This window comes from Prionailurus bengalensis, chromosome C1, assembly GCF_016509475.1.
Source record: "Prionailurus bengalensis isolate Pbe53 chromosome C1, Fcat_Pben_1.1_paternal_pri, whole genome shotgun sequence".
NCBI lineage: Eukaryota > Metazoa > Chordata > Mammalia > Carnivora > Felidae > Prionailurus > Prionailurus bengalensis.
In genome coordinates, this window is record NC_057345.1 from 19,369,638 (window position 1) to 19,441,234 (window position 71,597).

General features: G+C 52.9%; 1 protein-coding gene, 1 long non-coding RNA gene and 1 pseudogene across 3 annotated transcripts in view; 1 reads left to right on the forward strand and 2 right to left on the reverse strand.

The window, feature by feature from the left end:
* Window positions 1-48, reverse strand: part of LOC122480108 — a 6,965-nt gene extending 6,917 nt beyond the window's left edge. The window contains exon 1 of the long non-coding RNA XR_006296513.1: window positions 1-48. This exon is cut by the window's left edge and continues 647 nt beyond it. This is a non-coding gene — a long non-coding RNA (uncharacterized LOC122480108).
* Window positions 49-11,772: 11,724 nt separating this feature from the next.
* On the reverse strand, window positions 11,773-38,318 carry PAFAH2 (platelet activating factor acetylhydrolase 2). Of its 2 annotated transcripts, XM_043574109.1 has the most exons (10): window positions 37,999-38,318; window positions 36,897-37,050; window positions 36,235-36,331; window positions 31,619-31,687; window positions 30,843-30,984; window positions 29,732-29,845; window positions 25,218-25,309; window positions 23,458-23,628; window positions 21,353-21,507; window positions 11,773-13,918 (listed from the first exon to the last, which is right to left on the reverse strand). In XM_043574109.1, the coding sequence occupies exons 1-10, from the start codon at window positions 38,152-38,154 to the stop codon at window positions 13,824-13,826; spliced, it is 1,245 nt and encodes a 414-aa protein (XP_043430044.1). In that variant the 5' UTR covers window positions 38,155-38,318; the 3' UTR covers window positions 11,773-13,823. The 2 variants fall into 2 exon arrangements, with proteins under 2 accessions (XP_043430044.1, XP_043430045.1); XM_043574110.1 differs by lacking the exon at window positions 21,353-21,507.
* Window positions 38,318-40,532, forward strand: LOC122480107 (annotated as a pseudogene).
* Window positions 40,533-71,597: the final 31,065 nt, after the last annotated feature.

The window sequence follows — 71,597 nt, forward strand, 5'->3', positions numbered from 1 at the left end:
CTACCTTCTAGGTATTTAAACCCATGCTCATTAATAAACACGGGGTTTTTAACACTTTTCTTTAATGTTTATTATTATTATTATTATTATTGAGAGCGAGAGAGACAGAGCATGAGTGGGGGAAGGGCAGGGAAAGAGGAAGACACAGAATCCCAAGCAGGCTCCAGGCTCTGAGATGTCAGCACAGAGTCCGACAGAGGGTCGAACCTACGAACCATGAGATCATGACCTGAGCCAAAGTCGGACACTTAACATACTGAGCCAGCCAGGCGCTGCAAGAAACACAGGATTTTTAGGTTGCACGGTGTGAGAGCACTTAATACCACAGAATTGTACACTTAAGAGTGATTAAAAGAGTAAATTTCATGCTATGTATATGTTACCACAATAAATTTTTTTTAATGAAATGTGATTTCAAAAACTTCAGTACTTTCATTATTTTTTAAAACTCTAGTTGGAGCTCAGGGTACCTGGGTGGCTCAGTCAGTTAAGCATCTGACTCTTTTTTTTTAAATTTTTTTTAACATTTATTTATTTTTGAGAGACAGAGAGAGGCAGAGCATGAGCAGGGGAGGGAGGGAGAGAGAGAGAGACAGACAGACAGACAGAATCCAAAGCAGGCTCCAGGCTCTGAGCTGTTTGTTAGTCCAGAGCCCGACGCGGGGCTCGAACCCACGAACTGCGAGACCATGACCTGAGCTGAAGTCGGACGCTCAACCCACTGAGCCACCCAGGCACTCCAAGCATCTGACTCTTGATCTCGGCTCAGGTCACGATCTCACGGTTGTGAGATTGAGCCCTGAGACGGGCTCTGTGCTGATAGTCTGGGGCCTTTGTGGGATTCTCTCTCTCTCCCTCTCTCTCTGTCAAAATAAATAAATAATCTTAAAAAAAAAAAACACCAAAACTCTAGTTGGAGCTTTTTAGGAAACAATACATTTTGTTATGAAGAAACATGTATGTGCTGCAAGAAATAATTTTGTGTGTGTTCCCTTATACACGTGAGCAAGGGTTTCTTCAGGTTTGCCTGGGAATAGACTTGCTGATTGTAGGTGCATCTCTGACTCTGTACAGTATTTTTTTAATGTTTATTTATTTTTGAGAGAGAGAGCGTGAGCAGGGGAGGGCCAGAGAGAGAGGGAGACAGAATCTCAAGCAGGCTCCCCGCGGTCAGCACAGAGCCCGATGTGGGGCTCAAACCCACGAACCGTGAGATCATGACCTGAGCTGAAGTCCGATGCTCCACCAACTAAGCCCCGCAGGTGCCCTTCTGTACAGTATTTCTAAAGTGGTTGCACCAACCTACTGGTGTTCCCAATGAGTATTGGCCCAAATTCCACATTCATGCATATTTTCAGACTTCTGCGTTTTGGGCGTGAAATCTGAATTTCATTTTTATAGAGCAGGGGTGAGCAGTATGTGATTTGTCAGCCTGGTTTAACATTCAGGACAGTATCCAACACGTGGTCCAGCAGCGACACAAGCAGGTGTGATGTTGGTTGAATTGAATTGCTGGGGACGCTCGTCCTTCGTGAAGTCCTTTGTGTGAAGGGGGACCCGTGTGTACAACGAGCACTTAACAACCCTGCGGAATCGATCCCAGGCGCTGACAGCTGACTGGGCAGAGGAGATGTTGGAGCAGCCTGAGTGCGGCTTGCAGGGTGGGTTTTGTAGCGGGGGAGAGTCACCAGCAACACGGGAACGGAGGGAAGGAACGGAACTTGATAAAGAGGGGAGAGGGTTTTTAAGAGACTGTGGCGTGTCCCAAAGCTCAAAAGCGGGAGAGAATTCTTCAGCACTGAGGGAAGAAGATGGGTGTGTTTGGCAGGAAAGAACTTAAACTAGAGAATAATCAGAAAATACAGGACGGTGAGGTAAAATTACTAAATTGATTCATGCCTCAGTATCTTCAGTCATAAAAACAGGATGCTGATGGGACCCATCTTATAAAATTGTTGTGAACATCACATGAGATAATATCTCTAAGGCACTTGGCATAATGCCTGCAACAAGTAAATTTAATGTTAGTTCTTGTTAAATAAGTCGTCCAAGATCACACAGCTCAACTCGCGAATGGGTGTCTAGGATTTGAATAGTTTCTCTGATTCCAAAGCCCAGACTCTTAACTGCACTGTGCTCTACTGACTACCTACCATTTATTGCACACAGTGCTCCGTACTCTACATTAGTTATCTCATTCACTCCTTATCACATCCCTGAGCTGGGTATTGCCATTTTACAGAAGAGGAAATTGGCCATCATTTAACTCTCTTGCCCAAGTTCACCCAGTTGGGTTTCATGCCCAGGCCTGCCTGGCTCCAAAGCCCTCTCCCCAACATCACACTGGAAGTGTCCTGGCTTGGGTCCCAGTCCCAGATCTGCTACTGATCAACCTGTGTCACTGAGCCTGTTTCCTCATTTTGTACATACCAGGGGGTAAGTTAGAGAATGGTCTCTCTGGTCCCTCCACCTGTTCTGGAAAGGTGGATGTGATGAAATCAGACAGTGCTCCAGGTAGGAGGGAGGGGTATGAGTCAGACAGGATCCCCATCCCCATCTGAATGCACACCATCAACCAACAGAGATCCAGAGGCGCCAAGAGATGAGTCCTGGTCTCCAAAGCATTAGTCATCGTCTGCTCCCATGCCTCAGGGGACCAGCAGGGATGCTGCTCCAATTATAGTGGATTGATGAGGGGCCTCTAGGATGATGAAAGGGAGGGAGAGGAGATGTCAGAGGGCACACTGGGAGAGCCAAATCACCCAGCCTGGAGAAGAGAAGGCAAGAAGGGCCTGTCTTCAAGTCTCCAGGGACTATGCAGTCTGGGTGGCAGGGGAGAAAGAACACAAGGGTAAGCCTCAGGGTGTCTGGGACTGGCCCTGCTCCTGGCTCTGACGCTAACAAGCAGGAAGACCTTTGTATGACAAGTTACTTCATCTTTCCAATCTTCAACTTCTACATCTAAAATATTAGGGACCTTGCTGTGATCTATCGAAAGTCAGCCCTCGACACAAGAATTTGTAAAAGAAACAAAGAAAGAAAGAAAGAAAGAAAAGATAAAAACAATATCAGGGAAAGAACTTTAAAGAGAAACCTCACCAATTTAAACAAAGAAATGTAAACTATTATAGCTAAAAACAACTAAAAATGGCTCAAAACCCTGGCAATGGGCGGCAACTGCTAAGCAGACCCAAACAAAAGGGTGCCGGTTGATGCAACAGAATATTAAAATGTCATTTGAGGGGTGCCTGGGTGGCTCAGTTAAGCGTCCGACTTCGGCTCAGGTAATGATCTCACAGTTCACGAGTTCGAGCCCTGCGTTGGGTTCTGTGCTGACAGCTCAGAACCTGGAGCTTGCTTCCAGTTCTGTGTCTCCCTCTCTCTGCTCCTCCCCCAATCATGCTCTGTCTCTGTCTCTCTCTGTCTCTCAAAAATAAATAAAAACATAACAAAAAATTTTAATGTCATTTGTAGAGGTGCCAGGATGGCTCAGTTGGTTGAGCATCTGACTCTTGACTTCGGCTCAGGTCATTATCCCCCAGTTCATGGGTTCGAGCCCTGCATTGGGCTCTGTGCTGAGTGGGCAGCCTGCTTGGGATTCTCTCTTGTTCTCTCTGTGCCCCCACCCCCACTCAAAATAAATAAATAAACTTTTAAAAATGTCATTTGGAATGCTGGATAATAATAAACATTTATTGAGCACTATGTGCCAGGCACTGAGGAGAGGTCTTGGCATGCATGATCTCATTTGCTCTCCTCGAGCATCTTCTGAGGTAGATATGATTGCATTTTTCAGATGAGTTAGCTGAAGCCCTGAGAGGTTCCATCACCCGACAAGTTAATAAGTGATGACATCAGGACTCAAATTCAGAGGTCCAGCTGACTCAGAAGGCCATGCTCCTAATTAATACTCTCCTGTTGGATGGGAGGACCATGCAGAAATAGAGAAATGCACATACAAAATTGTGAAGCGGGGGGGGAAAGCCTCTCCAGAGTGATTATGTTAATGTAAGAATGTTGGCATCGACATTCGGTTTGGAAATTTATAAATAGGCAATTTAGGTTGATGGGAACTTACTCGGGGCTGCTAAAGTTTAGATGTTTCTGTTTAATTTTGGATAGTTAGAGAGGATAAGGGCCTAACTCCTTCCCTTGACATAGAAGGCCTTGATTTCTTCAGTAAGCTCCCCTTTATCTCCATTTCTCACCTATTTTCTTCAAACCAGTTACAATGTCCTGCATATGCTAAGCCTTGCTATTTATATTTCTGTGCCTTTGCATGTTACTTCTTGTGCTTGGAAGGCCTTCTCCCTTGCCCATCTGGAAGATTCCATTCATCTTCAATACTGTGGTGGTTGGCCTCCAAGATGACCCCCAGTAATCTCCACCTCCTGGTGTTTACACCCTTGTAGGTGCCCTCCCACACCGAATAGGCCTGGCCTGTGTCACGTGATCCTGTGGATACGATGGAGTAGGACTTCTAAGGATGGGACATAACAGACATTGTGGCTGCCATCTTACTCTCTCTTGGATCACTTACTTTGGGAGAAGCCAGCTGCCATGTCTTGAGCAGCAGCCCCATGGAGAGCTCCAGGAGGTGAGGCCTCCTGCCAACAGCCATGTGAGTGAGCCGGCTTGTAAGTGGATTCTCCAGTCTTAGTCAAGCCTTCAGATGACTGTAATCCCAGCTGACATCTTGACTGCAACCTTACGAGAGATCTTAAGCCAGAACCACCCAGCTAAGCAGTTCCAGAATTCCTGAGCCGTCACGTGTGAGATAACGTTTGCTGTGCAAAGCTGCTAAATTTGGGGTTATAATGCAGCAATAGATAACTAATACAAATACCAAGCTCAAGTAAATGATACTCTGCGAGGGTTTTGTAGCTTTTCTCCGCTGCTGAGGTTAAACTAATCACCCTGTGCTGCTCTGAGCCTTAGATCTCCCCTATTATAGCACTCGTGACACAGGGCCTAACTGCTGACTTGACGTTCTTACCCTCTAGATTCAGTCCCATGAGGACACAGACAACCACGTACAGCCGTGTAAGTGATTGTAGCGTGAATGAACATATGTGAGAAAGGCTATCTGAGTTGATTCTCATAGACCTTTCAGCCATGCTTCTTCCCCACACAAAAAATCCAAGGTATGACTTCTGGAAATCATGGATGTCATGGTGAGTGGGTCCTGAGGATTTTCTTTCTTCTCTTTTTTCTTTCTTTCTTTCTTTCTCTTTCTCTTTCTTTTTTCTTTCCTTCTTTCTTTCTTTCTTTCTTTCTTTCTTTCTTTCTTTCTTTCTCTTCAAAACTTAATTTATTGCCAGTTTAAATGTTTAATTTATTTTTATTTATTTATTTAGAGAGAGAAAGCACCAGTAGGGAAGGGGCAGAGAGAGAGGGAGACAGAATCCCAAGCAGGCTCCATGAGCTGTGAGTGGAACAGCGGTCCTGCTGTGGGGCTCGATCCCACAAACCATGAGACCATGACCTGAGCCAAAACCAAAAGTCAGATGCTCAACCGACTGAGCCACGCAAGTGCCCCGGAAGATTTTCTTAATAATCCAATAAAATTCTGGCATGTATGGAGGCATCTAAAGCACTACATTAGAATTCAGATCTGGATATTAATTCAAATCTTCCAACTACATGCTGAACTTCCCTGAGCTTTGGTTTCCTCATGCACCAAAAGATTTAAAGGTTCTTCCAGTTCTAAAATTTAATGATTCTATATTTTCAGCTAGTAATTACTCTTGTTCCAGAACAAAGTGAAAGATAGGCTAATAGTGTTAAGCCATAACAGGGGTTCCCAAACTAGGCTGCATAACAGGAATACCCCTGGAGCTTATCACAGTTAGCGCACGCGCACGCGCACACACACACACACACACACACACACACCTGGAGCCCACCCTATACCTGCTGATCAGCTTCTCTGGGTCTCTGGAGACATGGCCAGGGCATCTGTATTTTTATGCAGTTCTAAAGTGATTCTGATGTACATCTAGAGCTGACACTCACTGATCTACAGTATGTAAGTTAGAGATTAGAAATTTTCTTTCTGCCAATTGGTTGGCTTCATGGTTTATAGAGTACAGAACTAATGGGTTTGTTCTCTGAACTGTTAACTTTATATGAGGTGGAGAGATGATGGATGGACTGTTGGAACCAGCCCATCTCTACTGCTAGAAAAGATGTACCATCAGGACTCAGTTGGACCTTCCCCCAAGATCAGTCTTGGTATGACCCAACTGTTCAGGGCATTTACTGGAGATCAAATCATGGCTTATTTTAACCTATATAGGGTAGTACAGAACTGCTTTCTCTTTGTGAGGTAGGGATGAACAGAAACTGAGAGCACTGACTTTGGAACCCAACAGTTTAGGTTCCGATCCTGACCCCAGGACTGACTTACCTGCTGGGTGACTGTGGCCGAGCTAGTACACCTTCCTGAACCTCTTTTCCTGATCTGTTGGATGGGGATACACGTAATACCTTACAGGGATGGTGTTAGGATTAAACGATACAATGTATGTAAAACACTTAGCACAGAATCTGGCACAAAATACGTGCTCATTATATAGCAGCACACTGGCAAAAAACAAAATATGGCACTTTTGTTATTAATAGCAACATATATTTGTCTAGTGTCTTGTAAATTACAAAGCGCCCTATGTCTTATATTGAACCCCTCCCCCCACCGCCCCGAATCTTGAGGTGGGCAAGGCAGACATTAATGACCCCATTTTATAGGAAAATAAAGGCTCGGGAGGGTTCACTGGCTCCAGATCAAATGGTAAGAAAGTGTCAGTGTCTGGATTCAGACCTGGATGTGACACCATGAAAATGAAGAATTATGCACGCACTCTTGGCAGGCTGTGCATCTAGGGACCATCTGGCTTAGCAGGCTGAGGAGGACTGTGTTTCTGAGCAGCTTCTTTTTTTAGGTGAAAGCAAGATGGGAAAAATAAGCTGGCAAACTTTCCCTCATTTTCAGTATCGGTATGATTTGTGCTCAGTGTTGCCCTCCTTCTAACTCTCAAACGCTACGTGTCCAAGTATCTCCAGATCTCCTTTCGCTCCAGCTGCCCTCGGCCGCAGTGCCACTGGGTCTGCCCCGGGCCCCACACTTGGGATCTGGGAAAACCCCAAGAAAAGGAAGCAGGGGCAGCTGGAGGCATTGGAGGGCTGGGTGAACACCAGCTGTTCCCAAGTCTGCCTGGGAAACAAGCAGCCTGCTGATCAGGGGGACAAGAGGGGAGGGGACGGTGATCCCTGCTCCCCATGTCAGTCAACAGGAGGATGCTTGTCCTGCGCAACAGATGGGTCCTACTCCTGGAATAACGTCATTAACTGCAATACTAAATATGGCACGGATGTGTTTCTCTTGGGGAGCAGGAGGCCAAGAGATCAAACGTTAGGTGAGTCTAAGCAGGAAGGCTTTCACAGAAGAGCAGGAGCTCAAATGGGGCCTAAAAGATTAGCAGTACTTGGATGTACAGGGAGGAGACTGGGAAGAAAACATCGTGAGAAAGGGCATGTGTGTTCGTCTGGGGAATGGGTGGGCACACACTTGAGGGGGACTGTGGGAAAAGTGCGTGGTAAGAAGCAGAGGACAGGAGGGGCAGGGCAGGACCAGGCGCGATGAGGGGGTGAGATGTCATCCCACAGGAAAATCCACTCCGTGACGGAGCCAGGAAACAGCACAACTGCACGGGCCTCAGGGATCAGCCAAGTCAACACCCACCACCCCGCATCCCAATTTACAGGCAGGGAAACTGAACTCACAAGAGGAAAGGCGCTGAGCAAGAAAGACAGTGACAAGAGAGACGGTGACTGAGAGCCGAGACAAAAACCCTGGGCTCCAAACAAGCAGTTTGGTCCTCTTCCCATCAGACCCCCTTGCCAGGTTGGCGTTTTGAAACAAAAGTAGTGTTGTCGGCGGATCTGGCAACAGGACGCAGGGGGAAAGGGACTGGAGTCCAGGAGACTGTAAAAATGAGTCCAGGGGTGAGCGGCCGGGAGACTAGCCTCAAAGGTCCTGGCAACTGGCCGGTGGGAGGACACAAGAGAACCTGGGGGGAAATCAGAGCAGGCAGTGAGGGGGGAGAGCTGGAGGAGTGTCTCCCGAGGAGGTCACAGGGCGCTTTAACCCCCCCACGCCCGCCTCCAACACGGCAGACAATAATTCCTGCAACTAGCCTCTGCCACAAACTCCCCACCCCCAGGTCCTCCTCCCTCCGACTAACCTCTACGCAGACCTCTGACTCGCCCACCTTTGGGTTACAGCCGGTGCATAGACCTGTGTGCTCGGATGATCAGGTGTGAAACTCAAACCCAGACCAGAACCTAGGAGCGGAGACTCTCCCTGGTGGTGAAGAGAGGCTACACCTGCAGCGTGGGCTTTGAGCTTTGATGTGCGGAGCAGGGAAATCAGGGCAAAGAGAACGGAACTGTCTCTTCATCCAGTGGATCTATCCTCACACAGTGGAAGCAGCTGGGTGGCAGTGAGCAGGCTTCTTGCAAGGGAGGGGCCTGGGGAACCGGACAGGCTGGCGTTAAGAACTTAGACCAGGACCAGTGGGGTCCACTCAGCGAAGGGCAAATGATACCTGACCTCACAGACACGTGAGGAGAAGCAAGGAAAACAATGCCAGTCATAGGTCATGTTCACTAAGCCCTCGTATAGATACCGGGCTAAGCGCTTTACATGCATTAACTTCATTTAATTACCACCACAACTCCAAGAGGTAAATACTATTAGAATTCTCATTTTGCAACAAAGTTCACCGAATAAACAGCATGAAGTCACAGGGCTACTGGGGTTGGGGGTGTCTGATTTCAAAGACCATCTTCTGAACACCTGAACTGCTTTCCTCATAAATCAAACTAACTGGGCACCTGACCCACCCACAGTCCTCGGTGAAGGGCATTTCTCTCCCCCAACCCATTTCTCAATAAATAATGCTGAGGATGTCACGGAATCTAAATACATGTCATATAGAAATTGCTGGAGTTTGACTTTTTTTTTTTTTGAGTTTGGGTTTTTTTTCCCCAAGATTTTTAAAATTTTATTTATTTATTTGTTTGTTTATTTATCAGAGAGAGAGAGAGAGAGAGAGAGAGAGGGAGACACAGAATCCCAAGCAGCCTCCACACTGTCAGCACAGGACCCAATTGGGGCTCAAACCCACGAACTGTGAGATCATGACCTGAGCCAAAATCAAGAGCCAGACACTTAACTGACTGAGGCACCCAGGCATCCCAAGATTTTATTTTTAAGTAATCTCTACACCCAGCATGGGGCTTGAACTCAAAACCCCAAGATCAAGAGTCCTATGCCCCACCGACTGAGCCAGCCAGGTGCCCCGTGGAGTTTCATATTTTTGATTCAATTTCTCATGAAATTGCATTCTTCATACCCTGACAGTTTAAAAAGACAGAAGCAGGTGCAAAACTGAGTATGTGTATCTGGCAGTACGGCTCAGTGATTAGGAGCTTGGCTTGTGACGCCGAAATCCCAGCTTTGCCAAATTCTTGCTGTGATTGCTGATCGAGTCACTTCTCTAAGGCTCTTGTTTCCTCATACATGAAATGAGGCCAATAGCACCTCACCTCAGGGGGTTACTGTGAGAAGCGAGATGACACATGTAAAGCCCTGAACATAGTCTTAGATTCACAGGAAGGGCCCATTAGCCCAGGCTGTGATGATGAACCTCATCACTGCTACTTTGCTACGCAGCAATGGCCAGGGACACTTGGTATCTGTGTGTGGTTGTGACGGGACAGAAAGTAAGCTTCTTAAGGAGGATGGGTCCTGAGTACAGAGTATGGCTTCTTCTGTCCCTCCCTCTGTCAGTTTGCAGGCCCAGGGGTAAGTGGTGTCCCAGCAGAAAAGGGGAGCAGATGTAGTCCCACACAAGGCCAACACATGGAGTTGGAGTTCATCGACTGACATTTCAAGAGCCTAGTAGTCCTCTTGAGGATGAGCAAGCAGACAGCATGTCAGGACGTATACTAGAAATGTACCTGGGGGCTGTGCTGCGGGCACAGCCAGAGCCCGACCAGCCTCAGCCTGACAAGTCCAGGAAGCGGGAGGGATGAGGACTCTCATTCCAGTCTGTGCTTACTACCCTTCCCTCCTCACTGATGCACCATGCCCTGCACAGAGACTTCACAAAACACCACTAGGAGGCTTCCATGGGTGTAGTTGAATAACGGGATGGGAAACAAGACACAAGAGAAATCTGAGACATCTTTGCTTTTGGAAAGGATTCACTAGCATGTAATTTACCAGCAAACGCCAAATAATATGCTGGATCATCTTACTTATCTAAAGGCCATTTATCTGGTGTCTTTTGATACCCTGGGAGCTAACAAAAATCCAGGACAAAAGACCAAAGGCCTTGTGATATCCCTTCTGGGCAGTCAAAGGAAGGATTATAAAGTCCAAGGGCTAAAGGCAGTGCGTTTTGACTGCAGAAGTCTCTAAAGCCCTCTGGGACTACCTAGTTTTACTTTAGACAGTTGTAAATAATGTGGCTGACCACAAGTCACAAATCAAGTGAAGAGGGGTTGGCGCAAGAAAGGCAAAGAGGAGTGATGGCTGGCAGTCTGACTACAAGGGAGACAAACACAAACTCTGAAAAGCAACCAAAAGAACGAGGAGGACAGCTGCTGGGGACCACACAGGATAGGTGCAAACAGCTATCCACATCTTTACAGATAACGGTGCGCCACTGCTCACACATTAGACCTGGTCACAGATAGGTCGGCTCTCTGGGTGTGGTATGGGATGTTAGGTATGGGCGGATTACTAGTTTTGGCTAACGAAATGTGAATGGAAATAGTGAGTGGCACTTCTGGGCAGAAGCTTCAAGAGCTAATGGGTGCCCGTGGCAACCAGCAAAGGACGCTTTCAGACAGTGGCAGCTCCACTGTCCCCACTGTACCCAAACCAGGATACAGAATTCTAGAGCCCAGCACTGAAATGATATTCTCCTTATGCTCTGTCTCACTGGAATTCATAGATCCTCTGTGTCTTATGAGGGTAAAAAAGACAAAAGGCAGAGTTTCTAGCCAACCAACAGAGAACAAGAACATGGGCAAGAAATAAACTTTTGTTGCTGTTTGGGGTTGCTTGTTACTACCATATAATCTGGTTTATCTTAATAGAAACATCCTAAAAAGTTAAATGAGGTCAGTTCACATTAAGAAGTAACTGCATTATCTTTTTGGTAGATTGATATTCAAAATAGTCAATATTGGGGGTGCCTGGCTGCCTCAGTCAGTAGAGCACGCAACTCTTGATCTTGGGGTTGTGAGTTCAAGCCCCGTGTTGGATGTAGAGATTACTTAAAAAAAAAAAAGTCAGTATTATATTCTGTAGCTTACAGGATAATTTTCAGTTATATAAAAATTCACCTACTCCAACGTTGCTGGATAAATGAGTCATTACCAGAACATGAACTGAGTGGAGGAAATAGATCCAATTTCTGAGAACCTTCTTTACAAAATATATCTGCATTCTTTATTTGCCTAAGGTAGCAGTTGGGTCTCATGTGCTCATGCTGCCAGAACTGGCCCCTCAGCATCTGCAGAACCAGCCCCAGGCTCAAGAACCAGTAGATACTGGTTCTGCGAGTGTGGAGGGGCTCTGGTCCCCATACGGGGGGGGGGGGGGGGGGGGGGGGGTTGGAAGGCTCTATTAAATATCTGTATGCATTCTCCTAGAAGGAAGTCCATAATGTGTTGTTGAGTAAAAAAGCAAGCCAAAACTCCTTATATATAGTCTTTTAAATCATTTAAATTACAAAACTGACCTTATACTGGGCCAAAAAGCAAGTTTCCACAAATCCTGAAGGATGAACACCATATGGGTTATTTTCTCTGACCACAAAGCAATTAAGCCAGAAAACAACAGTTAGAAGATAACTACAAAAATCTCACATATTCAGAAAGTAGGAATCATACTTTTATTTAATTACTTTTAAATGTTTATTTACTCTTGAGAAAGAGATTGAGGGAGAGCAGGGGAGAGGGGCAAAGGGAGAGAGAGAACCCCAAGCAGGCTCCATGCTGTCAGTGCAGAGCCCTACATGGGGCTCAAACTCAAGAAACCGTGACATGACCTGAGCGGAAATTAAGAGTGGGACGCTTAATCAACTGAGCCACCCAGTGCCCCAGAAACATACTTTTAAATGAGCCTTGGGTCACTCATCTTTACACTTAATCCTCTTAACAATTCATGATGTAGATCCCCATTTTAGAAACTCAGGAACTAAGGATGGAAAGAGAACATAATTTGCTCAAATTTACTCAGTGGTGGTAGAGTCAGGACTCAAAACCAGGATACAGAATTCTAGAGCCCAGCACTGAAATGATATTCTCCTTATGCTCTGTCTCACTGGAATTCATAGATCCTCCCAAGGTCCACAGCCTCAGGGGAGCTGACGCTTCACATCTTAGAGAGAAGAGCTGTCACAAGATGGAAGACATGGTTCCAGCTTGCTTTGGTGGCACTGACCTTGGACCTACTGTGTAGATGCATTTCCCCTTTGCTCCTGCCTCATCTGGGGTCCCCTACTACCTGGGCTGAGGTATGAAGTCTAGAGTAGTGGAGAGGAGGGTTTCAGGTTGATGTTCCCAGACAACTTTGAATTCGATCCCCAGGAAGATTTCCTTTCCTTTTAAAGTCTTTTTCCACATGGGCATAAGTGGTAAGTGAACAAAGAAAGACAGAAGGAAAAGTTACTTCCAGATGGCTCGCCATCTTGCTCTAATGCAGATTAAATAAAGAAAATATTCCAACATATCATTAGGCAAACATGAGTATTAATATCATTCATATTATAAATGGAACAGAATGGAAATTCAGTCTATATCTTGACTTACATTTGAGGCTAGGGCCTCAGAGCCAGAAAACAGACTACAGCACCCTGATTCCAGGCAAGTTGGAGGCTCATGGTATCTGACGTAAGGGGCAAGACCAAAGAGTCCCTAGACCTCTCCAGGGGTGGTTGCCTGAATTCTAACCAACCAAACTACCTCCCTCTTGTGGCAAGGGCCTGTTCAAAAGGCCACTTAATGGTGTTAATCTATCTTTTCCATCTCAACCAACTTGTGTTGATTCTTGTCAAGATACATTTTTAGCAAAAGTCCATGACATCCAGAAACTTCTGCGATACCAGTGTGGACTGCGCTTCCCTCCCTAGGCTGTGAGGACAATGCTTCTGCCCTCCTCCGTGGGCTCACAAGTCTGAGTCCTGATGTTTCATGCAACAAGAAGGCTTGAAAATAAACAGAAAATGGTGGTCTCTATCCTAGGAAGTTACCTAAAGTGATCAGAACTTACCAAGTGGCCCTGGGGAGGGAGAAGGCGGAGAGGTGGGAGGAGACAGTGCGAGGCTGGGCTAGAGGTCCTGAAGGTGGAAATTTCACTCCATCCTTCGGCTTCCTTCCTTCCACTGCAGAAGCCACACTGGCCGAGGTGAGGGAGTAGGCCACTGGGTTAATAGAGCTTGGGGCTGGAAGCACCCCCCCACCCCCCCACCAACTCTACCCCACTGCTTGTTCCCCACACCATCAGGGTTCAGTTCCTAGAAAGTCAGTTTGCCAATCAGTAAGCGATCCACACCCCAGCATGAGTTTGAGATCAACAAGTCCAAGATCAAAGTACCCAGTTATCTAATCAGCAGTGTGATTTCATCCTCTTAATCTGCGAAGAAGGGTCACCATCAGCCACTTCTCGATAGGAGGCTACGGGTGTCCCTGGGCAGGCCCCGAATGGGAACTCAGCTCAGTGACCTTTCACAAATGGCCAGCTGTGCCTACAGGCTGGACAGATGGTGTGGGGCCCCTGGGATGAGCGACGGTCCAATGCCTTCAATGAGGCTGTTCCACTGGTCATAGTCCTCTTTCAGGTCTGAATGGGGAAAAAACAGGACGGTCAAGTCAATCTTTGCCAGGTTAGATCAAAGAGTAGCTACCATGGATTTAGTGGGTCAGCCTTGAGAGGAGCACCGGGGATACCAAAAGGACTGATTACAGTGGCTGTGATGGTGACCGCAGTATAACTGTGCTTCGTTCAGTGCTTTTATACACGTGCTTCATAAACGACTTGCTTAACCCATGACAACTCAGTAATGATAATAATTAGTAACAGAAGGCAGCATTTACTGAAGGATAATTCATTCTACAGACTGTGCCAAACATGCACTGTTTCTTTTTCACAATATCCCTGTGAGTTAAGTACTATATTAGCCCTATTTTACAGTTGAGGAAACTGAGGCTCACAGAAGCTACCCGATTCACCCAAGGTCCTTACAGCTGATAAGTGGTAGAGACAGAATTCACACCTGGGTCAGAAAGGGTGAGAAAACAGAAAGCCTATTTCCGAGCTCAGGAAAGCTGCTGAACAGGAAGAAGTCTTCGGCATGCTAGCCCGTGGGTGCAAATTCAGGGCCACCTCGATGCAGGGCAGGAGAGAACAGGATGGCAATATCGTGAGGCAGCACAACTGGACATGATTCACGAGAGGGCCCTGGGATCATGGGCAGATGGGTCGAAGTTTTTTTTTTTTTTTTTAACGTTTATTCATTTCTGAGAGACACAGCACGAGTGGGGGAGGAGCACAGAGAGAGGGAGACACAGAAACTGAAGCAGGCTCCTCGCTCTGAGCTGTCAGCACAGAGCCCGATGCAGGGCTTGAACTCACGGACCATGAGATCATGACCTGAGCTGAAGTCACATGCTCAACCGACTGAGCCACCCAGGCGCCCCGGCAGATGGGTCTAAATACACAGCAGCAACAGTCACAAAGGAAGGATCCAAGGCCTCAGGCTGAGGGAGCGGGGCCCAGCCGAACAGGCACTCACTGTGCTTTTGTTCAAAACAAACAAAAGCTGGGGCAGAAGGCAGGGACCACTCTCCTTCATCTTTGGATCCCCAGCACCCTGCCAAGGACCTGGCATGGACCAGGTCCTCAACAAGTAAGTGTTACAGATTCGTTAACTCAAAAAAACATCGAGCACACCCATGATGTGCCAATCTGTTCTTGGTGCTAAAAATACATCCACACACAAATAGAAATCCTTATCCTCATAGAGCTCGTAATCTAGTAGGTATAACAATAAACCTAAGAAATTACATAGGATGGGAAGCGGTGATAAATACTATGGGAAACAAAATAGAGCGAGATAAGAGAAGCAGTGGTGGTGGCTGGGGGATGGGGCAAGGGGAGGCAGGGAAGGGACAATGTTTTACAAAGGGTGGTCGGGGCACCTGGCTGGCTTGGATGAAAGAATGTGACTTTTGACCTCAGGGTTGTGAGTTCTAGCCCTACGCTGGGTGTAGAGATTACTTAAATAACTAAACTTAGAATTTAAAAAAAAAATTTTTTTTTTCCAACGTTTATTTATTTTTGGGACAGAGAGAGACAGAGCATGAATGGGGGAGGGGCAGAGAGAGAGGGAGACACAGAATCGGAAACAGGTTCCAGGCTCTGAGCCATCAGCCCAGAGCCCGACGCGGGGCTCGAACTCGCCGACCGCGAGATCGTGACCTGGCTGAAGCCGGACGCTTAACCGACTGCGCCACCCAGGCGCCCCAAAAATTTTTTAATTAAATTAAAAATAAAAAAGGGTGGTCAAGGTGGGCCTCGCTGAGGTGAGATTTGCACAAAGACTTAAAGGAGGTGGGAAGAAGCCATGAGACTATACGGGAACAGTGTTCCATTCCAGGCAGAGGGAACGGCAGTGCACAGGCCCTGAAGTGGGTGAGTGCCTGGAGAAGAGCAGCAGAGAGGGCGTCAGGAGGGACCAGAGGGCCACATCACACGGGCCCAGCAGGATGCTGGATGTTGGCTTTTGACCCTCCGAGAAATGGGGAGCCATTGGAGGATTCTGAACAGGGGTGTGAAAGATCTGACTTACTTTCTATCAGGATCACTCTGGCTGTTCGATTAAGACCGTGTGGGGAGAAAGGGTGGCAGTAGGGAGGCCACTCAGGAAACTCTCACAGTGATTTCAGTGAGAGACGACTTGGACAGGATGGCGGTCGTGGGGGTGAGGACAAGTGACGAGATTCCATATGTAATTTGAAGGCAGAGCCAAGGGGATTCTTGAAAGATTGGAAAGGGGGGATGTGAGAGCAGAGACAAGAGGGAGGATTACAGCTTGAGTAACTCAAAGGGCAAGACCGAAGCCGAAATCAGGTTTTGCTGGCGAGAGAGTAGAAACGTCGAGTGGTGGGTTTAGACAAATGCGACGTTCATGGAAGAGATTAAACTGGCGACAGAAAGGTGGGACTTGCCAGCATGGAGATGGCGCTTAAAGCCGCAAGACTGGATGACATCAGGGGACACGGGTAGAGAAGAGGTCCAAGCCCTGAGCCCTGGAAGCAGCAAAGTAGACCGAAGAGGAACAGACGTCGAGGCAGGGGAAAAACCCACCGTGGGGTGTCCTGGCAGCAAACTCCAGGGTCCACAGAGGTGGGCGTCCCCGACTCTGTCAGGAGCTGCTGAGCATGCCAGGGGACGAAGAATGGAGTTCACCACCGGATGGAAGGCTGTGAGGGTCACTGGCCACACTGACAAAAGCAGTTTTCATGGGGAACTGGGATGCAAAAGCCTGACTGGAATGGGTTCAAGAAAGAATGCGAGGGGCGCCTGGGTGGCTCAGTTGGTTGAGCGGCCGACTTCGGCTCAGGTCATGATCTCACAGTTCGTGGGTTCGAGCCCCACGTCGGGCTCTGTGCTGACAGCTCGGGACCTGCAGCCTGCTTCGGATTCTGTGTCTCCCCCTCTCCCTGCCCCTCCCCCATTCTCTCTCTCTCTCAAAATAAATAAACAAAAAATGTTTTAAACTAAATAAATACATAAAAAAGAGAGAATGCGAACACAAGAACCAGAGAAAGCAAAGACGGACATTCTTCTTTGAGGAGTTTTGCTGTTAGGAGGAACAGGGAAAAGGGGTGAAGAGAGGGGAGAAAGTGGGGTCAAAAGAGAGATCTTTAATTTTTTTTTAAATTTTTTTTAGTTTTTAAAGAGAAAGAGAGCACGAGTGGGGCAGAGGGAGAGAGAGGGGAGAAGAGAGAGAGAGAATCTTAAGCAGGCTCCATGCTCAGGGCAAAGCCTGATGCAGGGCTCGATCCCACGACCCTGGGATCATGACCTGAGGTGAAATCAAGACTCGCAGCTCAACCGACTGAGCCACCCAGGCACCTCCCAGAGAGGTATCTTTAAAGAGAAATTTCAGGGTGAAATGAAGCAAGAGAGGGAAAAACTGATGATGGAAGATAAAGAGGAAAAAACTGCCGGCATATGGAAAAGGTGGGAATCTGGTACGTGAGTGGAGGGGTGGCCTTAGACAACTGACTGGGAATCTCTAGGAACCAGCCGCAGAGCTGAGTATAGGCATGAAGGTGGGTAGACGAGGTGCTGGGATTTCGAGGAAGTCCTGACTACTTCCATTTTCTCAGTGAGGTGGGAGGCGAAGTTAATCAGCTGAGAGACAGGGTAGGGGAGGGTGTCAGAGGTTCGCAAAGGAGAAGATGTGAAATAGTCTTCTGGGAGAGCGGTAGAGAGGAGTACTAGGTGGAGACAGAAGCTACCTGTAGTTCATTGGAAAGGAGCATCAATCTTCCTAAAAGTTTATTTATTATTATTTTTAAAATTTTCTTTAATGTTTATTTTTGAGAAACAGAGAGAGCATGAGCAGGGGAGGGGCAGAGACAGAGGGAGACACAGAACCCGAAGCAGGCTCCAGGCTCCAAGCTGTCAGCACAGAGCCCGACGTGGGGCTCGAACTCACAACCATGAGATCATGACCTGAGCCGAAGTCGGACGCTTAACCGACTGAGCTGCCCAGGTGTCCCAAGTTTACGTATTTATTTATCTTGCGCGCACGACAGAGAGAGAGAGAGAGAGAGAGAGGGAGAGAATCCCAAGCAGGCTCCACACTGTCAGCATGAGATCATGACCCAAGCCGAAATCGGGAGTCAGACGTTTAAATGACTGAGCCACCCAGGTGCCCCAGAAGCACCAATCTTTTCAACAAAGAGGAAGAATATCCCTGGATCAGTGGCATATGCCCTCCCAGAGGTATTCTGTAGGAGCCAGAAGAGGGTCAGCTCACTACAACTCAGCTTAGTTTCCCGTGTGCCAATGTATTGTGTGGCCACCAAAACGCTTTTCTCCCGCTGCAGAGCTAATTGTTGCAAGTGAGAGCCTTTGTGTTTTTGGACCCTGTGTCATCTCTTCTCGTCTGCTTAAGCCAGAGCTTCAGACAGGCCCATCGCCCGTCCTCCATGATGCAGCCAGCTCGCACACACAAGACTGATCATGACAGTCCCCTGCCAGGGGAATAAAATCCACTCTCATTTCAGCAAGTACATGGCTTCTCCTCTGGCTTCTGCCCACTTCTCTGCCTGTATGTTCCACCAAATCACTATCCCGAGTGCCAGATACTCTTTTTTTTTTTTTTTTAAATGTTTATTTTTGAGAGAGAGAGACAGAGTGTGAGCGGGGGAGGGGCAGAGAAAGAGGGAGACACAGAATCCGAGGCAGGCTCCAGGCTCCGAGCTGTCAGCACAGAGCCTGACGTGGGGATCGAACTCACAAGCCGTGAGATCATGACCCGAGTCGAAGTCGGACACTCAACGGACTGAGCCACCCAGGTGCCCCCGAGAGCCAGATACTCTAAACACAGTTTCTCAAAACTGACCATACAAGCATCTGCGCCTTCTGTTTAGAAGATCCTTGCCCCTTTCTTGCCTGGAGAATTGTACTCATCGGTTAAGATTAAAGACAAGCAGGGGTGCTTGGGTGGCTCTGTCAGTTAAGCCTCTGACTCCAGCTCAGGTCATGATCTTGTGGTTTGTGACTTTGAGCCCCATATCAGGCTCTGTGCTGATAGCTCGGACCCTGCAGCCTGCTTCAGATTCCGTGTCTCCCTCTCTCTCTGCCCTTCCCCCACTCGTGCTCTGTGTGAGTGTGTCTCTCTCTCAAAAACAAGTAAGAACATTTTTAAAAATTAAAAAAAAAAAAGATTCAAGACAAGCATCACTTTGTCTAGGGAGCCTCCTTCCTCGGCTGTCTGTTCCCTTCCATCAGCCAGGCGCCTGCCCTCTGTGTCTCCTCGAGACTGAGCACATATATCGTGGTCATCAGTCACTGGCAGAGCAGTGCATCAACTAAGTACGTGGGCTTGGGAATCAGACAAGTTAGGCTGCATTCTGGCCTTGCCACTCAATAACCAGATAACCTTGGACAAATTACTTAAATTTTCTAAGCTTCCTATCTTCATCTATAAAATGGCATTAATAATAAAAGTACCTGCCGGAGAGGGTCATCTTCAGGATTATACCTCATACTGAATCTATAGTACTCAGTGGAAAGCCTGGCATAATGCAAATCCTCAGTAATCTCCCTTCAGTGTAGGGCTTGCCTCCCTTCCGTCTCCTCTTCTGGTGGTCTCCGTAATAAGTACCTTAGCTCAACAGACATTGGTATTAAAGGCGGAAATACCAATCACGCCACGGTAGGCTCCCCTGTCATATTTAGCTCTTACCTAATGACATGGTGCCAGTAGGAAATGGGGAAAGTGGACTGAGGACCATGTAGTCAGTCTCCATTAAAGTCTAGACTCATGGATCCATTCTTCTCCTACGAGGTGACAGGTGGTGCTCCAAGGTCTCTATTAACCCTGGAAGTCTCTAAACCCAGGCAGGCATAATGGCTCACACAATGAGCAAGAGAAAATGAACAGGCATAAATTTCGAAATGCAAACGGAGGTTCAAAAAGCCAATAAACTCGTAATAGAACAGATGTGTCTTAAAAGCAAACTCAATCCAAGCCGAATTTGTTAGGCAACGGTTGGAATTGTGAATGCGCTCAGGCCACGCAACTAGAAGTCTCGTGTCCAGAGCACAGAGGTGACGGTGCTGCTGTACCGCAACCAGCTGCTCAAGTCGGGGCACCACCCAGGTGTGGTGACAAACAGTGCATCCGAAGGGGATAATAATGGCCACACGGGGAGCTGCACGGGGAACAGGCGCAGGTACCGGGGACATTTAGCTTACTGAGCGGGAAACTCAAGAGAGGACACCATAGGGGACTTAAAGTATCTGAAGACCTGCCATGTGCAAGGGGTCGGGGGCCCCTCTGGGTAGCCCTTGAGGGGATGATCAGGGCAAGTGGGAGGAGTCACAAAGTAGGACATTTTGGTCTTAGGCTGGGGTGAGGCGGAACCTTGGAAACCCAGGCCAGCCTGACCCCCTTCTGAAGGACACTGTGCTAGCACAACGTTGGTGGATCAGAGAGGGACATCTGATCCAGAGAGCTCTGGGCCTAAGCTGGACAGTGGCCTACGATGTGTTGCTAGCTAAAGATGAGCTGGTAGAATCAAGCTGTCTCTCTTGGGAATCCGGTCTGGGAAATTCGGGGAAACATGGCAGTGAGCAGCGGGAGCCAAAGATGGGAGGGGGCCGCATCTTTGCGGCCATGAGTGGTTCGAGCTGACTGGAGCTATGAGGGACCAGCAACCGAACAAGCAGAGGCTATTGGCAAGAGGAAAACTAGAGTAGAATATAAGAAAAATACAGACTGGAGCCAAGAGAAAGAGAGATGTCATGAGAGGAAATGAGGCTAAGCCCATGAGAGAGATGAGAGAGAGAGAGGCCAGTCCTACTTGGGTTCCTGTAACTTTGTGCTTCCCACCGGGCTGGGTGTACTTTCATCAATAAACTCCCCTTTTCTTCTTGAGGTAACTGAGTCAATATCTAGTCCTTGTAACCAAAACAAGCCTAACTAGAGTATCAGTCTTAAAATGGAGAGGCGGAGAGGGCTGACCCTCAGAGAAGCACTCTCCACATGGCAGGGAAGGGGCTATCTCCTCTGGGTGGGAGGATGGACCGATGACCTCTACAGGCCTTGCCATTTAGCTGGCCTGTGATGTATGACACTGGTCATAGGCCTTCCGTGCTTTGTTTTGTTTAAAGCACTTCCACGAATTTAGCCCATTTATCATTATAACCTCCACAATCTACATGAGGTAAGTGATAATGAGTTAGGACCCAAGTAATGGAGTAGAGAGAGGTGAATGTTCGATTTACAGTGAGGAAACCAAGGCTCAGGAGTTCAATGATGAGGCCAAGTTCATTCAGGTAGTAAGAGACAGAGTCAGGGTCTCCGAACTTTCAGCTAAGTGTTCTTTCTGTAATTCTACATAACCCTCTCCTTCGCTCAGGTTTTCCTTGTGCCATAAATCGTCCTGATCTGGGACATGTCGGTATAGACCGCTGTGCAGGGAAATCTAAGGGACCCCATGGCTTCCCCGTAAACCCCAGTTCTCTCCTTACCAAGGTGCTTCTGCAGGAAGGCCAACATGGCCCTCACCATAATCTCTTGACCTTCATAGGGGTCCAAGCTCCCACGGGTTTGAGTGGAGAAGAATTTACCAATCCAGTTACCAGCCACAAAGGCAAAGTCAGTTTGACTCCGATGAACAGAACCACTAGAGGAAAAGAGGAACAAGTAACCGGGATGGGTCTGGAGGCTAAGGCATACTAGTATTTGTTAAGCATTCACCATGTACGAGCTGTTTTATGTGCATTATCTCAATTTTCACAAGAGTCTCATAAGAGAAGCATTTCCCCTTTGACGGAATCCGAGGAAAGGAACTGCCTGAGGTCACACAGCTAGCAAGGGACAGGGTTAGGATTTGAACACAGGGGTGCCTGGCTTCAAAGCTGCCTCGGCCCCTAGAACACAACGTCTGACAGTGCAGGGAAGGGTGGAGTTAGCTGGGGCGGGCAGGTGCAGGGGTGAGGAAGCGAGGTCTGCCACGCCGGCCATTCCTATGTCATTACAAACCACCACACCATGGCTTTCACGTGACTCCTGAACATTCACAAAACATGTCAGCTCCTCTTTCTTCAGAAATGTATCACAAAGTAAACAGGAAAAGGAATCCCCTGTCTTTATTTAAGTAATCAGACAAGTGAGGACAAATGCTTATAAAAGAGGGTTTCTGGATTCGAATTTAAGTTCTTTGATATCAAATACATTTAATTCGAAGGTGAAAAGTTCTCGGTAGGTTCATTTTGGGCTATTGCTCCCAACTCAATTTCCTAATCAATTCAATGAGGGAAGAAAACCTAAATGCCAAACTTTGGTTGGTATCATGCAGAAAAACTGACTTAAAAAAAAAATGTGCTGGGGCGCCTGGGTGGCTCAGTCGGTTGAGCGCCCGACTTCAGCTCAGGTCACGATCTCGCGGTCTGTGAGTTCAAGCCCCATGTCAGGCTCTGGGCTGATGGCTCAGAGCCTGGAGCCTGCTTCCGATTCTGTGTCTCCCTCTCTCTCTGCCCCTCCCCCGTTCATGCTCTGTCTCTCTCTGTCTCAAAAATAAATAAACGTTAGAAAAATTTAAAAAAAAAAGTGTTACTTAAGGCACACGAAAAAGTGTAAAGAATAAACATAATGGATACCCAGCACTCGGTTTAAGAAGTGATACACTGCCAACAGTTAAATCATCCCCTTCCCGACTGCTCTCCCCTCCCTTCCCACCATTACCCTCCATCTGACTGGCTTGGGGAAACTGTCACGCTGCCATGAGACAAACAGCCAAAGGGAGGGCTGGCCCTCAGGGAGACAGCCCCGCCAAGATGAGCAAGGGTGGCAGACTCCTAGCATTCCAGCGCTTCGGACTTAGCATTTCAACTACCTGAGTGATTCCAAAGGCCCGTGACACGTAGTTACTTGTCGTCTTGCTAAGACAGAACGTGGGATCCTTGACGCCTGCGCTATTAGGCTCTGTTAGGCTCGAGTGCAGGGCGGAAGCAAGTCAGAGATCTGTCAGTGAGCCTTCAGCCCTGCACCTGAACTGTGTGCCACTTATGAGCTACGGTACGTATCTCAAAGTCACTCAAAAAATTTTCTTTCTGTGAAAAATGGCTCCTGAAAGAAAACCATCTGATAGTGCCAGCAATGGAAGTGAAGAGTATGGTTTCTCTTGGGCAGAATATAGATGGTTTGCGGAAGGTATCTGAATTTAGGTATTCAAGGTCTCCTGAGGCCTATCTCCTGAACGTCGAAGGGCTACTACATTTACAGTCTTCAAAAGACTTGGTGAAATTCCCAAATGAGGTTCGAGATCTCTGGAGTCCACCCCGACCCACACTTTTCCTCTCCAGGGGAAAGAGTTGCTTTCTGTTCCAGAAAGCAACAGGTAAATCCTGTCATCAGTCATATGAACTAGTAAAGGAATTGCTGTAGATAGAGCTAAGTGGAAACGGACAGATAGGAAATCCTAAAGGAATGAATAAGGCTTTGCACTTCAGGAAGTATTCAGGTGCTGTATTAATGGGGAGAACTTATGGATAATGTAGAAGAAACTAAGAGAGCCACAGCTAGGTAGCAAATGGCGAGGACACTGGGGATCGTGACCCTGGGGCTTACTCACAGGACAGTTATGATCCTGGATTGCTCGTGCTGAGCACATATCTTCTTCATCAAGTTGATACTCTCCACTGTCTGGAATTTCTCAGCATTGATAAAGAACACAGGGCCTCGGGCCTTGGGGTAAAAGTCATGTTCCAGAGGAAACATCCAAGCATCCAGAGCCACAGCACACCTGTCATGGAACCAGACATTTGGAATAGCCATGCAGAAACCCAGGTAAGAGTAGTTAGGGTAGAGGGGGAAGGGGCAGGGCTCTTCCCTTCAGGGGGACAAAAGCTCAGAAAGCCAGGAAGGGGGTACCAGGGTCCAGACACTTCAGTTAGGATCTTGGGTAGAGATCAGTTTTACCTGTCACCAAAGACTCTTCTAGATTTTAAACTCACTGAGAGCAAGGGTCAGACCTTCTCTGGATCTACTCAGGTTGCTGACCTGGGTTACTCAGAAGGTACTTCATTCATTCAACATTCACTGAGTACCTACTATGTGCTTAGCTCTGTGCTGTGGATACAGAGATAAATGACACAGTTCTTGCTCTCATGGAGCTCCCAGTCTAGAAAGGGAGACAGAACAGACAAGGTAACGAAATGCAGCTTAGTGCCCTGACGGCACAGGGAGCTATGTGAGCCCACAGCATGCACGGCATGGGAGGTCAGGAAAAGGTTCCTCGATGCCACAACTCAAAGACATGGCCAGTGTGGCAAGCAGTAATCTGTCACCTGGGGCAAAACTAAGGACCCAAGATTAGCACCCCACCCCCAAAGTTCCTCCGGTCTTCTCCATATCAATGAAGGACATTCATCTCCCACTCAGATGATGCATACAAAAATGAAAAACCTGACTCCTCTTTCCTTCACCTCATACATCACCAAGTCCTGAAAATTCTAAAATATATCCTGACTCAATTCACATCTCTCCATCCTGCCACCTCTGTCCTAATGCAAACCCATCACCTCTGACCTTGACTCTGAAATAGCTTTCCTCTAACTAGCCTCCTGGTTTTCAGTCTTGTCCTGCCACAGTCCGTTCTTCACACAGTAGCCAGAGGGATCTTTACAAGTGCAAATAAGATTTTTCTTGGGGCGGGGTTGAGGGGGGTGGTGCTGGCTCAGCAGGAAGAGCATGTGACTCTTGATCTTGGGGTCATGAGTTTGAGCTCCATGTGGAGTGTAGCAATTAGTTTAATAAATAAATAAATAATAAAATAAAATAAAATAAAATAATAAGTGAATAAATAAATAAAGATTTTTTTTTTTCTGCTTAAAATCCTTCAATGGTTTCCCATCATACCTGGAATAAAATCAAACTCCCTCACTGTGGCCAAAAGGCCCTGTGACCTAGCCCCTGTTTATCTCTCTGATCACATCTTGAGCCACTTCCCCCTCACTCACTGTGCCTCTCCCACACTGACACAGCAAGCTTCTTTCTACCTCAGGGCCTTTGCATTAGCTGTTCCCTCTTCCTAGAATGATCCCCTAGACCTTTATATGGTTAGTTTCTTTGTTAAGTCTTGGTTTATGTCACTTTCTCCAAAAAACCTCCAATTACTCTGGCATATCGGCCTCTTATTTGCTTCACTACACTTGGGGACTGGGGATTTGACTGTTTATTAGTCCATCTCCTCCCACAATAACATAATTCCATGAAGTCTTAGACCCACTGAACCCTCAGCCCCCAAAACAGTGCCTAGTATATAACTCTTGTGTGACAAACACACGCTGAATGAATGGTGTGTGCTCACAGAAGCATCGCTGGGAAACTCACCGAAACTGGGTCTCCTTGGCCAAAGCCAGTATCGCCGTGGCCCCACCAAATGAATGTCCCATCACAGCCACGCGGCTCATGTTGATGCTACCCTGAGGAAAGCAGAGAACTGAGCCAAATCAGAAACGAGGGGTTGCTTTTCCGGGAATTCTTCAGAGGCAAGAGGCAAAGAGTGAGAGTGATGTGGAAGTACAGTACAGTGGGTGAGCTCCCACCCGCACGTTAAGAACCTCTTGCTCACCGGAGAGCAGCCAGTCAGGCATTCCCCAGGCTGAACAGCTTTCTGTAGTCAGGAATTCTGCAAACTATGTTTTCCACCTTTGTTTTTGTAATCATACTTCCTGTAACACCCGGACCAGAGGAGACATTCAAATATATACCAACAGGGGCGCCTGGGTGGCTCAGTCAATTAAGCATCCAACCTCAGCTCAGGTCATGATCTCGTGGTTTGTGAGTTCGAGTCCCGTGTCAGGCTCTGTGCTGACAGCTCAGAGCCTGGAGCCTGCTTCGGATTCTGTGTCTCCCTCTCTCTCTGCCCCTTCCCTGCTCACGCTCTGTCTCTCACTCTCTCTCAAAAATAAATAAACATTAAAAAAAAAAAAAAGGGGGCGCCTGGGTGGCGTAATCGGTTAAGCGTCCGACTTCAGCCAGGTCACGATCTCGCGGTCCGGGAGTTCGAGCCCCGCGTCAGGCTCTGGGCTGATGGCTCAGAGCCTGGAGCCTGTTTCCGTTTCTGTCTCTCCCTCTCTCTCTGCCCCTCGCCCGTTCATGCTCTGTCTCTCTCTGTCCCAAAAATAAATAAACGTTGAAAAAAAAAAAATTAAAAAAAAAAAATATATATACACACACACGCATAAATGAATGGGCATAAATGATGTGATTCCACGCTGACCCATCAGTGTAAGAGCACGTTAAGAACAAGAACTGTCTCTGGCCTCTAGACCCCTGCCTTACAGCCAGTCCAACAGGCTGACACGTGCACCAAGCCAAGGACAGAACAGAAAGCTCCTGCCACCTGTCATTTTCCTCTGAAGTGAGGCGTGCTCATCCAGAAACAGACTCAGGGTCTCCTTCCTCTGGGCATCTGTCCTGACGTTTCTCTAGCAGTGAGTCTGGTGGCTCGAACATGCTCCGCAAGTATCTATTTCTGGTTGTCCACAGAAGCCTGCAGGGCTTGGTTATATAAAAAGCCACTGCAGCTGCCTGCTAAGGGGCTCGGAAAATCTCTCTAGCCTTTGCTGTCCAGCCTCTGCCCGGCTCCCATGCTCTCCCCTGCTCTCCCCAATTTCTAACCCAAGGCTTTGTATCCAAATTCTCCCCCCTTGCTCAGTACCTTCCGACCAACAACTTGGCTGGTGGCCACTTCAGCTTTTTTTAATAGGTTAATATATTTATAAATCCCTAAAATCAGGAATATATAGCAAAGTCACCCGTGTACCACGTTCCCTTTTCCCACAGCTACCCAACACCTATCCCTACACGGGTAAGTTTCTTCAGTGTCTTTGCAGAGCTTACTTACATGCATACAGGTAAATGTGACTCTATACTTCCCCCCCCCCCCTTTTTATACAAGTGGCATTGTGTCTTACCTTTGTACATAATAATATTAGTACATAAAGACCTTTCTTATCCTTTTTACAGCTACAATGGGTTTCACCATGGCATAGACAGTTGGCTGATCCCCAAATCTGTCTTCTTCCTGGACAGACAGCTAGACTCTATTGCCTAGCAGTTGGATGTGGCCTTGGGACCGAGTTCTAGCCGACGGAATGAGCACAAAAGCGGTATCTCCACATCCAAGCTTGGCCCATAAAAAGTGTTTCATACAAACCTCTACACCCTTTCCAATTCCTAAACTACTGCACACAGTGGAGTTGGGTTTCACAAGTGGAAGAAGGTAGAGCTATGAGCTGAAAGGAGCCTGGATCCCTGAGTTAGCTCATGCATAGGAGCACCCATTTTCGACTTTACGTGGGAGAGAATTAAATTTCCATTGTGTTAAGCTGCTGAGATTTGGGACTTACAAGTTACGGCAATTAACATTCCCAAAACTAATACATCCATTGTTCCATAATCTATTAAACCACTTCCCTTACTGGAGAACACTTAGGATACTATCAAGCTTTCGCTATTACAAACAACAGTGGAATGATTAACCTTGTACGTACATCACATTGCATGGGTACAAGTATCTACAGAATAAATTCCAAGAAGTGGACGCTGCTGGGTCAAATAATATGTGCATTTGTGCTTTTGATAAGTATCGCCAAACTCTCCTGCATGGGGCAATCTATAATCTCTACTTCCCCACAGTTTTGCCAACAAGAGTGAGTAATCAATTTTCAGATCGTAATCTGATAGACGAAAACGTTCTTAGCTTTTCTTATTCTGTATTTCTCCAAAATACAACAATCGAACTAAACTCCAGCCTGCCTAATGTTGGTCTTAGGCTCACAGGCGTGCAGCCCTGCACTTCAGTGCCCAGGACCCTGCTCGTCTAGTGGGGGTTGATGACATACATCAAATAGTTGGTAAAGCGCTTCAGATCTCTGCCTTGCCAACTGGGCATCCAGGCAGATACTCTGCCCTGGAAGACGCTACTAGAGCCTTTACGAGGTATTTTCTTTTTCATTTATTTTTATTATACAGAGAGCCAGAGTGGTGGGGGGAGAGGGGTGGGGGAGGGGAGAGAGAGAAAGAGAGAGAGAGAGAGAGAGAGAGAGAGAGACTCTCATGCAGGGCTCTATGCTCAGTGCAGAGCCCGAGGTGGGGCTCGATCCCATGACCTCGGGATCACGACCTGAGCTGAAATCGAGTCAAATGTTCAACTGACTGAGCCATCCAGGTGCCCCTAAAAGTTACTTTGTAGTAAGGTTTTGGGGCCCACAGCACAGGCTTTGGGATCCAAAAGCCCCAGTTTGAAGCCTGAGCCTACCACTTACTTAGCTGTGTCACCTTGGGTAGATAGTCTCTTTGACCTTTGGTTTCGTTCTATGCAAAGAGATAATACTTCCCGCATAAGTTTGAGAGTAAGGGCTCTCATCACGGTAAGTACTCATAAGGCAGTAATTGTTATTTTTTTATATATATACATACACCATTCTCACTTATGCAATGGAATATTACACAGCTATTAAAAATCATGCCCTAGAAAATATTCACTGGCATAAGACAACATCCAGACTATTTTGCTAAGTGAAAAAAAAAAAGGCCATACAAAAGCTTGTATTAAATGATAACATTATTGCTTTTAAAAATGTACACGTATACGTTATGCATTTTAAAAGAACTAGAAAGCCTGGGGCACCTGGGTGGCTCAGTGAGTTGAGTGTCCGACTCTTGATTTCAGCTCAGGTCATGACCCTAGGGTTGTCTGTGCTGAGCACCAGCCTGCTTAAGATTCTATCTCTGCCCCTCCCCCTGCTTGCAGGCTTCCTCTCTCTCAAAATAAATAAGTAAATAAATAGATAAATAAAAGAACTGGAAGGACAAACATCAAAATGTAGAAAAACTATTTTTTTCTTCATGCTTTTGTGTGATTTCTTGGTGGTCTAAATAGAGCCTGAGCTATTTTTGAAATCAGGTGGGAAAGATAGGGGGGTTGGGAATGTATCTTCATAGGCAGCAAATTCCATAGCCAAGACAGTGTCTATCCTCCTGGGAGGATTTCTGAGATCCCCTTGAGGGAAGGAATTAGCCTGCTGTGGACGCAGGTTGTTTGTGGCTCGAAAGCCCTTCCTCTGGGGACCGAAACATCTCTTCCTTATCCGTGTGGCCCTGTAGGGCTGCCAGTCCTGGTGCTCAGGTTCCCCTGACCCAGAAGTGGGGGTAGAACTGAGGCAGGCCAATCTATCTGCCCCACTTAACAGCTGTCCTTTTGGTACAGTGATAGATCTAGAAGGGACAAGTAACCCAAGCAGGGCCACGGCCTTCCCAGAATAGTGGAGGCAACAGAATCTCTCTTCCTGTTAAATCTGGAGCTGAATTGAAAAAACGCGTGGGGTGGGGTGCCTGGGTGGCTCAGTAGGTTAAGCATCTGATTTCGGCTCAGGTCATGATCTCGTGGTTCGTGAGTTTGAGCCCTGTGTCAGACTTTCTACTGTCAGTGCAGAGCCTGCTTCAGATCCTCTGTCCTCCTCTCTCTCTGCCCCTTCCTTGCTTGTGCTTTCTCTCTCTCAAAATAAATAAGCAAACTTAAAAAAAAACACAGGTTCAGGCTGCCAGGAACATCTTTCTTGTCTAATGGGGGGGGGGTGCAGTGAGAATGGAGCTCACACACACAGAGTGGAACTGAGCCAGGAGAAGGTAGAGAGAGTGCCGGGGCTTTGATGACAACGTCTGAGACCCTGGATCTAGCTACACTGGCCTGAAGCCTGTCTGCCTTGGGTCTTCCCACTTACTTGAGTCAATAAATTCTCTTTCAGTTTAAGCTAATGAGTTAGGTTTCTGTTATTTGTAACCAAAAAAGTCCTGATGAATATTTGTGCTCAGGGTCATACCGACGGCTGCCATACCTTCAAAGTCATCAGATCCAACCCGCCAGGCAAGATGTTGAGGACGATCTGCCCAGCAGTGACCTCCTGCAGGATCTTCAACACCCGTGCACACTCGCTTACCCTCTGATGCACCTGCAACACAGACAGTCCTGGTGGGAGCTGGAACACCGCACAATCATCCAACAAGGATCTCACTCTCCGACAGAGCCAAGGAAGAATGCAGGATAGCTTGCCCACCCACATCTCAGCAAGCACTGTGGGTTCCACATCCTGAGAAAGGCTCAGCAACCTCCTAGCAGCTCACATAAGCACCACCTAACAGTTCACTGCAGTCAGCACTGCCATACAGACTCTCTACCCACCTCCCCACGGGGGTGTCAAGAGGACCGAATAAGACAACACATATGAAAGCACCTTGAACACAAAAGGAGCAAGAGTGTTTTTGAATCAGCCTAGTACCGGATTCTACATGCCTATTAACAACATACATTTATTGCTTTTGTCTGTCTAGCACTTATCTGCTCCTACTTTGCCCACTAACCCTGACCTTTGAGGACTGTGCTCCCCTCAAATCTATCAATGTACTTCTGATGGGAATTTCCCATTTGGGTATCTCTCCCCAGTCTAGGAGCCTCCCTCCAGGGTTTTTCATTTTCAACCTGCAGCTTGAGGCAGGTATGATGACTGGGAGACAACCCCCAAAGAGCCTAATTCTCTCAGATGGGGAGCTGAAACATACGCAAGCTCAGACTGTCACGAGCTACGGTTCTAACCTCAGAAGGTAAGCCAGTTTGCAGACAAGACCAACCAGCAGAGCAGAGATGAGAAAGAAAGAAAGAAAGAAAGAAAGAAAGGTCTTGACCATATCTGTCTGGCTCCCGTGGTCCTGCCCCACTTACAACTGCCTGGATAAGCCAACCAAGTCTCCATTTGGCCTAACGAGATTAAATGGACTTTCTGTCACCTGCAATTGTAAAAGTCTTGATTAATACCCCATTTCTCTGATGTGGCAAGCTCAGACCCACTATGGCTGAGATTTCAGGACAGAAGGTTAGTGAAAAGTCTTCTTAGTGACTATAGTAGGAGGAAGACAGGTAAACTCTCCCTTCCCCAACTGTCACAAGCCTACCTGGCAATTTCGGACATGGAATTCCTTCTCCCCTTCTTCAATCTGACGGTGAGGGATCCATTCCTCCTCCAGCGACTCATTAGGGAGCTGGTTCTCCTCTGGGGCCTGCTTGCAGAAACAGGTGGTCGCGGCTGACCCGTCCCTGAAATACACATGCCACCAGAGACACCAAGAAGACACTCTTCAGCTTATTTCTCCCCTTTACCAAATCCTCCATTTCCGCCAAGATACCCTGGATCATCCTTTGGCCAGGAGGGAAAAAGATCTGGGGGCATACACAGGAGAGGAGAAAAACCCTGAAATGGAAGACTGATAGGTTTGAACCCCAATTTAGCGGTGTCACCTTCAGCAAGTGAACCTCTGAACCGTGGTTTCCTCACCTTTAAAATGAGTATAAGGGCGCCTGGGGGGCTCAGTCGGTTAAGTGACCGACTTCAGCTCAGGTCACGATCTCCCAGTTCGTGGGCTCACGCCCCGCATCGGGCTCGGTGCTGACAGCCCGGAGCCTGGAGCCTGCTTTGGATTCTGTGTCTTCCTCTCTCTCTGCCCCTCCCCCGTGCGCACATGCGTGCGCTCTCTCTCTCTCCCTCCCTCCCTCTCAAAAATAAATGAAACAATAAAACATTAAAAAAAAATTTTTTTAAATGAGTATAATACCTGCTTTGCGTGGTTGTTGTGAAGACTAAAAGTACCATCTCAATATGGGTCTAGCCTATATCCTAGCCCACGGCAGGCATCCAATCTATTATACTTCGTTATGACTGCCGTCCCCTCACCTGTGTTCTGGAACAGCCACCACAAAGCCGTGGGAGGCCAGCTCCATGCAGAAGGCTGAATACAGTGTCCTAGAGATGCAGGAAGGAAGAAAGAGAGAAGTGGTCAAAAGAATTGCCCACCTGCAGCCCCCAATCCAACCATACTTGGCTAGTGACCATCTCAAAAGATTGAATGGAGGAAGCTTCCTTTGGAATAGCCCTCCTCAAGGTACTTTCTCCGGCCAGCATACCACTTGTCTCCCCAAGGTTCCAAGAAGCATGTGGAAATCCATCCATGATGTTTTCAACCCCATATGAACCTTGACTTATCTCCTCCAGCACCCCCCAATACAGTTTGGCTACTTCGACAATTGCATTTTTATTGTCTATATGTTGTATGTCTCCCAAATTCGTTGGTCAGATCCTCGAAGACAGACACTCTGGTTATTTCTGTAATATGCAAATCTGCCCGTCAGTTAGCATGTGATTTTTTTGGTCTGTCCTCCAACTTCCCAGAAAAAAAGCAATATGGCAGACACTGTTCACTGCCTACTCTAAACACTTACTCTTCCCTCCGCCTTAGTAACAGAATCTGATTTTCAGCTCAAGATAGTTATGCCATCAATTATGACATTTCTCAGCCTCCCCTGCAGCCAGGTTTAACTGTGTGATTAAGTTCCAGCCCAGCAACAGAAATATAATACCGCCCTCATAATTAATTAAAATTCTCTAGTAGATATATATTTTAATGTGTACTTACTTATTTCTGAGAGACAGAGAGAGAGAAAGAGAAGCCCAAGTAGGCTCCATACTGATAGCACAGAGCCCGATGCAGGGCTCAAACTCATGAACTGTGAGATCATGACCTGAGCTGAAATCAACAGACTGATTTCAGCTCAACTGACTGAACCACCCAGGCACCCTGGTATATGTTTTAAACTCAACAACAACAAAAAAACCCAAAAAAACAACCCAGGTGGAATTAATTTTAATAATATGTTATATTTAACTCAATAGAGCCAAGACATTATCATTTTGACATATAATCAAAATGTCTGAATTAGGGATACCTGGCTGGCTCAGTTGGTAGAGCATCCTACTCTTGATCTTGCGGTCATGAGTTTGAACCTTTGAGCCCCACGCTGGGTGTAGAGATTACTTTAATTTTTTTTTTTTTTAAGATTTATTCATTTTTCAGAGACAGACAGAGTGTGAGTCGGGGAGGGGCAGAGAGAGAGAGGGAGACACAGAATCCCAAGCAGGCTCCGGGCTGCTCAGAGCCTGACATGGGGTTCAAACCCACAAACCACGAGATCATGACCTGACCCAAAGTCAAATGCTTAACAGACTGAGCCACCCAGGCTCCCCGGGATTACTTTAAATAAAAAGAATGTCTGAATTAATGAAATATTCTATTAAGTTCTTTTTTTTTTTTTTTTCCATATGAAGTCTTTGAAATCCAGTGTGTACCTTACACTTCACATCTCAGTTTAGACCAGCCATATTTGTAATGTTCAACAGCCACATGCAGCTAAAAGCTACTATAATGGACAGAGTAGAGCTAGTCAATGGGACTAGACAGTGTGTTGTACAGAACTTTCAGGCAAGTTCTCCCTTCCTATTGCTTGGAATGTGGGTGTAACGGTAGGAGCGAAAGCAGCCACCTGAGGTCATCAGATAGCCTTAGAAATGGAAGCCACACATGGCCGAGCAAGATGATAAAAGAAGTCTGGCTCTCTGCTTAACTGTGGAAGTACCGTATCATCTCTGTCTACCTCTAGCTTTCTTTTATCTGAGCAAGAAAAAAAACCTTCATATTGCTTAGGTCACTGTTATTTGGAGTTTTTCTGTTAATACAACTTGTTTGGATCCTAACTGATTCAGAAAGGTCAGGAAGGACAGACATTAAATTGATTTTCACCTTCTCTCACTTCTCCAAGGGAGGCAGTGCATTGGACGTAAGAGCCAGAGAGATTTCTGATCCTTTCCCAGTTCAAACAGTGTAACCTTGGGCAAGTCTGCCTTTCAGAGCCTGCCTGGTCATCTGTAAAATATGCATCCCGCCCCCCCCACCTACCCCCCACCTACCTCACAGGACGGTGTGGAAACCAAAGGAACAATGGCACATCATTATGTATTTGTGTGTTTATTTATTTAGAGAGCACATGTGAGCATGTGAGGGAGGAGGGGCAGGGAGGTGAGAGACAGAAACAGAGACACAGAGAGAGAGAGAGAGAGAGAGAGAGAGGGAGGGAGAGAGAATATATCTCAAGCAGGCTCCAGGCTCAGCAGAGCCCAATGTGAGGCTCCATCTCATGACTGTGAGATCACGACCTGAGCTAAAATGGGGTCAGATGCTTAACCAACTGAGCCACACTGGCACCCCAATAAACAGGTAACATTTAAATACACATACTCCTCCCTGTGATGGGAAGCCATAGGTCTGGAAGGATTTCCAATCCCGAATTTAACCACACAGGCAACAAGAGGAAACCATGTCCCTTTCCCTCCCTGCCTTTTTTCTAGGAATTTTTTTAATGTTTATTTATTTTTGAGAGAGACAGAGACAGAACGTGAGTGGGGAGGGGCAGAGAGAGAGGGAGACACAGAATCTGAAGCAGGGTCCAGGCTCTGAGTGGTCAGCACAGAGCCCGATGTGGGGCCCGAACTCACAAACCATGAGGTCATGACCTGAGCCCAAGTCAGACACTTAACTGACTGAGCCACCCAGGCGACCCTTTTCTAGGAATTTCATTCTGGTTATTGATGACTATTTATAATTGGCTCACCCAGGTCAACTGAGGGGTGAAGTCTCCATACACATTCTTAGACCAAAAAGACCACTCTCCAAAGTCATGTGCTCACCTGCTGTCTGTATAAAATACCTGTGAGCTTATGAGGATGTTTCTTACTTTTTTCCCTGCTAGACTACAGTCTTTCTGAAGGCAAGGACTCTATCTTATTCACTACTGAATACTCAACCCCAGCACAAGCCCCGGCATATGGCAGGTACTGAATTTACTGAATAAGAAAGCAACATTGAGGGCACCTGGGGGCTCTCTGCCCCTCCCCTGCTCACACTCTGTCTCTCTCTCCCCCAAAAATAAATTTAAAAATTTTTTTTAAATTTTTAATTAAAAAAAAATCACACATAGTTAATTCATTATAATTATGACAAGTACTGAGAAGTACTAGATATTGTCTTATGAAAGTACATTACTGAAAAAATTAAACTAATATAATGCAGGGGTTAGGATGGGTGTCCCTAAAAGTGACATCCAAACTAGACATTGAGGTTAATTTGGAATTAGCCAGGCAAAAATGAAGGGGTTGGGGGGCCAGAGGAGGAAGAGAGAAGCAGAACAGCAAATATTTCAGGCAACGGAAACAGCCACAAAGCACAGCACAGATAAAGGCTCTGAGGCAGAAAACAACATAGTGCTTTTATAGAAGTGAAAGATCAGTTTGTCTCAAGAGCCGGAGTGAGGCAAGTAGTTAGAACTGAGGCTGGAAACTTTGTCTGGGACCTGCATCCACGTAAGGCCATGACACGAACTGAACTAAGTTCAAAGGACTATTAAAAAGTCTAAATACAGAAGCGACAGTCGTTCATTTATTTAACAATATTCACCGAGCACCCACCATCTGCTAGGCACTGCTCTAGGTGCTGAAATGACTCGGTCCTATCTGCTTTTAAAACAGATCTCCCTGGCTACCGTGTCGACAATGGTTTAGGGAATGGAGAGGCAAAAATAGATGCCTTTGAGATGTGTAACCTTCTAGGACATAAGCCAGACCTATATGTTGATAATGAACCTATAGACAGAATCTTCACAAACTTACACAGGAACACACAGACTATAGTTATTAAGCTATGTAACACAGCAAGATGTAGAAATCAGGGTTCCTAGGAAGAATTCTGAATGGATACTGACTTATAAAACTCAGGCAGAGCCTACCCAAGTCTGGTAGGAGAGATCTTACCATTCACCATCCCATGGTTCCTTGACATACGGAAACAGAGAACTGCGTGTGTGGACACTTCCAGGTGCCAGTCTAACTGAATCCTCACAAACCACGCTGTGGGAGCAGCATCCCCATCCGACAGATGATGAAATCTGGGCTCGGAGAGTTCTACCACTGTCCCAGGCTCCCATGGGGTGGAGGGTGGGGGGGGCGGCGGCGGTGTGGCTGAGATTCACAGGTGAGGCTCTGAGCTCCAGGCGTGCAGGGAGTGAGCCCGTCTTACTGTTAGATCAGTGCCATGGCAGAGCTGTCCCTCCATACACAGTGAAGAAATTACTCTGTAAGTCTTAAGCTCCTAATACTTCCGTGCTGTTACATAGAAAGAGGACTAAAAGTGTTTATTTATAAATGTTTCTGTTTAAATAAATATGAACAGAAAATAAGTTGTTTATTTCATTATAAATGCTGAACATGAGAAGCCTGCTGAAAGACTCCACCAGGTGGAAGGGGCTTGGGAAAGGCCTTTAAGGGAAGGTGGAAGGAAGCAGATGGGAGATAAGACAGCTGGCAGGTGGAAATGTCTGTTTCTCTGCCCTTTCAGAAGAAGTTCAGACTCGGCTGCTGTCACTGGTTGAGGAATATGACAAGTTCTGGGGGACAGAAGCTCTTACCTGAAGGCTCCCATGCCATGGGAGAAGATGATCAAGGGGTATCCAGAATCCTTTGTCTTAAAGGGGCCATTCCAGCTAACAGGCAGGCGACAAGATCCTGGCAGAGACATGGGCTATAGAATCTCTGGCTGCCCCAGATCTGTATTCCCAAGGGCAGCCTGGGCACAGGCATGCGTGGGGACACATGCCCCTCCTCACTGGAGAACCACCTCTTGCCCCTGAGCAGTCCAGGGCAAACAGTCACCTTTTCTTTCCCCTTTTCTTCCCTAGCAAGCACAAATATAATAGAAAATGGGAAGATAAATGCGACAAGTACTGAACAACCCCTGAGGTGCCAAGGCGGTGGGTAGACTTCTTAATGGTGGGGCCTTTGGGGGAAGTAGATGACTCAGTGTGACTTTCCCCAGAGAGAGGAGAGCTAAGGAAGAACTGTAAACGAGAAAGTCTGGATTCAAATCCACGACAATCTAACTCTATAACCAAAGCTCTTATGTATATAATCCTCTCCCAATTCTCCACACTGCAATGGCTGATGCACGCCCCGTGACAAAAGGGCTGGAAAATGCAAACTAATGGTACTGTGGGCGCCTAGGGATCTGTCCTAGAAACATAACCAAGAAGCTGGGAAAGCATCTGGGCGGGGCGGGGAGGCCAGCCCTTACCCACAGCCAGGTTGAACAGCAAACCCCCCCAGCGCTTATTAAACCGCAGGTAATCGGCCAGGCCAGTGCAATACTCATAGCGGGGGATCCACAGGGGCTGCTCCGTGGTCTCCTCTGACTCCTGGCAGGGATAGAAGAGTCGAAAGAAGCTCCCCTGTAGGAAAGAAGAGAGCAACTGCTCAGAGCAAGAAGCCTGACTCTGCTAGACTTCCCATCAGACACACTCAGAGGGTATCTGAGGTGCCAGTGGGGCAGGGCACCAAAATGGGGAACTTAAGCTCTAATTCATAGACCTGAATTTCGCACCCAGAAAGTCCAGAAAGGAGCAAATTTATTTTTAGCGTACATGTAAGGCTTATGTGATTTCAAATAGCTGACTATACTTTGAATTACATCTGGGAGCACCAAAATATTTTCAGTGCTTGGATCAGAAAGATTTCAATTCTGGCCCTGAGCCCAGGCCTGGAGGAGCCCCAGGAGCGAGATTAGCCCTCGTGCTGGATGGGGTGGGGGTGGGGGGGCATCACCCAGGGCAGTTCTCTGGAAGCGGCAGCACACTCATTTTACACAGGAGTAGGTGAGGGCTTAACAGGAAGTACGTGCCTCTCTCAAGAGAGAGGGGGGAGTCTAAGGGCCAGCAGAGAAGCACCTAGGAACTGTTGGAGGGAAAGTCTGGAACCAAAGCAGGAGGGAAAATGGATGAAGGCAGGAGAGGAGAGAGAGGAGCATGTCTTCCAACTCAGGTCAGGGAGTCAAAGGCCAACAGCACATGGCCCACGGCTCCTCCTCCCATACCTTCAGATTAGCAGGAGACTGAAGACCTTCCCAGTATCAGGCATCTGCTCTAAAGATAAGGCCGCAAGCCCGAGAGCTGCCCTTGGAGCCAGAGCCCGCACCCCCTTTCCTGCTAGCTGGCAAAAGAACCCATCTCGGCTACCGAGAGGTTTCTAACTGGAGAGACAAAGAAAAAGGTCAGGGAAGACAGACTTGGGGGCTCTATCACCAAGTCCAGACCAGCTCTCTGTTTCTTCGGAATGGCTATTAAGTCATGGTGCAGGAAAAAGCAGCAGGGGTGTGTGCGGACAGAGCCGGAGACGCTTACCTGGAGACTCTGACCTTCCATCACATCCCCGCAGCCTACGAGGTGGGGTCCTGTGACACAGGGAAAGCCCACGGACTGGTTGACCCCCATTTCATCACCAGCTGAGACAAACAACGACCTGGGCAGCGCTGAACTTGATGGCTGAGGGTGGAACATAGAAGAGCCTCTTGCTGGTTTCCTCTTAGCTTCCTGTTGATTCTATGTGTCATCTGCCACCCGTGTCCACTGCTCCTTATCACCCCATCTCCTTGTCAGGGACTCGTTCAGTCTTCCACACCAACCACTGTGCTACCCTGACTTTGCCAAGGTTTAAGGGCTGCTTTGTTGTTGGGGGCAGGGTGAAGAGATGGTTGGGGAAAGGAAAGAGAGCTTCCATGCTTCTCAAAACCCACTGCCAAGCGCTCACTCAGCACCTACTATGTGCCCAGCACAGCAGTAACTTCTACGTAGAATGTAACCCAGGCTGCGTCCTCATGAGGCTAGGAATAACGACGACTAAGATGTATTATTGGCTCTGTGTCAGCACTGAACTAAGCTCTTTACATACAGTACGTCACTTCATTCTCTCCACAAATCTCTGAGGAAGGTCCTATGAAGACCCCGCTTACAGATAAGGAAACTAAGGCACAGGGAGGTTGAATAGCTTTCCCAAGTTATACTGCTTCCAGGCAGGAAAACCCAGGTCTGTCTAATGCAGACCCGAGCTCTTAACCCCTACTGATCCTGCTTGTGCAGAGACTCAGTTGCAGGTTTGCAAAAGCACGGACCTACACTACTGACTATGAAGGAGGCACTTAGGCTGGGCCTTGAGGTACGAGCAAGATCTGGAGGCAGGGGAGAGGAAGGAAAGCATTTCTACACAGAGCAAGAAAGGGCAGCGATAGGGGAAGAGTATGATGTGGCAGGAGATCAAACAGGAGCCTTGAACGTGGCAGGTGTGCGTGCTTCAGACTAGCCCACATTCCGGGAGCTTGGCTGCTCCCTAAACAGGAGCTAATGCCATGGCTTCTGTCCCTCTGCAACCTCATCGTCACCAGCAACATCGTCATCATTACACCTATGGAATGCCAGGAATGACACCAAGTGCTTTGCTATATTACTAATTGAAAAATTGAGATGAGGAAAGATGAGTTTGCCAGTTAGGTAGATTACCCAAGAACATACAGCTAACAGAGCCAGAATTTGATCATGAGCAGTGTGGCTCTAACAGTGGAGAATATGGTCAAGCTTCTCAACATGCATTCTATCTTGCCTTCCTGTGTGACTTGGGCGGGGCTGCCCGATCAGCCCTTGGTGTCCCCTGGTCGGTACCTGGATGAAAAGTGGGCACATGACATAGTTGGTCCATTCAGAGCAAAGCTCAGGACTTTTGATCCCTGAGGACGGAAAAGTTCTTTCTTGTTTTGAATGAGAGTGATGTGCAGATACAAAGCCTTGGAATGTGGGAGCTGCTTTGCTACTTCAAGGACGAAGCTACCCAAGGAGGATGGATAGCAGAGTTGAGCAAATCGGAGAAACGCGAGTCCTATTTGTGAAGACATTAAGACTCTCTTAATCTTTATCTTAAAATGAGGGGCAGCTCAGTCAGTCAAACGTCCGACTCCTGATTTCGGCTTGGGTCATGATCTCGTGGTTCGTGAGGTGCGTGACACAGAGCCCGGTGCGGGGCTCTGCATTCACACGTGGAGCCTGCTTGGGATTCTCTCTCTCCTTCTCTCTCTGCCTCCGTCCACCCCCTGCTCACATGAGCTTTCATGTGCACATGCGCGCACGCTCTCTCTCTCAAAATAAATAAATCAACTTAAAAAAAAAAAAAAAAAGGATCTCACCCTTTGAGGAAGACATGGCCGCAGCTACAGCAGAGCTTTGGAGGCCCTGCTCCTGCTCCTGACTCACCAAGTTGCTCAGGAAGCCGCACTGCAGCCATGGCTTTTAAAGACACCGGGAAGACACCCGTGGAACCAGAGGTGGCGATTCACCAAATGAGAATGGCTCTAACCAGCCGCAACATAAATCTTTGGGGAAGGTATGTGCTGACTTGATCAGAGGCGCAAAGGAAAAGAATCTCAAAGTGAAAGGACCAGTTTGGATGTCTACCAAGACTCTGAGAATCACTACAACAAAAACTCCTTGTGGTGAAGGTTCTAAGACTTGGGATCATTTTCAGATGAGGATACACAAATGACTCACTGATTTGCACAGCCCTTCTGAGACTGTTAAGCGGATTACTTCCATCAGTATTGAGCCAGGAGTTGAGGCTGAAGTCACCATTGCAGACGCTTAAATCAACCTCTTTAATAAATTATCAGTTGCTAAAAAAAAAAAAAAAAACCTCTAGACTATACATGAAAGGCCTGACCCACTCACTCCTAGATCTTCTAGTTACATGAGTCAGTAAATCCCCTTTTTGTTTAAACTGACTTTAGATTTCTAATGCCTGAACCAAAAGCATCTAAACCGATACGCTAAGTCCCAGCCCCAGATTTTTGGTCATTACCCTATTCTGTTTTCTTTAAGACACTCTGGGATGGATCAGAAAGTTCAAGTCCTGGGGCACCTGGGTGGCTTAGTCAGTTGGGCAGCTGACTTTGGCTCAGGTCATGATCTCACGTTCCGTGAGGTCGAGCCCCGCATCGGGCTCTGTGCTGACAGCTCAGAGCCTGGAGCCTGCTTTGGATTCTGTGTAACCCCCCTCTGTCTGCCCCTTTTCCACTCGTGCTCTGTCTCTCAAAAATAAGTAAATGTTAAAAAGAAAATTATAAAAAAAAAAAAAAAGAAAGTTCAAGTCCAAGCATGTCTAGGCAAGAAGAGACCTTAGAGACCATTCCCATCAATCCTCCCCCACCCTCCCCAGTATATACATGTGCTGCTGATGAAGAAATCAAGGTCCTAAGAGGTTAAGTGAACTGTTCAACATCACAAGTGTATCTATTACTACACACAGATCTCCTGGTTGCCAACTTCCAACTGTCTGGTCCAGTGCAAAACTCAATAACCGATAATCCTAACGTCATTCTATTTACCTTTGGAATATAATAAGTGATTTTCTTTCTACTACTCTGTAGTAGTAGAATCCAGTTCTTTTTATTTACTTATTTTTAAATGTTTACTTTTTTTTTTAACGTTTATTTATTTTTGAGACAGAGAGAGACAGAGCATGAATGGGGGAGGGGCAGAGAGGGAGACACAGAATCCGAAACAGGCTCCAGGCTCTGAGCTGTCAGCACAGAGCCGGATGCGGGGCTCGAACTCACGGACCGCGAGATCATGACCTGAGCCGAAGTCGGCCGCTTAACCGACTGAACCACCCAGGCGCCCCCAAATGTTTACTTTTGAGAGAGAGAGTGCGAGTAGGTGAGGGACAGAGAGGGGGACAGAGACAGAGAATCTAAAGCAGGCTCCGTGCTATTTGCAGAGAACTTAACATGAGGCTGAACTCCCAAACCGCGAGCTCATGACCTAAACCAAAATCAGAGTCGGACACTCAACCGACTGAGCCACCCAGGCACCCCAGAATCCAATTCTTTTTAAAAAGAAACTGAGCTCCTGATGTAGTCAGTGCACCAGTTAGCCAGAGTGAAACTGAGCATGTGCATGAGCGTGTCTCATACCCTGAGCTTTTCCCCTGGTCGTTGAGGGCGTAACCAATGGCGGGCCTCTGCAGGGAAACAGGGCACATGTCACCCACATGACAATGAAGCAGCTCCAAGTTCTAACGGCCATCAAAGAAGGTCAGATAAGAAGATCAGATAGACATAGGAGTTCTGAGAAGAAAACACACTCTGGTAGCTTGCCAGTGGAGGGCAGGAGAAGGTGGTAAAGTTAATTTTCAAGGAGAAGAAAGTGCCTGAGCTAAGACACAGAGGTAAGAAAGCACACGTGAGAAACAGCTAGTCATTAGTGACGGATGAGAGGTGACAAAAGAAACGTGTGACAGATACGGAGGGTAGCAGTCTCTCAAGTGCTAGGCTAAAGAGTTGGAATCCACTCTGGAAATGAGGTTGTGGAAATCACCAGTATCGAGTCTGAAAGAGCCAAGTTTGAGCCCAGCTCCTTTGCTGCCTAGCTTTCTTACCTCGGGTGGAGCATCTGATCGCACTAAGCCTGATTCCCCATCAGTACAACGGGATGCTATCCATCCTCATAGGGTTGCTAGGGAGGTCAAATGAAATAATGTATTTAAAGCGCCCAGTATACTATCTGGCTCTTATGAAGTATCCAGGAAATATGTGTTGATTGAGTGAAATGTAGAAACAACGGGATTGGGCAACGGAGTGGATTTGTGGAGGCAAGGGAGAGAGAAGAGCCAAAGATGAGTCAGGTTTCAGGACTGGGTGACCAGAATGATACTAGCTTCTTACGGGAAAAGATTTTGGTCTTTCTGCATATAAAGAACAGTGCTTGGGATTGGAAATCAGGATAAGTGGAGTTAGACTGCTAAACAGATGGGGGAGTAGAACTCATTGGTAGTCCTGGAAAGTTTCGGGGGGGTCATTAAGTTTGGAAATAAATACAAATGAAAGCTAATTGGCCAGAGTGAGGCATACCCAAAAATGAATCTGCATTCCCTGGGCTCACATTAACTGATGTCCAAGGAAGGGGGGGGGGGGGGGGGGGGGGGGAGGGGATGGGAAAATCCAATTTTGCCTACAAGACACCCACACAAAGTATCCAGAGTCATTTCCAATAAATGCCATATAATTTTCCAAGGAAATTAGTCCAGGTGTCTTTAATTTGCTTTGTTTAGCTCATCCAAACAATTCAAGGTGGAACCTGTCTAGAAGCCTCTCTACCCATGCAAACCTATTCCATCCATCAAGGCCCAGAGAAATCACCGGTTCTCTGTGCTTTCCCAAGTCCTTCCACCTTCCCTCCTCTCAAATCTAAGCACTGTCCACATCCCTCACCTCATAACCAATCACGGGCTGCTTTAGGACAGCTCTTGGATTACTGCCTATTCTAGCAGTTTTCGATCAGTGACTTGCCTATGAACAGTTCAAGTAGAACTTAGTTCAGAGGTTCCTGAACCTATCATCACAATCACCTGGGAAACGTTCAAAAATATAGATTTTAAGGTCCTCATTCCCAGAGGTCAGTTTTTAAAAGCTGCCCATGTTTCTCATCAGCAAGGTGTGAGAACCTCTGGTCCAGAGGGAACACAGGACTTTTTATTCAGAGATGTATGCATGCAACAAATATTTACTGAGTGTATACAGTGTTCCAGCCCACCACTGTATATTAATGAAATGATAATGACTAAGATTTCACTTAGTTTAATCCCCATGGCCACCTAGAAGCATGTTCTTGCTGGTTACAAGGCTTAATGTAGCGCCTTGCATATAACTACTCGCAAGAATTAATTTATCCAATGAATCTGATTTAGTTTTTTACACACTTAGGCCTCATTTCTTTGGATATACTAGAGATAAAGGCTGTGTTTTATACTTCTTTGTAGGCCAAACCATCTATCATCAGGCTTCCTCTATGTAGTAAGGACCCAATAAATACCTCTTTATTTGGCTTTGATTTAAACTCCCTCAATTCTTTAATCTGTCTTTTCTACCTAAAAACAAGGCTATATGGTATAGTGTAAAAAAGGCTTTGGCGACCGTGTGAATTCCAATTCTTAATTGGCTGTGATCTTGAGCAAGTTCCTTAAGTTCTAAGCCTCTGATAATTTATCCCATAGGAGAGAAATAATAGTACTCATGAAGTTGTTGATGAGAATTAAATGAAATAATGTATATTATAATAATGTATATAAAGCACCTGAAATGTACAAGGCACTAGAACCAGAGATTGTAGCTCTGAGCCTAAGTTCTTTATAAGTAAAATGAAGTCACTTCTAGTTAGATTAAAATAAGAAAGTTGATAATTGCCTATGGCTTGGTACGTTTCAAGTGCCCATAAAAATGTTAAAAATGAATGAATAATGCCATGTCTCTCTTTCGCCATACCCAACCGAGATCTCTTTCACTTTTTCTGGATTAAGCCCTTTGGCAAAATGGATTCTTTCCTCCCAGCTTTTTTGGGTCAGAAACACCCAAGCCCAAACCACAGTGTACTAAAAAGGCCCACAAGAGCCCAGAAGGAATGGACAGTGCCTACAATGCAGCTGTCCATCTGCTGGGGCCCTGTTTCCAGTGAGCAGAAATCAACCACCCTTTTGCCAGCTGTGTGGACTTTTCATCACTGGCTATTTCAGGACCGAGTCCACGAGAAACACTTCTCTGGGGCTTCCTTTTCGACAAAGCTCTATGGAGACTTAAAGCTCCTTAAAGACCTTTGGGCTCTGGAGGAAGTGAGGAAACATCCTGCTCTTAGAGAATGGAGACACCAAGTGCTCAAGAGGCAGGCTTGAGCAACAAGGGGGCAGAGATAGAAAAGGAGCCAAGATAAGAGGGGTCCAGAGCATTAACAATTATAATAAAAATAACCTCTCTCGCTTGTGGAGGCTTTACGGTTTAAAAAGCCCTTTCGCACACATTAGCTTATTGGCTCCACAACACAGCCTCACCCTAAGACCGACAGAGCGATTACCCTCTTCACTGTGTCAATCAAGAGCGGAGCCCCAGAGATTGCTTGATGTGCCCAAGGTGACACAGCGAGTGAGCTGCCGAGGTGGACCAGACCCCGGGCCGGGGGAGTCCAGGGCTCTTCCACTAGGAAGAAGGAATGGCGACACTCCTTCCACCACCATGCAAAACCGGAAAGTGAGGGTAAGAGAGAAAGCACACAGGAGGTGTGGAGCATAAAGAAGCCCAGGTTTCAGGGAGGTCACATTGTGTGCTCAGAGAGGGGTCGTGGGGGGGTGGGTCCTAGCACCAGAGCTCAGGGTGGGACTCCAGGGCCGTTGGGAGTGAAGGAACAAGATGACAGTGGGAGGGTGAAGAGTGCGGGTGGATACTGGAGGTGTCTGAACAGGAAACAGAAAAGGACGAGGGATTAATGCGGACTTCCTCGGATTGGGACGAGCAGCCCCCAAAACCGGCTGGAGGATGGAAAAGTTGGCTCACATCTCAGTTCAGAACAAGAGCTTTCTCCAACCCAACTTACCCAGTCAAGTTGACCCCTCAGAAGTAGCCCAGAAGGTCAACCGACGGGAACTAAAAACTACTCTGGAGCTCGTAGCCTTTTGGTAGTTGTAGTTTCCAGAACTCACCACTGGCACTTTAAAGCGTTCCCCGCTTCTCTGTCCGGAACTACAACTCCCGAGGTGCACCGCGCGAGATTGTGCATTACGACTCTAGAACTACAATCCCCAGAGTTCTATGCAGCCCCCGCCTCGTTGGATGAAACCTCCCAAGGTCCGGGATGCGGTCCGATTCCTCCCCCTGGTGGTCTGAGGCGTCGCCACCACGATTACGAGACCCGCGCGGAGGGTTACTGCTTGTAGTCCCGGTTAGTAACCCTCCGCCTCACCATTCCTCAAATAATTCCCGGGCGTGCCTAGAAATTGCAATGGCTTCCGTTTTATTCTCAAGGAAGGAGGGGGGAGGAGAAGGGTCGGAGCTTTTTTTGGTTCTTTCCCCCCTCCCCCCAATTCTGTTTCCCGTGAGAGTATGAGACTGCTCATTCAAATTAAGTGCACACTGGCTCCAAATCCATAACCTGTTGACAATTGTGATTTTTCCATTGTCCTCCAGAAACTCACTGACATGGAACAGGGGCGAACCTGAGTGATCACGGATACTCCCCACCCTCAGCCCAGCCCTTCCATCCGTCATCGCTTTGCTGCTCTTGTGCTGGTTCTTAGGGACACACTGGTGAATAAGAGACTGTCCCTAGCCTCCAGTGAAATCACAGTCTAGCGGAAGAGTCTGACAAATCAATTACAACACCGCGATATGGGCTCTGATGGGGGACACAATGGGGGGTGTGGGAACCCCGAAAGGGGCACCTGCCCAGGCTTGGAGGAAATGGGATGGTGTCAGCAAGGCTTCTTAGAGATCTATGTTAAAATTAAGAACTGAGGGAACAGCACTTAGCCAGGAGCACAGGGATTGTGAAGAATGTTTTACACTCAGTAACACAAGAGTGTGAGGGATGCCACATCCTTGAGTCTTGTAAACTTCTGTAAGAAATTTGGATCATTCAAGCAACTTTAAAAGCTTTCAACGGCTTCAGACTACTTACTGAACGAGGTCCCAGCTTCTTAGCTTTGATGCAGGCAGGCAGGGTCTGAAGACCTCAAGAGGGTCCCGCAGGACTAGCCAAGAGGATCCTTGGCTCCATGCAGGATGGAAATCAACCTCCAGCCAGCAGGAGGTAAAAGCAGTTGATTGAAGATATAGGAAGAACAGATACAGACAGAGCATCTGGGAGACTCGGAAAGGAAAGGAGCATGAGTCTTGTCTTTGCTTGCGGTCTGGGGGATTTATCGACAATTGCGGTCTGATGCCCGTGTCCTCTCAGACCTCTAAGAACTGGTCAGAAAAAGGACAGGGTCCAGATGTCCATCATAAGTCACTCAGTCCTTAGAGCCAGGGGTCTTGGTGTCGAGATGCCTAGTGCCAGTGGTCTGAAATATGCACATGATGGCTTTTCCAGTAGTGCCTTAGGTATTATCTTTTGTGCTAGAAGACTCCAAAGATATCATTACCTCTTTGTCCCTACAAGGAGGACATACAATAAGGCATGTGCAGGGCAGGGGTACCGGTCCTGGCAAGAATAGAAGCCCAAAAGAGGCAAAATTAAAAAACAGCTTTTTGTCTGAAGGGGTCCCTTCGGTTTCCCTGTCTCAGCTTGGCATTGGAGATCCTCCCCCACCTGGCTCCCCACTACTTCCCCAGAAGTGTTGCCCATGCTTCTCTGGCAGGGCTCTCCTCTCTTCTGCTCTGCCTCCCGCTATGTGCTATGTGCACCCCCTCACCATTCTTCAGATGTCCCAGGCTTTTGTTGTTACCTCCACACTTCAAGTCGTGCTCTTCCCTCCACTGGGTGCTGCCCTGTCTGGTGGCTTGTCTAATCCTGTTCTTTTAATGGTCCGCTAGGTTCTCCTCCCCACGAAGCTTCCCTGATTCCTCCAGCCCCAAAGGACCTCTGCCCATTCTCAGTTGCTGGGACATTCGTGTGCACCTCTCATTTGGGGGCTTACCTCACACTGCCTGGTGCCATCTCCTAGGTGGGAGGTCTTAACACTCCAAGAAATTGTGAGCTCTCTGAGGTCAGGTGCTGAGTCCTACAGGCCACCCTCCCCGCTCCCCCCCCCCCCCCCCCCCCGGCTCCCATCTCACATACCCTCTAGTCACCAGGGTCCAGAGTCCCTTTCAATTCTTCTATTCAGAGGCTCACCTCTGCTCCTGACACATTGTCGCCACCACCATCCTCCCAGGAGCCAAGATAAACTCATCAGGAAAGAGTAATGGTAGTCTTGCACCGTGGTAATTAAGCCCCGGATTTAATTAAAGCTGTGGTTGGTGGCACTGACAGCAGAGTATTGAAAGCTTAGTGTAGATCCGAGAATGCTCTCTTTGGCATTAATCAGTGCTCTTCAGCTGGCCCAGCACAGCCATCACTAACCAGAGTCCCTAATCATGAGAGGGGCAGCTCACACCTCCTATGTCTCCTACTCCCAGACGAGGCCACGGAGGGTGTATTTGCTGGGCAACTGACTTTTAAACTTCCCAGGGACAGGGACGTCACAGCCTCCTTTACCTCTTTGGTCACTGTTAGGAAGATCTGTCTTGGGCCCAAACTCCTGTTGCAAAATAAAATACTTGAGTTCCATTGCATTTCCTTCCAATCTTGTCTTTTCGGGGGTAAACAACCCAAATGCTTTAAGTTTTTAGCAAGCATTTGACTTTCTAGGCTTTTATCCTAGATCCTGTCCTCCAACGGCTCACGTTTTCCTTCCAGCTGGCCACCATCCCACTCTAGCCTTCTCCTTGTTGCTAAGTTACTAAACTGATATTTAGGTGACTAGTTTGGATTTCCTGCCCCCCTCCCCCGCTGAAGTTGTTGGACAACACTTTTTAAAATCAAACTATAGGGGCGCCTGGGTGGCGCAGTCGGTTAAGCGTCCGACTTCAGCCAGGTCACGATCTCGCGGTCCGTGAGTTCGAGCCCCGCGTCAGGCTCTGGGCTGATGGCTCAGAGCCTGGAGCCTGTTTCCAATTCTGTGTCTCCCTCTCTCTCTGCCCCTCCCCCGTTCATGCTCTGTCTCTCTCTGTCCCAAAAATAAATGTTGAAAAAAAAAATTAAAAAAAAAAATAAATAAAATCAAACTATAATATGTATACAATAAAGTGCATAAAGCGCACTCATACTAAGGGTCCAGCTTAATTTTTTTTTTTAAAAATTGGCGTCACCCTCACTTAGTTTGAAATGTGGAACATTTCCAATACCCTGAATGGTTGCCTCATGTCCCTTCCCAGTTTATAACCACTTATCCCCCAAAGGGAACCCCTATTTTTCGTTCTATCTTCATCAACTAGTTTGGGGTGAGCAACATTTTGTAACTTTTGACAATGATATTCTTTTTTCAGTTTGTTTATATATTTTGAGAGAGAGAGAGAGAGAGAGAGGCAGAGAGAGAGGGAGAGAGTGAATCCCAAGCAGGCTCCCTGCTGTCAGTGCACAGCCCAATGCGGGGCTTGAACCCACAAACTGTGAGAAATGACCTGAGCTGAAATCGAGTCGGATGCTTAACCGACTGAGCCACCCACCCAGGCATCCTGACAGTAATATTTTATGCTCAATGATCCATCATTGGATGATACCTGTGTTAATGCCATTGCGGTCAAAGACCACCAGAAACACACCTGTAATTGAATAAATTGGTTACTCCTTGCAATGAGAGAGAGAATACATGAAAAGGAACTGTGGGCCATCTCAGAAAGAGGGGTATCAGGAAAGACTTAGAATCGGGACTTCTGTTAGATGATTTCAAGGAGGCTTGAAGGAAGGAGGGCTTTGCTCTGGATTGGATGCTGTCCGAAAGTAGGGGTAATTCTATGACCAGGGATCTTAATTTTATCTAGAAGGAGGGGAAGAGTTCAGTAAGGTAAAAGCTGTCATTAGTAAGAAGCAATAGTCCCTTTTATTAGCCAGAATAGGGGGATGGTTGGTGTTTTTTGTGGCTTGGACAATGTCCATATTTTGTTCAGACATGAGTATGGAGTGGTCCTGTTTGTATCTTAGTCCCTCATGAACACAGAGTGGCCTTGTCTGATATTGACATTCTATGAAATTGTTTCTGTTCAGCTTAGGTACACCAAGGCTCAAGGGTGAGTCCCAGGCCAGCTCCTGGAGGTCAGGGTCTGCTTTGCTCTTTCTTATATACCAACGTATGTTGATGTCTGCTCTGGGCTGGGTAAATAGAAATTACTTGCCTTTGTGTCCTTGGGGACCTCATGGCTGGTCAGGAAAACGGACAAGAGAACAAATATACACTGTTGGAAGGCACAGGGTCTGGGCCCTGGAGATAGGCTACAAACTTTAAATCTCAGATCTACCACTTACTGAGATCTTTGGCAAAGACTGTTTTTAGGCCTCAGTTTCCTCATCTATAAAAGGGACAACAATAGCATCTACATTATAGAATTGATGCCAGGATCAAACGAGCTAATCCACGGATCACTGGTTACTTAAATAGCTTGGATCTGATAGGGGGCAGGGGTGGATGCAGGTTTTGTGGGGCTTGAAGCTTAGAGAATTCGAGGAGACCCTCTTTGAAAAGAATTTTAAATATCTTACTTTTTCAAGATTTGGGTTGTTTTTTTTTTTTAATGTTTATTTATTTTTGAGAGAAAGAGAAAGACAGAACACGAACGGGAGCGGGGCAGAGGGAGACGGAGACACAGAATCCGAAGCAGGCTCCAGGTTCTGAGCTGTCAGCACAGAGCCTGATGTGGGGATCGAACTTACAAACCATGGGATCATGACCTGAGCCAAAGTCAGACACTCAACTGACTAAGCCACCCAGGCACCCCACTTTTTCAAAATTTATAAAACATGTGACCATATGAACACATTGTAGATAACCCTCCTAGGGCCTTGGACAGGACTCTGAAGCTTAAACCTTGTTAGCTTCTCTATAACTCTGACCTTGGGAAGAGGCAAGATTATGCAATATCTTCAATCTTTTCAAATCACTGCTTTCAAACCAGCTCTCCCCAAATACCCTTGTCCTGGCTGAAACCCGCTCGAGTACTCTTAGCTCTTTCCTGTGTCAGAGCCTGGAAGTTCATGGGCTCGTGTTGGAGGAATGGACTTGGGTCCTGCTCTGAATGTAGCTGTGTCTACTATTTTCAGCCCTGGGCCCCAACTGGAGTCCGGATGAATCCAGCTAGGTCTTTAATGTCCTGTTAACAGACAGAGTACATACTTAATAAAGAATTGTAACTGTCCTTCTCTATTATTGTTAATATAATAATTCTTCTAGTCAAAAAAATACATTGAGTATCTAGTATGTCGCAGGCACTGTGCTCAACCCCGGAGATCAAGCGGTGAATCAAGAAATTAATACCCTACCAACATGGTGCTTTCATTCTGGTGGAGAGAGACAGATAACACACATATAACCAAGATAATCACATGCTATGTTAAGTGCTCTACAGGAAACAGACAGGATGCTTTGACGGAGATCAACAGGAAGGATTCTATGAACAGCTGGCATTTGTGCTGAGCTCAACCATACCTACCATTTCTTGATTGTCTACTACATGTCAGACATGTCGTTAGGAACTTTCCAATACTTTATGTCATTTAGTCCCCCTGGGAAGTATATCATAGTCTTTCTTTTTTTTTTTTTTTTTTTTAATTTACATCCAAATTACTTAGCATATAGTGCAACAATGATTTTAGGAAGAGATTCCTTAGTGCCCCTTCCCCATTGAGCCCATTCCCCTCCCACAGCCCCTCCAGTAACCCTCAGTTTGTTCTCCATATTTATGAGTCTCTTCTGTTTTGTCCCCCTCCCCCCGTTTTTATATTCTTTTTGTTTCCCTTCCCTTATGTTCATCTGTTTTGCCTCTTAAAGCCCTCATATGAGTGAAGCCTTATGATTTTTATCTTTCTCTGACTAATTTCACTTAGCATAAAACCCTCCAGTTCCATCCACGTAGCTGCAAATGGCAAGATTTCATTCTTTTTGACTGCCGAGTAATACTCCATTGTATATATATCCCACATCTTCTTTATCCATCCATCCATCGATGGACATTCGGGCTCTTTCCATACTTTGGCTATTGTTGATAGTGCGGCTATAAACACGGGGGTGCATGTGTCCCTTCGAAACAGCACACCTGTATCCCGTGGATAAATGCCTCGTAGTGCAATTGCTGGGTCGTAGGCTAGTTCTCTTTTCAGTTTTTTGAGGAGCCTCCATACTATCATAGTCTTTCTATTTTTCAGACAAGAAAACAGAAACTCAAAGAGGTAATAGCAGTGTTAATACCTGCCTCATCTCCCCTCATCCTTCTCTGAGCTCCCTTGCCAGTGTGGTACTTTCCAGCACACTGAGGGCCCCTCCACCCAAGGTCCTGCTCCTGCCTGCTTCCTTCCGGAGGGCTTTCTTAGGCATCTGTGAGCCACGAAGGGGAAGGGAGTGGTGAGTTCTGCCCCCGAGGGCGAGCTTCAGCCATCAAGGAAGTTGGTGCCTCCATCCTGAGTTAAGGTGATTTCGAGGTGCATTTCACACTGTCTTTCAGAGAGTCCCGGGGGACACTGAACCCAGTGGCTCATGGCAGCAAACCTCACATGAACGTGCCCCGCCCGGACTCAGCTCCTCCACGCCTTTACTTCTGCTTCTTGAAATCACATCTCAAATAGAATATAAGCACCTAACTCTCAGGTTGTAATTTTGGGGTGCCTCAGGCTAAGACAGAGCCTAAATGATTTTCCCAAGGCCACTCGACCAGGTGGGAGAACTGCAATGTGAATCCAGGTTCGCATGGACCACACTCCACAGTCCTAACCACTGTGCCCTATGACAATAAGCCTGAGGAGAGAGGCCTAGCCCCTATGGCACCTCCCCAGGCCCTTCCCACGCAGACCTCTCGTGCCTCACTCCCGGCACCTCATTCTTGGCACCTCACTCCCGGCATTTTCACTGCCGGCCACATCACTCCCGGCCACCTCACTCCTGGCCACCAAACTCACAGCCACCTCACTCCCGGTCTCCTCACTCCCGGACACCTCACTCTCGGTCACCTCACTCCCGGCCACCTCACTCCTGGCCACCTCACTCCCGGCCACCTCCCTCCCGGCCACCTCACTCTCGGCCACCTCACTCCTGGCCACCTCATTCTAGGCCACCTCACTCCCGGCCACCTCACTCCCTGCCACCTCACTCACGGCCACCTCAGTCCGGGCCTCCTCACTCCCGGCCACCTCACTCCCGGCCACCTCACTCCCGGCCACCTCAGTCCGGGCCTCCTCACTCCCGGCCACCTCACTCTCGGCCACCTCACTCCCGGGCACCTCACTCCCAGTCACCTCACTTTCGGCCACCTCACTCGCGGCCACCTCACTCCCGGCCACCTCACTCCCGGCCACCTCAGTACCGGTCACCTTACTCCCGGCCACCTCAGTCCCGGCCACCTCACTCCCGGTGACCTCACTCCCGGTCACCTCACTCCCGGTCACCTTACTACCGGCCACCTCACTCCCGGCCACCTCACTCCCGGCCACCTCAGTCCCGGCCACCTCACTCCCGGCCGTCTCACTCCCGGCCACCTCACTCCTGGCCACCTCACTCCCGACACCTCAGTCCCGGCCACCTCACTCCAGGCCACCTAACTCCTGGCCACCTCACTCCAGGCCTCCTCAGTCTCGGTCACCTCACTCCCGGCCACCTCACGCCCGACCACCTCACTCCCGGCCACCTCACTCCCGGCCACCTCACGCCCGGCCACCTCACTCCCGGCCACCTCAGTCCCGGCCACCTCACACTCTGCCACCTCACTCTCAGCCACCTCACTCGCGGCCAGCTCACTCTCGGCCACCTCACTCACGGCCACCTCACTCACGGCCACCTCACTCCCGGCCACCACAGTCCCGGCCTCCTCACTCTCGGCCTCCTCACTCCTGGACAGAAAAGTCCCGGCCACCTCACTCCCGGCGATCTCACTCCCGGCCACCTCAGTCCCAGCCACCTCACTCCTGGCCACCTCACTCCCGGCCACCTCAGTCCCGGCCACCTCACTCCAGGACGCCTCACTCCTGGCCACCTCACTCCCCGCCACCTCACTCCCGGCGACCTCACTCTCGGCCACCTCACTCCCGGCCACCTCACTCCCGGCCACCTCACTCCCGGCGACCTCACTCTCGGGCACCTCACTCCCGGCCACCTCACTCTCGGCCACCTCACTCCCGGCCACCTCACTCTCGGCCACCTCACTCCCGGCCACCTCACTCCCGGCCCCCTACTCCCGGCCTCCTCACTCCCGGCCACCTCACTCACGGCCACCTCACTCCCGGCCTCCTCACTCCCGGCCACCTCACTCCCGTCCACCTCACTCTCGGCCACCTCACTCCCGGCCACCTCACTCTCGGCCACCTCACTCACGGCCTCCTCACCCCCGGCCACCTCACTCCCGGCCTCCACACTCCCGGCCTCCTCACTCCCGGCCACCTCACTCTCGGCAACCTCACCCCGGCCACCTCAGTCCCGGGCATCTCACTCCCGGTCACCTCACTCCCGGCCACCTCAGTCCCGGCCACCTGATTCCCGGCCACCTCACACTCTGCCACCTCACTCCCGGCCTCCTCACTCCCGGCCACCTCACCCCCGGCCACCTCACTCCCGGCCACCTCACTCCCGGCCTCTTCACTCGCGGCCTCCTCACTCTCGGCCGCCTACCTCTCGGCCACCTCACTCCCGGCCACCTCACTCCCGGCCACCTCACTACCGGTCACCTCACTCCCGGCCACCTCACTCCCGGCCACCTCACTCCCGGCCAACTCAGTCCCGGTCACCTCACTCCCGGTCACCTCTCTCTCTGCCACCTCATTCCCGGCCACCTCACTCTTGGCCACCTCACTCCCGGCCACCTGAGTCGTGTCCACCTCATTCCCGGTCACCTCACTCACTGCCACCTCACTCGCTGCCACCTCACTCTCGGCCACCTCGCTCCCGGCCACCTCACTCCCGGTCACCTCACTTTCGGCCACCTCACTCGCGGCCACCTCACTCCCGGCCACCTCACTCCCGGCCACCTCAGTACCGGCCACCTTACTCCCGGCCACCTCAGTACCGGCCACCTCACTCCCGGTCACCTCACTCCGGTCACCTCACTCCCGGCCACCTCACTCCCGGCCACCTCACTCCCGGCAACCTGAGTCACGACCACCTCACTCCCGGCCTCCACACTCCCGGCCTCCTCACTCCCGGCCACCTCACTCTCGGCAACCTCACCCCGGCCACCTCAGTCCCGGGCATCTCACTCCCGGTCACCTCACTCTCGGCCACCTCAGTCCCGGCCACCTGATTCCCGGCCACCTCACACTCTGCCACCTCACTCCCGGCCTCCTCACTCCCGGCCACCTCACCCCCGGCCACCTCACTCCCGGCCACCTCACTCCCGGCCTCTTCACTCGCGGCCTCCTCACTCTCGGCCGCCTCACTCTCGGCCACCTCACTCCTGGCCACCTCACTCCCGGCCACCTCACTACCGGTCACCTCACTCCCGGCCACCTCACTCCCGGCCACCTCACTCCCGGCCAACTCAGTCCCGGTCACCTCACTCCCGGTCACCTCTCTCTCTGCCACCTCATTCCCGGCCACCTCACTCTTGGCCACCTCACTCCCGGCCACCTGAGTCGTGTCCACCTCATTCCCGGTCACCTCACTCACTGCCACCTCACTCGCTGCCACCTCACTCTCGGCCACCTCGCTCCCGGCCACCTCAAACCCGGCCACCTCACTCCCGGCCACCTCACTCCCGGCCTCTTCACTCGCGGCCTCCTCACTCTCGGCCGCCTCACTCTCGGCCACCTCACTCCCGGCCACCTCACTCCCGGCCACCTCACTCCCGGCCACCTGACTCACGACCACCTCACTCCCGGCCATTTGAGTCCCAGGCACCTCACTCCCGGCCACCTCACTCCCGGCCACCCCACTCCTGGCCACCTCAGTCCCGGCCACCTCACTCTCGGCCACCTCACTCACGGCCACCTCACTCACGGCCACCTCACTCCCGGCCACCACAGTCATGGCCTCCTCACTCTCGACCTCCTCACTCCCGGAGAGAAAAGTCCCGGCCACCTCACTCCCGGCCATCTCACTCCCGGCCACCTCAGTCCCGGCCACCTCACTCCTGGCCACCTCACTCCCGGCCACCTCAGTCCAGGCCACCTCACTCTCGGCCTCCTCACTCCCGGCCTCCTCACTCCCGGCCTCCTCACTCCCGGCCACCTCAGTCTCGGTCACCTCACTCCCTGCCACCTCACTCCCGGCCACCTCACTCCCGGCGACCTCACTCTCGGCCTCCTCACTCCCGGCCACCTCACCCCCGGCCACCTCACTCCCGGCCCCCTACTCCCGGCCTCCTCACTCCCGGCCACCTCACTCACGGCCACCTCACTCCCGGCCACCTCACTCCCGGCCTCCTCACTCCCGGCCACCTCACTCCCGTCCACCTCACTCTCGGCCACCTCACTGCCTGCCACCTCACTCCCGGCCATCTCATTCCCGGCCTCTTCACTCAGAGCCACCTCAGTCCCGGTCACCTCACTCTCGGCCACCTCACTCTCTGCCACCTTACTCCGGCCACCTCACTCCCGGCCACCTCACACTCTGCCACCTCACACTGTGCCACATCACTCTCGGCCACCTCACTCACGGCCACCTCAGTCCCGGCATCTTCACTCACGGCCACCTCAGTCCCGGCCTCTTCACTCACGGCCACCTCAGTCCCGGTCACCTCACTCTCGGCCACCTGACTCACGACCACCTCACTCCCGGCCATGTGAGTCCCAGGCACCTCACTCCCGGCCACCTCACTCCCGGCCACCTCACTCCTGGCCACCTCAGTCCCGGCCACCTCACACTCTGCCACCTCACTCTCAGCCACCTCACTCTCGGCCACCTCACTCACGGCCACCTCAGTCCCGTCCTCCTCACTCCCGGCCTCCTCACTCCCGGCCACCTCACTCCCGGCCACCTCACTCCCGGCCACCTGACTCACGACCACCTCACTCCCGGCCATGTGAGTCCCAGGCACCTCACTCCCGGCCACCTCACTCCCGGCCACCTCACTTCTGGCCACCTCAGTCCCGGCCACCTCACACTCTGCCACCTCACTCTCAGCCACCTCACTCTCGGCCATCTCACTCACGGCCACCTCAGTCCCGTCCTCCTCACTCCCGGCCTCCTCACTCCCGGCCACCTCACTCCCGGCCACCTCACTCCCGGCCACCTGACTCTCGGCCACCTCACTCCCGGCCACCTCAGTCCGAGCCTCCTCACTCCCGGCCACCTCACTCACGGCCACCTCAGTCCCGGCCACCTCACTTCGGCCACCACACTCCCGGCCAACTCAGTCCCGGCCTCCTCACTCCCGGCCAACTCAGTCCCGGTCACCTCACTCCCGGTCACCTCTCTCTCTGCCACCTCATTCCCGGCCACCTCACTCTTGGCCACCTCACTCCCGGCCACCTGAGTCGTGTCCACCTCATTCCCGGTCACCTCACTCACTGCCACCTCACTCGCTGCCACCTCACTCTCGGCCACCTCGCTCCCGGCCACCTCACTCCCGGTCACCTCACTTTCGGCCACCTCACTCGCGGCCACCTCACTCCCGGCCACCTCACTCCCGGCCACCTCAGTACCGGCCACCTTACTCCCGGCCACCTCAGTACCGGCCACCTCACTCCCGGTCACCTCACTCCGGTCACCTCACTCCCGGCCACCTCACTCCCGGCAACCTGAGTCACGACCACCTCACTCCCGGCCTCCACACTCCCGGCCTCCTCACTCCCGGCCACCTCACTCTCGGCAACCTCACCCCGGCCACCTCAGTCCCGGGCATCTCACTCCCGGTCACCTCACTCCCGGCCACCTCAGTCCCGGCCACCTGATTCCCGGCCACCTCACACTCTGCCACCTCACTCCCGGCCTCCTCACTCCCGGCCACCTCACCCCCGGCCACCTCACTCCCGGCCACCTCACTCCCGGCCTCTTCACTCGCGGCCTCCTCACTCTCGGCCGCCTCACTCTCGGCCACCTCACTCCCGGCCACCTCACTCCCGGCCACCTCACTACCGGTCACCTCACTCCCGGCCACCTCACTCCCGGCCACCTCACTCCCGGCCAACTCAGTCCCGGTCACCTCACTCCCGGTCACCTCTCTCTCTGCCACCTCATTCCCGGCCACCTCACTCTTGGCCACCTCACTCCCGGCCACCTGAGTCGTGTCCACCTCATTCCCGGTCACCTCACTGACTGCCACCTCACTCGCTGCCACCTCACTCTCGGCCACCTCGCTCCCGGCCACCTCAAACCCGGCCACCTCACTCCCGGCCACCTCACTCCCGGCCTCTTCACTCGCGGCCTCCTCACTCTCGGCCGCCTCACTCTCGGCCACCTCACTCCCGGCCACCTCACTCCCGGCCACCTCACTCCCGGCCACCTGACTCACGACCACCTCACTCCCGGCCATTTGAGTCCCAGGCACCTCACTCCCGGCCACCTCACTCCCGGCCACCCCACTCCTGGCCACCTCAGTCCCGGCCACCTCACTCTCGGCCACCTCACTCACGGCCACCTCACTCACGGCCACCTCACTCCCGGCCACCACAGTCCTGGCCTCCTCACTCTCGACCTCCTCACTCCCGGAGAGAAAAGTCCCGGCCACCTCACTCCCGGCCATCTCACTCCCGGCCACCTCAGTCCCGGCCACCTCACTCCTGGCCACCTCACTCCCGGCCACCTCAGTCCAGGCCACCTCACTCTCGGCCTCCTCACTCCCGGCCTCCTCACTCCCGGTCCTCACTCCCGGCCTCCTCAATCCCGGCCACCTCACTCCCGTCCACCTCACTCACGGCCACCTCACTCCCGGTCACCTCACTCCCGGCCACCTCAGTCCTGGCCACCTGATTCCCGGCCACCTCACACTCTGCCACCTCACTCCTGGCCTCCTCACTCCCGGCCACCTCACCCCCGGGCACCTCACTCCCGGCCCCCTACTCCCGGCCTCCTCACTCCCGGCCACCTCACTCACGGCCACCTCACTCCCGGCCACCTCACTCCCGGCCTCCTCACTCCCGGCCACCTCACTCCCGTCCACCTCACTCTCGGCCACCTCACTGCCTGCCACCTCACTCCCGGCCATCTCATTCCCGGCCTCTTCACTCAGAGCCACCTCAGTCCCGGTCACATCACTCTCGGCCACCTCACTCTCTGCCACCTTACTCCGGCCACCTCACTCCCGGCCACCTCACACTCTGCCACCTCACACTGTGCCACATCACTCTCGGCCACCTCACTCACGGCCACCTCAGTCCCGGCATCTTCACTCACGGCCACCTCAGTCCCGGCCTCTTCACTCACGGCCACCTCAGTCCCGGTCACCTCACTCTCGGCCACCTGACTCACGACCACCTCACTCCCGGCCATGTGAGTCCCAGGCACCTCACTCCCGGCCACCTCACTCCCGGCCACCTCACTCCTGGCCACCTCAGTCCCGGCCACCTCACACTCTGCCACCTCACTCTCAGCCACCTCACTCTCGGCCATCTCACTCACGGCCACCTCAGTCCCGTCCTCCTCACTCCCGGCCTCCTCACTCCCGGCCACCTCACTCCCGGCCACCTCACTCCCGGCCACCTGACTCTCGGCCACCTCACTCCCGGCCACCTCAGTCCGAGCCTCCTCACTCCCGGCCACCTCACTCACGGCCACCTCAGTCCCGGCCACCTCACTTCGGCCACCTCACTCCCGGCCAACTCAGTCCCGGCCTCCTCACTCCCGGCCAACTCAGTCCCGGTCACCTCACTCCCGGTCACCTCTCTCTCTGCCACCTCATTCCCGGCCACCTCACTCTTGGCCACCTCACTCCCGGCCACCTGAGTCGTGTCCACCTCATTCCCGGTCACCTCACTCACTGCCACCTCACTCGCTGCCACCTCACTCTCGGCCACCTCGCTCCCGGCCACCTCACTCCCGGTCACCTCACTTTCGGCCACCTCACTCGCGGCCACCTCACTCCCGGCCACCTCACTCCCGGCCACCTCAGTACCGGCCACCTTACTCCCGGCCACCTCAGTACCGGCCACCTCACTCCCGGTCACCTCACTCCGGTCACCTCACTCCCGGCCACCTCACTCCCGGCAACCTGAGTCACGACCACCTCACTCCCGGCCTCCACACTCCCGGCCTCCTCACTCCCGGCCACCTCACTCTCGGCAACCTCACCCCGGCCACCTCAGTCCCGGGCATCTCACTCCCGGTCACCTCACTCCCGGCCACCTCAGTCCCGGCCACCTGATACCCGGCCACCTCACACTCTGCCACCTCACTCCCGGCCTCCTCACTCCCGGCCACCTCACCCCCGGCCACCTCACTCCCGGCCACCTCACTCCCGGCCTCTTCACTCGCGGCCTCCTCACTCTCGGCCGCCTCACTCTCGGCCACCTCACTCCCGGCCACCTCACTCCCGGCCACCTCACTACCGGTCACCTCACTCCCGGCCACCTCACTCCCGGCCACCTCACTCCCGGCCAACTCAGTCCCGGTCACCTCACTCCCGGTCACCTCTCTCTCTGCCACCTCATTCCCGGCCACCTCACTCTTGGCCACCTCACTCCCGGCCACCTGAGTCGTGTCCACCTCATTCCCGGTCACCTCACTCACTGCCACCTCACTCGCTGCCACCTCACTCTCGGCCACCTCGCTCCCGGCCACCTCAAACCCGGCCACCTCACTCCCGGCCACCTCACTCCCGGCCTCTTCACTCGCGGCCTCCTCACTCTCGGCCGCCTCACTCTCGGCCACCTCACTCCCGGCCACCTCACTCCCGGCCACCTCACTCCCGGCCACCTGACTCACGACCACCTCACTCCCGGCCATTTGAGTCCCAGGCACCTCACTCCCGGCCACCTCACTCCCGGCCACCCCACTCCTGGCCACCTCAGTCCCGGCCACCTCACTCTCGGCCACCTCACTCACGGCCACCTCACTCACGGCCACCTCACTCCCGGCCACCACAGTCCTGGCCTCCTCACTCTCGACCTCCTCACTCCCGGACAGAAAAGTCCCGGCCACCTCACTCCCGGCCATCTCACTCCCGGCCACCTCAGTCCCGGCCACCTCACTCCTGGCCACCTCACTCCCGGCCACCTCAGTCCAGGCCACCTCACTCTCGGCCTCCTCACTCCCGGCCTCCTCACTCCCGGCCTCCTCACTCCCGGCCTCCTCAATCCCGGCCACCTCACTCCCGTCCACCTCACTCACGGCCACCTCACTCCCGGTCACCTCACTCCCGGCCACCTCAGTCCCGGCCACCTGATTCCCGGCCACCTCACACTCTGCCACCTCACTCCTGGCCTCCTCACTCCCGGCCACCTCACCCCCGGCCACCTCACTCCCGGCCCCCTACTCCCGGCCTCCTCACTCCCGGCCACCTCACTCACGGCCACCTCACTCCCGGCCACCTCACTCCCGGCCTCCTCACTCCCGGCCACCTCACTCTCGTCCACCTCACTCTCGGCCACCTCACTGCCTGCCACCTCACTCCCGGCCATCTCATTCCCGGCCTCTTCACTCAGAGCCACCTCAGTCCCGGTCACCTCACTCTCGGCCACCTCACTCTCTGCCACCTTAATCCGGCCACCTCACTCCCGGCCACCTCACACTCTGCCACCTCACACTGTGCCACATCACTCTCGGCCACCTCACTCACGGCCACCTCAGTCCCGGCATCTTCACTCACGGCCACCTCAGTCCCGGCCTCTTCACTCACGGCCACCTCAGTCCCGGTCACCTCACTCTCGGCCACCTGACTCACGACCACCTCACTCCCGGCCATGTGAGTCCCAGGCACCTCACTCCCGGCCACCTCACTCCCGGCCACCTCACTCCTGGCCACCTCAGTCCCGGCCACCTCACACTCTGCCACCTCACTCTCAGCCACCTCACTCTCGGCCACCTCACTCACGGCCACCTCAGTCCCGTCCTCCTCACTCCCGGCCTCCTCACTCCCGGCCACCTCACTCCCGGCCACCTCACTCCCGGCCACCTGACTCACGACCACCTCACTCCCGGCCATGTGAGTCCCAGGCACCTCACTCCCGGCCACCTCACTCCCGGCCACCTCACTTCTGGCCACCTCAGTCCCGGCCACCTCACACTCTGCCACCTCACTCTCAGCCACCTCACTCTCGGCCATCTCACTCACGGCCACCTCAGTCCCGTCCTCCTCACTCCCGGCCTCCTCACTCCCGGCCACCTCACTCCCGGCCACCTCACTCCCGGCCACCTGACTCTCGGCCACCTCACTCCCGGCCACCTCAGTCCGAGCCTCCTCACTCCCGGCCACCTCACTCACGGCCACCTCAGTCCCGGCCACCTCACTTCGGCCACCTCACTCCCGGCCAACTCAGTCCCGGCCTCCTCATTCCCGGCCACCTCACTCCTGGTCACCTCACTCCCGGTCACCTCACTCCCGGTCACATCACTCACGGACACCTCACTCCCGGTCACCTCACTCCCGTCCACCTCAGTCCCGGCCACCTCACTCCCGGCCACCTCACACCCGGTCACCTCACTCCCGGCCTCCTCACTCCCGGCCTCCTCACTCCCGGCCACCTCACTCCCGGCCACCTGACTCTCGGCCACCTCACTCCCGGCCACCTCAGTCCGAGCCTCCTCACTCCCGGCCACCTCACTCACGGCCACCTCAGTCCCGGCCACCTCACTTCGGCCACCTCACTCCTGGTCACCTCACTCCCGGTCACCTCACTCCCGGTCACATCACTCACGGCCACCTCACTCCCGGTCACCTCACTCCCGTCCACCTCAGTCCCGGCCTCCTCATTCCCGGCCACCTCACTCCTGGTCACCTCACTCCCGGTCACCTCACTCCCGGTCACATCACTAACGGCCACCTCACTCCCGGTCACCTCACTCCCGGCCACCTCACTCCCGGCCACCTCACTCCCGGCCACCTCACTCCCGGTCACCTCACTCACGGCCACCTCACTCCCGGTCACCTCACTCCCGGACACCTCAGTCCCGGTCACCTCACTCCAGGCCACCTCCGTCCCGGCCACCTCACTCCCGGTCACCTCACTCTCTGCCACCTCACTCCCAGCCACCTCACTACCGGCCACTTCAGTACCGGTCACCTAACTCCCGGTGACCTCACTCCCGGTCACCTCACTCCCGGTCACCTCACTCCCGGCCACCTCACTCCCGGCCACCTCAACTCTGCCACCTCACTCTCGGCCACCTCACTCCCGGCCACCTCACTCTCGGCCACCTCACTCCTGGCCACCTCATTCTAGGCCACCTCACTCCCGGGCACCTCACTCCTAGCCTCCTCACTCACGGCCACCTCACTCCCGGCCATATCAGTCCGGGCCTCCTCACTCCCGGCAACCTCACTCCCGGCCACCTCACTCTCGGCCACCTCACTCCTGGCCACCTCATTCTAGGCCACCTCACTCCCGGGCACCTCACTCCCTGCCTCCTCACTCTCGGCCTCCTCACTCCCGGCCTCCTCACTCCCGGCCTCCTCACTCCCGGCCACCTCACTCCCGGTCACCTCACTTCCGGCCACCTCAGTCCCGGCCACCTGATTCCCGGCCACCTCACACTCTGCCACCTCACTCCTGGCCTCCTCACTCCCGGCCACCTCACCCCCGGCCACCTCACTCCCGGCCCCCTACTCCCGGCCTCCTCACTCCCGGCCACCTCACTCACGGCCACCTCACTCCCGGCCACCTCACTCCCTGCCTCCTCACTCCCGGTCACCTCACTCCCGGTCACCTCACTCCCGGCCTCCTCACTCCCGGCCACCTCACTCTCGGCCACCTCACTCCCGGTCACCTCACTCCCGGTCACCTCACTCCCGGCCTCCTCACTCCCGGCCACCTCACCTCCGGCCTACTCACTCCCGGCCACCTCACTCACGGCCACCTCACTCTCGGCCACCTCACTGCCTGCCACCTCACTCCCGGCCATCTCATTCCCGGCCTCTTCACTCAGAGCCACCTCAGTCCCGGTCACCTCACTCTCGGCCACCTCACTCTCTGCCACCTTACTCCGGCCACCTCACTCCCGGCCACCTCACACTCTGCCACCTCACTGTGCCACATCACTCTCGGCCACCTCACTCACGGCCACCTCAGTCCCGGCATCTTCACTCACGGCCACCTCAGTCCCGGCCTCTTCACTCACGGCCACCTCAGTCCCGGTCACCTCACTCTCGGCCACCTGACTCACGACCACCTCACTCCCGGCCATGTGAGTCCCAGGCACCTCACTCCCGGCCACCTCACTCCCGGCCACCTCACTCCTGGCCACCTCAGTCCCGGCCACCTCACACTCTGCCACCTCACTCTCAGCCACCTCACTCTCGGCCACCTCACTCACGGCCACCTCAGTCCCGTCCTCCTCACTCCCGGCCTCCTCACTCCCGGCCACCTCACTCCCGGCCACCTCACTCCCGGCCACCTGACTCTCGGCCACCTCACTCCCGGCCACCTCAGTCCGAGCCTCCTCACTCCCGGCCACCTCACTCCCGGCCACCTCACTCCCGGCCACCTCAGTCCCGGCCACCTCACACTCTGCCACCTCACTCTCAGCCACCTCACTCGCGGCCAGCTCACTCTCGGCCACCTCACTCACGGCCACCTCACTCACGGCCACCTCACTCCCGGCCACCACAGTCCCGGCCTCCTCACTCTCGGCCTCCTCACTCCTGGACAGAAAAGTCCCGGCCACCTCACTCCCGGCGATCTCACTCCCGACCACCTCAGTCCCGGCCACCTCACTCCTGGCCACCTCACTCCCGGCCACCTCAGTCCCGGCCACCTCACTCCATGACGCCTCACTCCTGGCCACCTCACTCCCGGCCACCTCACTCCCGGCGACCTCACTCTCGGCCACCTCACTCCCGGCCACCTCACTCTCGGCCTCCTCACTCCCGGCCTCCTCACTCCCGGCCTCCTCACTCCCGGCCACCTCACTCCCGGCCCCCTACTCCCGGCCTCCTCACTCCCGGCCACCTCACTCACGGCCACCTCACTCCCGGCCACCTCACTCCCGGCCTCCTCACTCCCGGCCACCTCACTCCCGTCCACCTCACTCTCGACCACCTCACTCCCGGCCACCTCACTCTCGGCCACCTCACACTCTGCCACCTCACTCTCGGCCACCTCACTCCCGGCCACCTCACTCTCGGCCACCTCACTCCCGGCCACCTCACTCCCGGCCACCTCACTCCCGGCCATCTCACTCCCGGCCACCTCACTCCCGGCCATCTCACTCCCGGTCACCTCACTCCCGGACACCTCACTCCCGGCCACCTCACTCCCGGCCACCTCACTCACTGCCACCTCACTCGCGGCCACCTCACTCCCGGTCACCTCACTCCCGGTCACATCACTCACGGACACCTCACTCCCGGTCACCTCACTCCCGTCCACCTCAGTCCCGGCCACCTCACTCCCGGCCACCTCACACCCGGTCACCTCACTCCCGGCCTCCTCACTCCCGGCCTCCTCACTCCCGGCCACCTCACTCCCGGCCACCTGACTCTCGGCCACCTCACTCCCGGCCACCTCAGTCCGAGCCTCCTCACTCCCGGCCACCTCACTCACGGCCACCTCAGTCCCGGCCACCTCACTTCGGCCACCTCACTCCTGGTCACCTCACTCCCGGTCACCTCACTCCCGGTCACATCACTCACGGCCACCTCACTCCCGGTCACCTCACTCCCGTCCACCTCAGTCCCGGCCTCCTCATTCCCGGCCACCTCACTCCTGGTCACCTCACTCCCGGTCACCTCACTCCCGGTCACATCACTAACGGCCACCTCACTCCCGGTCACCTCACTCCCGGCCACCTCACTCCCGGCCACCTCACTCCCGGCCACCTCACTCCCGGTCACCTCACTCACGGCCACCTCACTCCCGGTCACCTCACTCCCGGACACCTCAGTCCCGGTCACCTCACTCCAGGCCACCTCCGTCCCGGCCACCTCACTCCCGGTCACCTCACTCTCTGCCACCTCACTCCCAGCCACCTCACTACCGGCCACTTCAGTACCGGTCACCTAACTCCCGGTGACCTCACTCCCGGTCACCTCACTCCCGGTCACCTCACTCCCGGCCACCTCACTCCCGGCCACCTCAACTCTGCCACCTCACTCTCGGCCACCTCACTCCCGGCCACCTCACTCTCGGCCACCTCACTCCTGGCCACCTCATTCTAGGCCACCTCACTCCCGGGCACCTCACTCCTAGCCTCCTCACTCACGGCCACCTCACTCCCGGCCATATCAGTCCGGGCCTCCTCACTCCCGGCAACCTCACTCCCGGCCACCTCACTCTCGGCCACCTCACTCCTGGCCACCTCATTCTAGGCCACCTCACTCCCGGGCACCTCACTCCCTGCCTCCTCACTCTCGGCCTCCTCACTCCCGGCCTCCTCACTCCCGGCCTCCTCACTCCCGGCCACCTCACTCCCGGTCACCTCACTTCCGGCCACCTCAGTCCCGGCCACCTGATTCCCGGCCACCTCACACTCTGCCACCTCACTCCTGGCCTCCTCACTCCCGGCCACCTCACCCCCGGCCACCTCACTCCCGGCCCCCTACTCCCGGCCTCCTCACTCCCGGCCACCTCACTCACGGCCACCTCACTCCCGGCCACCTCACTCCCTGCCTCCTCACTCCCGGTCACCTCACTCCCGGTCACCTCACTCCCGGCCTCCTCACTCCCGGCCACCTCACTCTCGGCCACCTCACTCCCGGTCACCTCACTCCCGGTCACCTCACTCCCGGCCTCCTCACTCCCGGCCACCTCACCTCCGGCCTACTCACTCCCGGCCACCTCACTCACGGCCACCTCACTCTCGGCCACCTCACTGCCTGCCACCTCACTCCCGGCCATCTCATTCCCGGCCTCTTCACTCAGAGCCACCTCAGTCCCGGTCACCTCACTCTCGGCCACCTCACTCTCTGCCACCTTACTCCGGCCACCTCACTCCCGGCCACCTCACACTCTGCCACCTCACTGTGCCACATCACTCTCGGCCACCTCACTCACGGCCACCTCAGTCCCGGCATCTTCACTCACGGCCACCTCAGTCCCGGCCTCTTCACTCACGGCCACCTCAGTCCCGGTCACCTCACTCTCGGCCACCTGACTCACGACCACCTCACTCCCGGCCATGTGAGTCCCAGGCACCTCACTCCCGGCCACCTCACTCCCGGCCACCTCACTCCTGGCCACCTCAGTCCCGGCCACCTCACACTCTGCCACCTCACTCTCAGCCACCTCACTCTCGGCCACCTCACTCACGGCCACCTCAGTCCCGTCCTCCTCACTCCCGGCCTCCTCACTCCCGGCCACCTCACTCCCGGCCACCTCACTCCCGGCCACCTGACTCTCGGCCACCTCACTCCCGGCCACCTCAGTCCGAGCCTCCTCACTCCCGGCCACCTCACTCCCGGCCACCTCACTCCCGGCCACCTCAGTCCCGGCCACCTCACACTCTGCCACCTCACTCTCAGCCACCTCACTCGCGGCCAGCTCACTCTCGGCCACCTCACTCACGGCCACCTCACTCACGGCCACCTCACTCCCGGCCACCACAGTCCCGGCCTCCTCACTCTCGGCCTCCTCACTCCTGGACAGAAAAGTCCCGGCCACCTCACTCCCGGCGATCTCACTCCCGACCACCTCAGTCCCGGCCACCTCACTCCTGGCCACCTCACTCCCGGCCACCTCAGTCCCGGCCACCTCACTCCATGACGCCTCACTCCTGGCCACCTCACTCCCGGCCACCTCACTCCCGGCGACCTCACTCTCGGCCACCTCACTCCCGGCCACCTCACTCTCGGCCTCCTCACTCCCGGCCTCCTCACTCCCGGCCTCCTCACTCCCGGCCACCTCACTCCCGGCCCCCTACTCCCGGCCTCCTCACTCCCGGCCACCTCACTCCCGTCCACCTCACTCTCGACCACCTCACTCCCGGCCACCTCACTCTCGGCCACCTCACACTCTGCCACCTCACTCTCGGCCACCTCACTCCCGGCCACCTCACTCTCGGCCACCTCACTCCCGGCCACCTCACTCCCGGCCACCTCACTCCCGGCCATCTCACTCCCGGCCACCTCACTCCCGGCCATCTCACTCCCGGTCACCTCACTCCCGGACACCTCACTCCCGGCCACCTCACTCCCGGCCACCTCACTCACTGCCACCTCACTCGCGGCCACCTCACTCCCGGTCACCTCACTCCCGGCCACCTCACTCCCGGCCACCTCACTCCCGGCCTCCTCACTCCCGGCCACCTCACACTCTGCCACCTCACTCCCGGCCACCTCACTCCCGGCCACCTCACTCCCGGTCACCTCACTCTCGGCCACCTCACTCTCAGCCACCTCACTCCCGGCCACCTCAGTCCCGGCCACCTCACTCCCGGCTACCTCAGTCCCGGCCACCTCACTCCCGGTCACCTCACTCCCGGTACCCTCACTCCCGGCCACCTCAGTCCCGGCCAACTCACTCCCGGCCACCTCACACTCTGCCACCTCACTCCCGGCCTCCTCACTCCAGGCCTCCTCACTCCCGGCCTCCTCACTCCCGGCCACCTCACTCCCGGTCTCCTCACTCCCGGCCACCTCACTCCCGGCCACCTCACTCCCGGTCTCCTCACTCCCGGCCACCTCACTCCCGGCAACCTCACTCCCGGACACCTCACTCCCGGCCACCTCACTCCCGGCCACCTCACTCCCGGCCACCTCACTCCCGGCCACCTCACTCCCGGCCACCTCACTCCCTTTCACCTCACTCTCGGCCACCTCACTCCCGGCCACCTCAGTCCCGGCCATCTCACTCCCGGCCACCTCAGTCCCGGCCACCTACTCCCCATCACCTCACTCTCTGCGACCTCACTCCCGGTCACCTCACTCCCGGCCACCTCACTCCCGGCCACCTCACTCCCGGTCACCTCACTCCCGGCCACCTCACTCCCGGCCACCTCAGTCCCGGCCACCTCACTACTGGCCACCTCACTCCCTGTCACCTCACTCCCGGTAACCTCACTCACGGCCACCTCAGTCCCGTTCACCTCACTCCCGGCCACCTCAGTCCCGGCCACCTCACTCCCATTCACCTCACTCTCTGCCACCTCCCTCCCGGCTACCTCACTCTTGGCCACCTCACTCCCGGCCACCCAGTCCCAGACACCTCACTCCCGGTCACCTAACTCTCTGCCACCTCACTCACGGCCACCTCACTCTCGGCCATCTCACTCCCGGCCTCTTCACTCGCGGCCTCCTCACTCTCGGCCGCCTCACTCTCGGCCACCTCACTCCCGGCCACCTCACTCCCGGCCACCTCACTCCCGGTCACCTCACTCCCGGCCACCTCACTCCCGGCCACCTCACTCCCGGCCAACTCAGTCCCGGTCACCTCACTCCCGGTCACCTCTCTCTCTGCCACCTCATTCCCGGCCACCTCACTGTTGGCCACCTCACTCCCGGCCACCTGAGTCGTGTCCACCTCACTCCCGGTCACCTCACTCACTGCCACCTCACTCGCTGCCACCTCACTCTCGGCCACCTCGCTCCCGGCCACCTCACTCCCGGTCACCTCACTTTCGGCCACCTCACTCGCGGCCACCTCACTCCCCGCCACCTCACTCCCGGCCACCTCAGTACCGGCCACCTTACTCCCGGCCACCTCAGTACCGGCCACCTCACTCCCGGTCACCTCACTCCGGTCACCTCACTCCCGGCCACCTCACTCCCGGCCACCTCACTCCCGGCAACCTGAGTCACGACCACCTCACTCCCGGCCCTGTGAGTCCCAGGCACCTCACTCCCGGCCACCTCACTCCCGGCCACCCCACTCCTGGCCACCTCAGTCCCGGCCACCTCACTCTCGGCCACCTCACTCACGGCCACCTCACTCACGGCCACCTCACTCCCGGCCACCACAGTCCCGGCCTCCTCACTCTCGACCTCCTCACTCCCGGACAGAAAAGTCCCGGCCACCTCACTCCCGGCCATCTCACTCCCGGCCACCTCAGTCCCGGCCACCTCACTCCTGGCCACCTCACTCCCGGCCACCTCAGTCCAGGCCACCTCACTCTCGGCCTCCTCACTCCCGGCCTCCTCACTCCCGGCCTCCTCACTCCCGGCCACCTCAGTCTCGGTCACCTCACTCCCTGCCACCTCACTCCCCGCCACCTCACTCCCGTCCACCTCACTCTCGGCCACCTCACTCCCGGCCACCTCACTCTCGGCCACCTCACTCCCGGCCACCTCACTCTCGGCCACCTCACTCACGGCCTCCTCACCCCCGGCCACCTCACCCCCGGCCACCTCACTCCCGGCCACCTCACTCCCGGCCTCCACACTCCCGGCCTCCTCACTCCCGGCCACCTCACTCTCGGCCACCTCACCCCGGCCACCTCAGTCCCGGGCATCTCACTCCCGGCCACCTCAACTCTGCCACCTCACTCTCGGCCACCTCACTCCCGGCCACCTCACTCTCGGCCACCTCACTCCCGGCCACCTCACTCCCTGCCTCCTCACTCACGGCCACCTCACTCCCGGCCAGCTCAGTCCGGGCCTCCTCACTCCCGGCCACCTCACTCCCGGCCACCTCACTCCCGGCCACCTCAGTCCGGGCCTCCTCACTCCCGGCCACCTTACTCTCGGCCACCTCACTCCCGGTCACCTCACTCCCGGTCACCTCACCTCCGGCCTCCTCACTCCTGGCCACCTCACTCACGGCCACCTCACTCCTGGCTACCTCACTCTCGGCCATCTCAGTATCGGCCTCCTCCCTCCCGGCCACCTCACTCCCGGCCACCTCACTCTCGGCCATCTCACTGCCTGCCACCTCACTCCCGGCCATCTCATTCCCGGCCTCTTCACTCAGAGCCACCTCAGTCCCAGTCACCTCACTCTCGGCCACCTCACTCTCTGCCACCTTACTCCGGCCACCTCACTCCCGGCCACCTGACACTCTGCCACCTCACACTGTGCCACATCACTCTCGGCCACCTCACTCACGGCCACCTCAGTCCCGGCATCTTCACTCACGGCCACCTCAGTCCCGGCCTCTTCACTCACGGCCACCTCAGTCCCGGTCACCTCACTCTCGGCCACCTGACTCACGACCACCTCACTCCCGGCCATGTGAGTCCGAAGCACCTCACTCCCGGCCACCTCACTCCCGGCCACCTCACTCCTGGCCACCTCAGTCCCGGCCACCTCACACTCTGCAACCTCACTCTCAGCCACCTCACTCTCGGCCACCTCACTCACGGCCACCTCAGTCCCGTCCTCCTCACTCCCGGCCTCCTCACTCCCGGCCACCTCACTCCCGGCCAACTCACTCCCGGCCACCTGACTCTCGGCCACCTCACTCCCGGCCACCTCAGTCCGAGCCTCCTCACTCCTGGCCACCTCACTCACGGCCACCTCAGTCCCGGCCACCTCACTTCGGCCACCTCACTCCCGGCCACCTCAGTCCCGGCCTCCTCATTCCCGGCCACCTCACTCCTGGTCACCTCACTCCCGGTCACCTCACTCCCGGTCACATCACTCACGGCCACCTCACTCCCGGTCACCTCACTCCCGTCCACCTCAGTCCCGGCCACCTCACTCCCGGCCACCTCACTCCCGGTCACCTCACTCACGGCCACCTCACTCCCGGTCACCTCACTCCCGGACACCTCAGTCCCGGTCACCTCACTCCAGGCCACCTCCGTCCCGGCCACCTCACTCCCGGTCACCTCACTCTCTGCCACCTCACTCCCAGCCACCTCACTCCCGGCCACCTCAGTACCGGTCACCTAACTCCCGGTGACCTCACTCCCGGTCACCTCACTCCCGGTCACCTCACTCCCGGATACCTCACTACCGGCCACCTCAACTCTGCCACCTCACTCTCGGCCACCTCACTCCCGGCCACCTCACTCTCGGCCACCTCACTCCTGGCCACCTCATTCTAGGCCACCTCACTCCCGGGCACCTCACTCCCTGCCTCCTCACTCACGGCCACCTCACTCCCGGCCATCTCAGTCCGGGCCTCCTCACTCCCGGCCACCTCACTCTCGGCCACCTCACTCCCGGCCACCTCACTCCCAGTCACCTCACTTTCAGCCACCTCACTCGCGGCCACCTCACTCCCGGCCACCTCACTCCCGGCCACCTCACTCCCGGCCACCTCAGTACCGGTCACCTAACTCCCGGTGACCTCACTCCCGGTCACCTCACTCCCGGTCACCTCACTCCCGGATACCTCACTACCGGCCACCTCAACTCTGCCACCTCACTCTCGGCCACCTCACTCCCAGCCACCTCACTCTCGGCCACCTCACTCCTGGCCACCTCATTCTAGGCCACCTCACTCCCGGGCACCTCACTCCCTGCCTCCTCACTCACGGCCACCTCAGTCCGGGCCTCCTC

What these genes read in the sequence shown, in the direction of transcription:
- PAFAH2 (XM_043574109.1), bottom strand. Translation starts at nt 38,154, where the DNA reads ATGTTCCACCCTCAGCCATCAAGTTCAGCGCTGCCCAGGTCGTTGTTT. An exon ending in TGGATCTGATGACTTTGAAG is followed by an intron (nt 25,310 to 29,731) that starts GTATGGCAGCCG and finishes TGCTTTCCTCAG; the next exon opens with GGTAGCATCAACATGAGCCG. An exon ending in TCCAGGATCATAACTGTCCT is followed by an intron (nt 21,508 to 23,457) that starts GTGAGTAAGCCC and finishes CTTTTCCTCTAG; the next exon opens with TGGTTCTGTTCATCGGAGTC.